The sequence below is a fragment of the Salmo salar genome, chromosome ssa11, assembly GCF_905237065.1.
Source record: "Salmo salar chromosome ssa11, Ssal_v3.1, whole genome shotgun sequence".
Lineage (NCBI taxonomy): Eukaryota > Metazoa > Chordata > Actinopteri > Salmoniformes > Salmonidae > Salmo > Salmo salar.
In genome coordinates, this window is record NC_059452.1 from 63,209,343 (window position 1) to 63,281,431 (window position 72,089).

Consider the following 72,089-nt stretch of genomic DNA (forward strand, 5'->3'; position numbering starts at 1 on the left):
AAGAGGAAGAGAAAATGTATTTGCCAAATACCACATTTCAATATTGGCATTCATGTATTGAAAATAATGGAGAGTTTGTAAGGCATCATGTTTATAAAGTGTATAATGGCTAATGCATTAGACCCCAAAAGTGTTCCCTCAAATAAATGTAAATTGTTGATTGTAACACAGCACAGCAGAGTTGAGTTATGAACATAAATGTAATTGTTTGTGTCAGAGGCAAAAGTATTGTGATGATCTGGCCCTATTCTATTTCTTCAGATAGCTGAGCATGGCACTTAGTGGTTAGGGACCACTTAAAAGTTATCTTCCCCAATATAAAGCCAACATCCACTAAAACACACTGGTCTACAAACATCTAACATCTCAACCATGAACCAAAACAGCAAATACAACCAAGTAATAAAGTGAAAAGTAAACTTTCATTAAAAATATATTTTGGTTAACAGCTGATTTCAGTAGTTTATGCTGAAATGAAGTAGAAAAGAGGTAGATTTGAGAGTTAGAGAAATATATGACTATTCTCTGTGATGTGTATATGCCACTTAGTGCTCAATCAGTACAAAAAACAGAGACCAGAAATATAGCATATCACATGGTATGCCAGTGGGCGGAGCTACTCTGTCAATTTTAATCCCTAAACTGCAGGATGCCCCTTGAAAACTGGACACCACTGACTGACAGATAGCACCTCCCTACAGACCAACACATGCATCCCAAACAGTGCCTCTCCAAGATGGCTACCTTGTTTCAGGTAAATTACTTTGACAGAATACTCAGTGAATCCCAAACCATCCCCTCACTCCTTCCAACTTGCTCGGAGTGCCCTTTATATAGCCATAAAATAAATGAGTAAAAAGAAAAATAAGGAAAAATAAAGTTTGCAACACGCATCTTATTATTCAATATGAACTTTGCGTGCTGCAGGTCCAGGCATGGATCAAAGCTGGCGAGACATTCAATGACATCATCAAGAGATATGCTGGACTCTATGTCGGAGAGGTGATTTTGAGACCACATCGTGTCTATTGTCCTGATAATAGGCCTTGTGAAAAACAAATGTTTGGAAACATACTTTTTCCCCCTTCCACTTGCCTCTTCCATTTTTATGGTAATGCTGCAATTAGTTGGTTTTAATTTTGGGTAGAGCAGACATTTCCATATATTTGTGTTAGCTGCATGTGACATAACTCCACCAGTCCTATTTATGATAAAATTTACAAAGATTATACTTTTTTTTATCAATTAGTATATTTGAGTTTAACCACAATATTTGTTGTATTATTTGTTCTGTCTTTTCTGGTGAATTAAACTGAAATTTCAACCAACATTCTATGGCTTATATACATATTTTCGAGATGATTTCGTTTTCAAATAACCGAAAGTGAGCGGTTGTAATCTGAATAAAGGGGAAAAGGCCATTCTTGAACATGTGGTAAGACATTCTTACTAATTTGCTAGAGAACCAGATTGGATTGAAGTATAACTTTTCTATGACTGACGCCTTTAGTGAGAGGTCTAATGCTTTAATATTTCATCATTTCTGCCCTCCGAATTCATATTCATTATATAAATAGGCCCATGTGCACCTTGATATTGGGGGTGTGCCATGCAGCCATGCCTAACGGGGAAAGGGGGTGCGCCATGCGGCCGTGCCTAACGGGGAAAGAGGTTGGATGGAGCCGGTCGGGCGCAACCCAGGCGACATGGAGATGCGGGGAACCGAGCTCGGGCGAGAGCTGAAGCCACCCACCCAGCCCAGAACCCCGCGCCAAGGGAAGGGAGAAGCGGAGGGCGTGGGCCCCCTACCCTACCCAGTCCTCATAGTCATAGATACTCCCGCTGTTTACCCGTGCTTCATTGGTCTGTTTCGCTTGATGGCCCTCCAATCTGCACTTGTTGGATGGCTCTCCGACCTGCAACCTTTTTCTACGGTTATATATGTGTTCCCTTTCTTGTAGTGTATATTATTGCCCGTTTTACTATCGTCCTGGGCTTATAGATCGAGTAAATCCTTCATCAGATGAACCGCAACATGTCAGCTAAAGCGATTTAATTCATGAATGCATTTTAAAGTTTTTAATATTGCGCTAGTGAAGTGCAAAATTCCTCTCAAGAGAATTAATATTACAGTTACACCAACTGGTAGGCTAATCACACAATTGAGAACTGGTGAAGAATGTTCCACCTCTACACACACATTTCTTGTACTTGCATTTAACAATAGCAACAGGAGTATTATAAAAGTGAAATAAGTATTTGTTCTGACTTACATTTGGTCAAAAACGCACAAATATCAAATGAAAACAGTCTGATTGTAACGGCTGTCGGGAGAGAGAGTAGACCAAGGCGCAGCGGAGTTAGTGCTCATCATGATTTTAATGGACGAAAGAACACTATACACAAAAACGAGAAAACTGACAGCCAAACAGTACTGTCAGGTGCAATACGTAACAGAAACAATTACCCACAAAACCCCAACGGAAAAACAGGCACTTATGTGTGACTCCCAATCAGCAACAACCAACAACAGCTGTGCCTGATTGGAAGCCACATGGCCAAAATTAATGAAACAGACAACATAGAAAATGAACATAGAACGCCCACCCAATGTAACACCCTGGCCTAACCAAAATAAAGAACAAAAACCCCTCTCTATGGCCAGGGCGTTACACTGATCTCCACAAAAGCTGTCACAAGTGTAGAGAGGAGTAGGCAGGAGGCAGTCGCAGGTTTAGAACTACTGAGTTTATTAAAGCACTAATTATATAAAAGCGGCACGAAACCCAAAGTGCAAAATAATGACGTACGCAGTAAATAGTAGGAGCGATTCCTCTCAGGCAAAACAAGCAACATTTACAATGACCGACAAAGACAGAGGGAGTATATATACAGTGATAGAGTGGGGATTGGAACCAGGTGTATGTAATGATGACGAGACAAGTCCGGGGTTGATGAGTGAAGGGCGTTTGCCAGCAGCAGGTTGGCAGCAGCTAGAAGGCCGAGCGACGCTGAACGCCTGAGCTGGACAGGAGGGGGAACAAAAGCGAAGGCTGGTGTGACAAAAGCCAACCTAACTAAAAAATAAATTTAGTTGGTTGCCATGGTGAATAATCAAATAATAATTAGTAGGACACATAAAAGGAAACATCAAAGAGTTTACCGGAATCTCTAAATGAAAATACTGGCAGATCCATAAAATGTCCTTGTACAGTAGTAGATCTAATAAAATTTTGAGGATTCTAAATTGATATCTAAGGGGCTTTTATACAATTATAATGCATGGTTAATACAAAAAAATCTGCTTTTTAATGTATATGTTTATTAAGTAGTCTTGGTTGTCTCAGAGCAGTGCGAAACGGTGCTGAAATAGTTGACCACACGTGGGTAGGCTATTACTTCAAATCCTATTATAACAATTGGATGACTTTGGGTTTTCCAGTAAGCAACAATTTGTTGCTGTCATTAGCCCACTTTATTCCAATATTTCTGTCATTCAGTGATATTTATTCCCATAGTAATTTGTTATGAATCCATCCAGATGTGGTTAGAAAACAGTGCATTTGGTGGACTCGGTAAGACGGACTCACTGATGGTTGAAGATGATGAGCGATCGGCAAAGGCAATCAACATCGCTCTAATCACAGTCAGAAGACAGTTGAAGAAACTTGAGTGGACTTATGGAAAGGCTCTGTAAGACATTATACAATGGAAGTCGAAAGTTTACATACACTTAGGTTGGAGTCATTAAAACTTCTTAGGGCTAGGCCCCTTTTTCCCAATTTCCACCTGAATGACATGCCCAAAGTAAACTGTCTGTTGCTCAGGCCCTGAAGACAGGATATGCATATAATTGGTACCATTGGAAAGAAAACACTTTGACGTTTGTAGAAATGTTAAAATAATGTAGGAGAATATAACACAATAGATATGGTAGGAGAAAATCCAAAGAAAAGCTAACTGGATTTTGTTTTTTGAGAGAAACCATGCTCTTACAATGGCAAGTATAAGGGCATACTTGTCAGCATTTTTCTAACACTAAACCTAACCCTAACCCTGACTTGTAACACCTATAGCTGTAATGGTCACCATTTTTCTAACCCTAAACATAACCCTAAACCTAACCCTGACTTGTAACACCTATAGCTGTAATGGTTACGGTCATTCTAACACTAACTGTAATCCTGACTGGTAACACAATGCAGCTGTAATGGTAGCCCTAAACCTAACCCTAACCCTAACCCTGACCCTGACTTGTAACACCTATAGCTGTAATGTTCACCGTTTTTGTAACCCTAACCCTAAACCTAACCCTGACTTGGAACACAATGCACCTACAGTATAGTTGTAACGGTCACCATTTTCCTAACCCTAAACCTAACCCTAACCCTGACTTGTAACACAATGCACCTATAGCTGTAATGGTCGTGGTAATTCTAACCCTAAACCTAACCCTGACTTGGAACACCTATAGCTGTAATGGTCACTGTCATTCTAACCCTAAACCTAACCCTAACCCTGACTTGTAACACCTATAGCTGTAATGGTCATGGTAATTCTAACCCTAACCCTAACCCTGATTTGTAACACAATGCACCTATAGCTGTAATGGTCGTGGTAATTCTAACCCTAACCCTAACCCTGACTTGTAACACCTATAGCTGTAATGGTCACGGCAATTCTAACCCTAAACCTAACCCTGACTTGTAACACCTATAGCTGTAATGGTCACCGTCATTCTAACACTAAACCTAACCCTAACCCTGACTTGTAACACCTATAGCTGTAATGGTCACGGTCATTCTAACCCTAAACCTAACCCTAACCTTGACTTCTAACACCTATAGCTGTAATGGTCACAGTCATTCTAACCCTAAACCTAACCCTAACTCTGACTTGTAACACCTATAGCTGTAATGGTCACCATTTATCTAACCCTAAACCTAACCCAAACTCTGACTTGTAACACCTATAGCTGTAATGGTCACCATTTTTCTAAACCTATCCTTAAACCTAACCCTAACCCTGACTTGTACCACCTATAGCTGTAATGGTTATGGTAGTTCTAACCCTAACCCTGACTTGTAACACCTATAGCTGTAATGGTCACATTTTTCTAACCCTATCCTTAAACCTAACCATAACCCTGACTTGTAACACCTATAGCTGTAATGGTCATGGTAATTCTAACCCTAAACCTAACCCTAATCCTGACTTGTAACACCTATAGCTGTGATGGTCACCATTTTTCTAACCCTAAACCTAACCCTAACCCTGACTTGTAACACCTATAGCTGTAATGGTCACCGTTTTTCTAACCCTCTCCTTAAACCTAACCCTAACCCTGACTTGTACCACCTATAGCTGTAATGGTCATGGTCATTCTAATCCTAATGCTAACTGTAACCCTGACAGGTAACACAATGCACTTACAGCTGTAATGCTAACCCTAACCCTAACTGTAACCCTAACCCTGACTGGTAATAATACAATGCACCTATAGTTGTAATGGTCACCATTTTTCTAACCCTAAACCTAACCCTAACCCTGACTGTAACACCTATAGCTGTAATGGTCACCATTTTTCTAACCCTATCCTTAACCTGTTTAGGGTAGGGGGCAGTATTTTCACGGCCGGATAAAAAACGTACCCGATTTAATCTGGTTATTACTCCTGCCCAGAAACTAGAATATGCATATAATTGTTTGATTTGGATAGAAAACACCCTAACGTTTCTAAAACTGTTTGAATGGTGTCTGTGAGTATAACAGCACTCATATGGTAGGCCAAAACCTGAGAAGATTCTATACAGGAAGTGCCCTCTCTGACCATTTCTTGGCCTTCTATAGCCTCTTTATCGAAAACAGAGGATCTCTGCTGTAACGTGACATTTTCTAAGGCTCCCATAGGCTCTCAGAAGGCGCCAGAACGGGGAATGATGACTCTGCAGTCCCTGGCTGAAAAACAGTAGCGCATTTGGATAGTGGTCGATCTGAGAACAATGAAACGGGAGCGCGCGTCTCCCAGTCGGAATATTATCGCTATTTTACGAGAAAAATCGCATAAAAATTGATTTTAAACAGCGTTTGACATGCTTCGAAGTACGGTAATGGAATATTTTGATTTTTTTTGTCACGATACACGCCGGCGCGTCACCCTTCGGATAGTGTCTTGAACGCAAGAACAAAACGCCGCTATTTGGATATAACTATGGATTATTTTGAACCAAAACAACATTGGGTGTAAAGTTGAAGTCCTGGGAGTGCATTCTGATGAAGAACAGCAAAGGTAATCCAATTTTTCTTATAGTAAATCTGAGTTTGGTGAGTGCCAAACTTGGTGGGTCTCAAAATAGCTTGCCATGATGGCCGGGCTATCTACTCAGAATATTGCAAATTGTGCTTTCACCGAAAAGCTATTTTAAAATCTGACATAGCGATGCATAAAGGAGTTCTGTATCTATAATTCTTAAAATAATTGTTATGTTTTTTGTGAATGTTTATCGTGAGTAATTTAGTAAATTCACCGGAAGTTTCGGTGGGTATGCTAGTTCTGAACGTCACATGCTAATGTAAAAGCTGGCTTTTGATATAAATATGAACTTGATTGAACAAAACATGCATGTATTGTATAACATAATGTCCTAGGAGTGTCATCTGATGAAGATCATCAAAGGTTAGTGCTGCATTTAGCTGTGGTTTTGGTTTTTGTGACATTGAAAAATGGGTGTGTGATTATTTCTGGCTGGGTACTCTCCTGACAATCTAATGTTTTGTTTTCGTTGTAAAGCCTTCTTGAAATCGGACAATGAGGTTAGATAAAGGAGAGTCTTGTCTTTAAAATGGTGTAAAATTGTCATATGTTTGAAAAATTGAAGTTTGGGGATTTTTGAGGAGTTTGTAATTCGCGCCATGCCCTATCATTGGATATTGGAGCGGTGTTCCGCTAGCGGAACATCTAGATGTAAGAGGTTAAACCTAATCCTAACCCTGACTTGTACCACCTATAGCTGTAATGGTCACGGTCATTCTAACCCTAATGCTAACTGTAACCCTGACAGGTAACACAATGCACTTACAGCTGTAATGCTTACCCTAACCCTAACTGTAACCCTAACCCTGACTGGTAATAATACAATACACCTATAGCTGTAATGGTCACGGTCATTTTAGCCCTAATGCTAACTGTAACCCTGACAGGTAAAACAATGCACTTACAGCTGTAATGCTAACCCTAACCCTAACTCTGACTGGTAATAATACAATGCACCAATAGCTGTAATAGTCACCCAAACCCTAATTCTAACCCTAACCCTCCACGGTTGTTTTACTGACAGACTTTAGGAAAATGTTCTGTTTTAGACTCTACAGAACACAAAGTTATGCGTTCTTTATTTGAATTTATATCACACTCAATACCGAAGCTCTACCAACTGGAGAGATCAAACACACATTCACCATCCACTCGTGATAAGGGAAGTATTGATACCATTATACTCGAGGGGCTGACCTACTGACAAGCTTCTCTAGAGATAAACTTCTGATAGCAAGGTGATATGATGTCATACATTTCTTTGATATATTTTTCTTTCATTATTTCTTTCTAACTGCCTTTGTTGATTCTGCTTCTTTGGTTTTTGACATAGGGACCCGACAATCCCAATAGATTTTGACCTCCTTCTGATATGAGTGACTGATAAAGACATGGATTCAATTCATGCTTTCATCTACCGTGTAGACAGACCCATGATGCCCCACTAAAACATATTTACATAACCACACCCACTAGAAAATTGTTTCAGCGGCAGGTAGCGTAGTGGTTAGAGCGTTGGACTAGTAACCGAAAGGTTGCTAGAGCGAATCCCTGAGCTGACAAGGTAAAAACCTGTCATTCTGCCCCTGGACAAGGCAGTTAACCCACTGTTCCTAGGCCGTCATTGTAAATAACAATTTGTTCTTAACTGACTTGTCTAGTTAAATAAAGGTAAAACATTTTTTTTAAAGAATGATCTGGTGTAATAATCTTCTATAAAACCTTCTCAGGTAGAATACGTATGCATCTATGTGGAAATACAGATATCTAATGATTTCTCCCTATATAGATTTTATTTTTATACAGGTACATTCCACCCTGTTGTAGTATAATTTTTGTAAAGAACAGTGGTGTGGTTTCTTTCAGCACTCAGATTGAAAAAGACAATAATTGTTCTTACAATATAAATTGTAAATTTTACTGTCTCCTGATGTGTTGAATTACCTTTAAGCCTATGCCATTGAAACACACAGGGGTTGATTAATGTTTTGGCACTTCCAATTGCTTCCACTAGATGTCACCAGCCTTTACAAAGTGTTTTGAGTCTTTTACTGTGAGATCTGACCGAACAAGAGCCATGGAACGATGATGGCCGATTAGACTCTGGCGCGCGAGTTCATGTTGGGTACCCTCGTTCCAATACGTTATAAAAGAGAATGCATTCGTCCACCTTGAATATTATTCATGTTCTGGTTAAAAAAGGCACTAATGATTTATGCTATACAACGTTTGACATGTTTGAACGAACGTAAATATATTTTTTCCCTTCGTTCATGACGAGAAGTCCGGCTGGCTTAGATCATGTGCTAACAACACGGATCTTTTTGGATATAAATGATGAGCTTTTTTGAACAAAACTACATTCTTTATGGACCTGTGATACCTGGAAGTGACATCTGATGAAGAGAATCAAAGGTAATGGATTATTTACATAGTATTTTCGATTTTAGATCTCTCCAACATGGCCGTTTGTCTGTATAGCAAAGCATATTTTTCTGGGCGCAGTGCTCAGATTATTGCAAAGTGTGATTTCCCAGTAAGGTTATTTTTAAATCTGGCAAGTTGATTGCGTTCAAGAGATGTAAATCTATAATTCTTTAAATGACAATATAATATTTTACCAATGTTTTCTAATTTTAATTATTTAATTTGTGGTGCTGACTTGACTGCCGGTTATTGGAGGGAAACGATTTCCTCAACATCAATGCCATAGTAAAACGCTGTTTTTGGATATAAATATGAACTTGATAGAACTAAAAATGCATGCATTGTCTAACATAATGTCCTAGGAGTGTCATCTGATGGAGATTGTAAAAGGTTAGTGCATCATTTTAGCTGGTTTTATGGTTTTGGTGACCCTGTCTTTGAATTGACAAAACATTACACACAGCTATTGTCAATGTACTCTCCTAACATAATCTAACTTTATGCTTTCGCCGTAAAACCTTTTTGAAATCGGACAACGTGGTTAGATTAAGGAGATGTTTATCTTTCAAAGGGTGTAAGAGAGTTGTATTTTTGAAAAATTTGAATTTTGACATTTATTTGGATTCAAATTTGCCGCTCTTGAAATGCACCTGCTGTTGATGGAGTGCACCACGGGTGGCACGCTAGCGTCCCACCTAGCCCCAAGAGGTTAAACATTCAAATTCTTGTATCACCAGGTTTTATCACCCACAGAAGGCAGTAAACATAATCTAACAACTATAATTTGTATGTGACTGAACATTAGCCAGGTTTTAACCTCTCTAGGGTCGGCGGGACGAAATCGTCCCACCTACGTAACAGCCAGTGGAATCCTGTGGCGCGTTATTCAAATACCTTAGAAATTCTATTACTTCAATTTCTCAAACATATGACTATTTTACACCATTTTAAAGACAAGACTCTCGTTAATCTAACCACACTGTCCGATTTCAAAAAGGCTTTACAACGAAAGCAAAACATTAGATTATGTCAGCAGAGTACCCAGCCAGAAATAATCACACACCCATTTTTCAAGCTAGCATATAATGTCACATAAACCCAAACCACAGCTAAATGCAGCACTAACCTTTGATGATCTTCATCAGATGACAACCCTAGGACATTATGTTATACAATACATGCATGTTTTGTTCAATCAAGTTCATATTTATATCAAAAAACAGCTTTTTACATTAGCATGTGACGTTCAGAACTAGCATACCCCCGCAAACTTCCGGTGAATTTACTAAATTACTCACGATAAACGTTCACAAAAAACATAACAATTATTTTAAGAATTATAGATACAGAACTCCTCTATGCACTCGCTATGTCCGATTTTAAAATAGCTTTTCGGTGAAAGCACATTTTGCAATATTCTAAGTAGATAGCCCGGCAGCACAGGGCTAGCTATTTAGACACCCACCAAGTTTAGCCCTGACCAAAGTCAGATTTACTATAAGAAAAATGTTATTACCTTTGCTGTTCTTCGTCAGAATGCACTCCCAGGACTTCTACTTCAATAACAAATGTTGGTTTGGTTCAAAATAATCCATAGTTATGTTCAAATATCCTCTGTTTTGTTCGTGCGTTCAAGACACTATCCGAATGGTAAAGAAGGGTGACACGCACGACGCATTTCGTGACAAAAAATGTCAAAATATTCCATTACCGTACTTCGAAGCATGTCAACCGCTGTTTAAAATCAATTTTTATGCAATTTTTCTCGTAAAAAAAGCGATAATATTCCGACCGGGAAAGCGTGTTTAGGTTCAAAGAGAGAGAAAACATTGTCCTCTGATAGAGCACTTACCAAAAGCGCTAATGTTTTTCAAGCCAGTGGCTGGAATTACATCATTCAGCTTTTTCCCGCCTTCTGAGAGCCTATGGGAGCCGTAGGAAGTGTCACGTTACAGCAAAGATCCTCAGTTTTCAATAAACAGAGCCAAGAAGAACAAGAACTTGTCAAACAGGTCACTTCCTGTAAGGAATCTTCTCAGGTTTTTGCCTGCCATATGAGTTCTGTTATACTCACAGACACCATTCAAACAGTTTTAGAAACTGTAGGGTGGTTTCTATCCAAAGCCAATAATTATATGCATATTCTCGTTTCTGGGCAGTAGTAATAACCAGATTAAATCGGGTACATTTTTTATCCGGCCGTGCAAATACTGCCCCCTACCCCCAACAGGTTAAACACCCTTCCTCAGGAGGGGAGACAAACACCCACACTACAGTACAAAATACAACAGCCAACACAAGTACTTCCACTCGACATACAACCAAGACCTACTTCAAATTGATACAAGCCATACACCACAAACAAATCATTGAACATGAACTCAACACTCAGACATTTCCAGTTGGGATGATGAAACAGGTCACTAAACTTACAGACTTCATTAAACCATCATCCCCCAACATAGAGACAAAGCAGAAAGTAGCTGACAATACAAAAAAATGGATGTCAGCAAATATGTATATCTTGTGTGAACTCTACCAGGCAATACTAAACACTCTATCCCCTGCAGGTTTCCCGTTCAACAATAGCGCCTTCCAGACAGCAGTATGTTGGGCCCAACACAGGTACAAACTCAAATTATGTGACAGTACAGTCCCCATAGTGCAATCACTGTTAGAGGACTCACCATCCACTAGTGCTTTAGCACTAGCAACCAAACACCATTCCCTTCCTCCTATCACAACCCCCGAGACTGAAAATAACCAAGCTTTACCACAGGCCAGACCACCTACTCAACCCTCATGGTCCCCTCCACAAGCCAGAGCCAAGACCAGCTTACCAACTTTAACCTCAGGGTCCTCCCCGCAGGCCTTAGCCAAGACACTACCATCTACTCTGGGCTCACTCAACCCGCCTTAGCACGGGCCCCTCGACCATCTCCCAGACTTGGAGAAATTAAAAAAGTACCAACTTCGGCTTCTAGGTCCATCCGTAGCAAACAAGCCTCACCTCCAACCTTGGCTTGGTACTCTAGTTCCTCACCTGGCACAGCTACCATACCCGTAGCTCCAACACTGGCTAAGGTCTTAGATAACATACCACCCTTACCTTCCCCAACTCCTAATAGGGGTCCCCTTGCCTAACCCCAGTTTACTACCTCCCCACTACCTGACCCTGATGAATTTGTGGTAGATTTTGAGTTAAGAGAGGAGGAATTTCCAACTCTCCAGTCCATGGTGCAGCCAAAACACACCACGGCCCAGACTAAGACCATTACGGTCCAGGCGCAGGTGATTCACAGACCCTGCAGTCAACTTGACTCCTGGAATGCCCCCACATTGCCTGTGGCCCTGGAGACCGCACAACCACCCCAAACACCAATTATTAGTAATGTAGCCCTTCATTCTGATCTAAACATTTCTGACCTTTCTAGCTTGGACACTAACATCTCCACTTTTGTTCCCACAGAGGCCCAACCAAATACACCACAAAACCCCTTTGAGGTGGTGATTATGGAAAGAGGAGTAAAGGTGGAAAAGTTGTGATGATGGGAGAAAACAAAGGGAACATTTCCTGTCTGAACCTTCCCCAATACTAACTTCTCCACACACCAGATACCTCTTACCCACCCCACTTAGTCGGTCTCCAAAAAAATAGGGTTCTTTCAGAGCCTACTGTGAGACTCTCCCCTTTGTCTTCACCCAGACACTCTACCCCAACATCCCCAGCCATCCCCCCACTCTTGTACCGGCCCACTAGACATGATATGTGTGAGAGAACATTTTTGTATTTACCAGATTTGTTTTAATATTAATAATTAACAATTAATACATAACAAATAGTAAGACATTTCTGTTCTACTAATGCTGTGTTTTTGTAAAGGGATAGTCTCCACTCTCGCTCCCTGCAGCTAATTTGGGCGTATGGTCAAGGACATGGGGGGGTGGAACCAGCAATGACTAAGTATTTTTAGTGTCAGATATATAAGAACCAGGATTCCTCTGTAAAGTTAAGCTCTCGGCAACATACACTTCCGAGTGTGTGGTCGACCAGCTTCATTATTGCAATAATTAATCGATATTAAATAAGGATGATTGTTTGAAGAAATGACAAAGTCTCTCTCACTTGATTAGAATATTCCATGACAAACAGAAAAATGTATGATTGGCAAATAAAATCTCACAAACCGACTGCCATCATTGGAGATTCAAACTTGAGCAGAATACCCTAACATCCATACAAACACATCCAAATTGATAGCTATCCCGGAGCACAGCTCCACCACATTACTGGGGTCTTGGCAAAATCTACCGCAAATCACAACACCAAGGTGGTTGTGCTGTCTCTGGGCTTGAACAACAAAGTGCAAACACAGAAACAAACACCCATAGGACAACTGCAATCACTTCACAGTAAAGCAACAGCAATGTATCCCAATGCAACTATGTAATTCCTCATCATCAATTACTCACCCCACCTGTCAGAGAAACAACAAACCATGCTGAAATATATTAATTCACACATCGCCACACACTACAACCCCCTACTAGAAATCCACCATTCAGATTTTCACACAGAGAAAGACAACACACATTGGACATCAGATACGGCGGCAAAAATACTTAAACATTGGATGGAACAGCTAAAATAGTGGGTGAGGGAATGCATACATGACAGCCCCTCCACCAAGACGCACACATCCTTAACCTTTCATCCACATTTCACTTATCACCCTCTGAGACTCGACTGCTGGAGAGGGGACTCACTTTTATCCCCACACCACTGCATTCTGACTATGGGGACCTCCAGAGGTACATCTACAGGTATCATAGAGCTCTGAAACTTTTGGACCACTTTGATTATACATCTGACTACCAAACCCTACCATTCACAGCTCCATCCAGATGGGAACCAAAATCACAGACAATATCAGCACCCATTAGGAAACTCATTAAAACCAACACACACATCATCAGAGAATTCCATACCACCACCATAACTTCACAACAGAATATCACAGTAGAAGAAAGACAAGCCATAGCCAAATTAAGGAAACACAAACATATAACCATAAAACCAGCAGACAAAGGCTCAAAGATAATTATTATGGACAACCATAACCGCCATAACCGCCAACTCTCTAACACACAACATTATATTCCTATCTCTGCCTTGACACAGATCCAGACACAAATAAAAATCAGACAGATGATATCAGACCTCTATGGAAAGAAATACATTACACATAGACAAAGGGAATATCTAGATGGACCAAACTTACCCAGACAGACTCGTCTATCTCCTCCCTAAAAGCTTCTTAGGGATCAGCATCCCGTCGGAAACCAAAGTGATGGCCGGAACTGGGACCTTTCTCTTGCATTTCAAAGATGGTGGTAGAAAAAAAACGGTAGGTGTTTTCTTCGTATTTTCTTCTACCAGATCTATTGTGTTATATTCTCCTACATTCAATTCACATTTCCACAAACTTCAAAGTGTTTCCTTTCAAATGGTACCAAGAAGATGCATATCCTTGCTTCAGGGCCTGAGCTAGAGGCAGTTAAATTTGGTATGCCATTTTAGGCGAAAATGTAAAAAAAGGGGGCTATCCCTATCCATCATGCACCAGATACCGGGACTGTCCCTTTTGAGGTCTCGAAGGGAAGACCTATTGTGTCAGACTGTGGGAGTGAGTCCTCGCCAGCAGCCGAATTCATTGACTACTTCCTCTATCCCATCTCACAAAGGCACCCTAGCTACCTTAAGGATACATACCATTTCATAGACACGCTTCATAACATTCATAACATTCCAGTCCCAGCACATGCATACCTATTCACTATAGATATAGGTTCTCTCTACACCAACATAGATATCTTGTCAGGTTTAGCAGCAGTGAAATCTGCACTCCGGAGATATCCAGATCCAGATAGACCAGACTCACACCTCCTACAGCTTCTAGAACTTGGATTAAGAAACAATGATTTCACATTCAATAATGAACACTACTTACAGATTCATGGGATGGCGATGAGTAAAAAGTTTGCCCCAGCCTATGCTAATATTTATATGGTGGACTGGGAGTTGGCAGCCTTGGATAAATGCCCATTGCGTCCCATGTTTTATAGACGATACCTGGATGATATCTTCGTAGTGTGGGAACATGATCTCGTACATTTCACAACATTCCTTGAAAAACTCAATAACCATCATCCTACCATAACAGTTAAATATGTCATTCACACACATACAATCAACTTCTTGGACACAACCTTTTTTTCCCAGATACTGACACGTCTCTTTACAAACAAAAGTATATTTCAAGGACACAGCCACACGCGCCCTACTCCACAAGTCCAGTTATCACACATTCACTGGCATTGTCAAATCACAACTCATTCGATTTCATAGACTATGTACACAACAAAAAGACTTTCATTCAGCCACACAGACCCTCTTTGGTGTATTGGGGAAGAGGGGATGCTCAAAGCGGTCGTTGAGGTATATAAAGGCAAACACACTAACAGGCTTTACCCAGAACAGAATGCTTGATCCGCCCAACCCTAACACACTGGCAGGCCTCACCCAGAACACATTGCCTGATCCCCCTAACCTTAACCTTAACCCTAACCCTAACCTTAACCCGAAGCCCAAACCTAGCCCTAACCTTAACCCTAACCTTAACCTTAACCTTAACCCTAACCTCCATAACTTTCCCTGCAGAACTCTGGACCAGGCACTGATTTCTGACCTGGGCGAAACGCCCACATCTATTGTTAAACCTTTCCCGATTCTGGGTCCGTATCCCTATCCCCCCATCCTATCTCTGTCCTCCACCCTCAGACCTTTCCCAGACCCGCTGTTCCTATCCCCCCAAAAGATACAGAACCCCGGATTATACCCCTCATCAAAACCTTCTCAAACATAAACAGACTCCTTCATTCCAGACTCAAAGCCACATTCACCCAAACACAACATACCCACTCCAGGAATTCAGACCTACTGTATATCAGCATGCTGCAGAAACCCCAATCTAAGGGATCTCTTAGTCTATGGATAATTTTTCAATAAACCCACTCCTAAACCACCTATTGAACAACAGTACTATAGACAATTCCCACACATTCAAAATCCACATGCACAAACCTCCAGTCCTATTCCTCAACTCATGACCATTCAGAGCACCCACATTGCCTATGCCATAACATGCACATTATGTCACAACATTTATATAGGAGAAACCAGTCACACAGTCTTGACACGCCTCAAATAGCACATCTACCAATTGAATAATAATAATAATAATAATAATGTCTTATTTAAGGATTTATTCATTTAATTGATCCAGTTTGCATGTTTCATTACAATTTTATTATATAAAATGTGTTTTAAAGTGAAACATTTTTACCCTCAGCACTTTATTAATAATTGTGTTCATCCTGTTATTGAACTGTTGTGGGTGACCCCTCAGAGCTCTCGGGCTCATGTTCTCCCACCCTCTCCAGTCCGGTCAGATGTACAATATAGAAACAGGACAGAAAGTTGTCATAGGCCCGTGCAACCCAAGGTTTGATACCAGCTTAAACAAAAACCCTCTTAAACCTAACCCTAACCCTAACTCTTTCACATTTGTAACACACAAACTGTCTCCTGTCATATGCAGAAGTAGTGGCGTGGTGGATATTGCCTAAATCATGATTTTAGACTATGACAGCTTAAAAAGTTATTTCAAGCTTGAAAACCTTAAATATAGTATCCTACATTAGTCCTTCCAGTGCTGAACCTAAAACATGATTTTAGATCCTGTTCATGAAAATGGTTTAAAATATGTTTCTCATTTGTAACAAACAAACTGTGTCTCTCCTGTCATATACTGATGTAGTTGCAGTGCTGATATTGCCCAAAACATGATTGTGGACCATTTTCTGGGAAATCAGCCAAAAAAGTTATTTCACGTTTGAAATACAATTAAAACACACAAATTGTTTCTCCCTTCATGTGCTGAACTAGTGGCATGGTGGATATTGCCTAAAACATGATTTTAGACCCTGTTCATGGAAAAGGGTTTAAACATACACTACCGTTCAAAAGTTTGGGGTCACTTAGAAATTACCTTGTTTTTGAAAGAAAAGCAAATTGATCAGAAATACAGTGTAGACATTGTTAATGTTGTAATGACTATTGTAGCAGATTTTTTATTGAATATCTACATAGGCATACAGAGGCCCATTATCAGCAACCATCACTCCTGTGTTCCAATGGCATGTTGTATTGGCTAATCCAAGTTTATCATTTTAAAAGGCTAACTGATCATTAGAAAACCCTTTTGCAATTATGTCAGCACAGCTGAAACTGTTGTCCTGATTGAAGAAGCAATAAAACTGGCCTTCTTTAGACTAGTTGAGTATCTGGATCATCAGCATTTGTGGGTTCGATTACAGGCTCAAAATGGCTAGAAACAAAGAACTTTCTCATGAAACTCGTCAGTCTATTCTTGTTCTGAGAAATGAAGGCTATTCCATGCGAGAAATTGCCAAGAAACTGAAGATCTCGTACAACGCTGTGTACTACTCCCTTCACAGAACAGCACACACTGGCTCTAACCAGAATAGAAAGAGGAGTGGGAGGCCCCGGTGTACAACTGAGCAAGAGGACAAGTACATTAGAGTGTCTAGTTTGAGAAACAGACACCTCACAAGTCCTCAACTGGCAACTATTTAGCTAAGTGATAAATCTCATTGATTTATCAAGACCAGTCCCCATGCTGGTGAAAGAGCAGCGTGAAACAGTGCTGAAATAGTTGACCACAAGCAGGTAGGCTATTGCTTCAAATCCTGTAATAACAATTGGATGACTGTGGGTGTTCCAGTAAGCAACAATTTGTTGCCTTCATTAGCCTACTTTATTCCAATGTTTCTGTCATTCAGTGATATTTATTCCCATTGTAATTCATTATGGATCCTTAACCTCTTGGGGCTAGGTGGGACGCTAGCGTGCTACCCGTGGTGCACTCCATCAACAGCAGGTGCATTTCAAGAGCGGCAAATTTGAATCCAAATAAATGTCAAAATTCAAATTTTTCAAAAATACAACTATGTTACACCATTTGAAAGATAAACATCTCCTTAATCTAACCACGTTTTACGATTTCAAAAAGGTTTTACGGCGAAAGCATAAATTTAGAGTATGTTAGGACAGTACATTTACAAGAGTTGTGTGTAATGTTTTGTCAAGTCAAAGACAGGGTCACCAAAACCATAAAACCAGCTAAAATGATACACTAACCTTTTACAATCTCCATCAGATGACACTCCTAGGACATTATGTTAGACAATGCATGCATTTTTAGTTCTATCAAGTTGATATTTATATCCAAAAACAGCGTTTTACTATGGCATTGATGTTGAGGAAATCGTTTCCCTCCAATAACCGGCAGTCAAGTCAGCGTCACAAATTAAATAATTAAAATTAGAAAACATTGGTAAAATATTATATTGTCATTTAAAGAATTATAGATTTACATCTTTTGAACGCAATCAACTTGCCAGATTTAAAAATAACCTTACTGGGAAATCACACTTTGCAATAATCTGAGCACTGCGCCCAGAAAAATACGCGTTGCGATACAGACTAGACGTCATGTTGGGGAGATCTAAAATCGAAAATACTATGTAAATAATCCATTACCTTTGATTCTCTTCATCAGATGTCACTTCCAGGTATCACAGGTCCATAACGAATGTAGTTTTGTTCAAAAAAGCTCATCATTTATGTCCAAAAATCTCCGTCTCGTTAGCACATGATGTAAGCCAGCCGGACTTCTCGTCATGAACGAGGGGAAAAAATATATTTCCGTTCGTTCAAACATGTCAAACGTTGTATAGCATAAATCATTAGGGCCTTTTTTAACCAGAACATGAATAATATTCAAGGTGGACGAATGCATACTCTTTTATAACGTATTGGAACGAGGGTACCCAACATGAAGTAGCGCGCCAGGTGTCTAATGGGACATCACCGTTCCATGGCTCTTGTTCGGTCAGATCTCCCTCCAGAAGACTCAAAACACTTTGTAAAGGCTGGTGACATCTAGTGGAAGCAATAGGAAGTGCCAAAATATTCCTAAACCCCTGTGTTTTTCAATGGGATAGGTTTAAAGTCAATACAACACATCAGGTATCCACTTCCTGTCAGAAAATGTCTCAGGGTTTTGCCTGCCAAATGAGTTCTGTTATACTCACAGACACCATTCAAACAGTTTTGGAAACTTTAGAGTGTTTTCTATCCATATATAATAAGTATATGCATATTCTAGTTACTGGGTAGGATTAGTAACCAGATTAAATCGGGTACATTTTTTTTATCCAGACGTGCAAATGCTGCCCCCTAGACCCAACAGGTTAATGAAATAAACATCTGCATTTTGAAAGAGTACTTTTATCATTATTTTATTAACGAATGCATAAAGATACTGTAATGCTGTACAGTATATTCTTTATCCGACATTTTGCGGTTCCATGAGGTTGTCTACACGCACTTTAAACATTGGGATAATAAAGTATTTAAAGCACATTGAAGATAGAAGCTGCCTGCATATGTTTATTAGGCTACTATGCAGTCTGACAAGTAAACATAGCCTACAGTACATAGTAAACATGGTAAACTGCTTAATTCCTTACATAAGGGAGAACAAGCCATGTCCAGACTTTCTCAGTGACCTCAAGTACTCATTAACTCTATCTTTAATGCTTTTTCTGGGTTGCATCAGTCATGGACGGAAACTTCTGAGACACAGTATTAATGATGAACACCCGGAGGTTCACTGGTAAGCCACATTTGCCTCGGGATCCATCCCAGTTGGTATTCTGTGTCCACTCGTGGTATCTCTCTTTGGTTGCACATCCTTGGAATAGCAGAACAGCATAACGGTCCGGACGGCCCTTGCTGTGCCTGGTGAGCAGTTTGTCAAGTTCTGTTGTCAGAAGAGGAATGGAAATGTCAGGTTTTCAAAGGATGAATCTGATCCATGTGCACCTTCAGAATGGTACCGCCCTGAGCCCCCTTCGATTACAGTGGCCTATGATAGAAACGGTAGATCAATTAAGAATTAAAAGTGACTCCAACACACAATTGCTGGGTACAGAAACACATTTTAAGAATCTAGCAAAACTAACCGCTTTCTTGTGATGGATTCTGGGTTCAAACTCCTAAACTTGGGATAGGGTTAATTATCAGGTATCCTATTGAAATATTGAGTGCTAAGGTTTAGAAGGTCTCCACCGGAAGTCAATGGTTATCTGTAGGAGGAAGGTATATGGTGGGTGCAATTAAGCTTGGAATGTGCTGAGTGCAGGGAAGCAATCACATGTGGCAGGCATTGATAAGGGGAGAGAGCCATGGATTAGTGATGAAGAGGGTCAAGGTCAGGTCACATTAAGGGAGAAGGAAAAGTTTATTGTCCGTATCACTTTGTTTCCTGCCCAGCAATAAAGATGCAATGTTTAGTGAGGAGGAGACTCCACCCAAAGTGGGGTACATATACCACCACTATTGTAACCATGTCTTTGTCAATTCAGCTGTTTCGATCATTTGGGAAGAATAAACTTGGTCTAAGCTTTCATAGTGTCCATCGAGCTCTCTAACTCTGATAATTAGAACCTAACACTTGGGAACCATACATTTTTTCGGTGCGGCCCGTTGTCCAGCCCTTTGTCTTCTGATCTCCACAGATGGTTGTCAGCATGGTTGTATGCTCTGCAAAAACACATTCACATTTTTAGTACACAATTATTAATTTTATGACACAGTATGCTTACACATTGATAGGCTATATACTGAACATTTTCTTTTGAACAAAATGCACTGAAACCGAAATACCTTCAGTTTTGGTGATCCTCTCAGCTCCGGCTCATTTTCAAGTCCTCTGGTGGTTGAAAAGGCAGCAGCTACTCTTCCTGGGGTCCAGAAAAATGAAGGCAGATTACACAATTTTAAAAACATTACAATACATTCACAGACCGTGTGCCCTCAGCCCCCTACTACACAAATACCACTTAAACTCAGCAAAAAAGAAACGCCCCTTTTTCAGGATCCTGTCTTTTAAAGATAATTCGTAAAAATCCAAATAACTTCACAGATCTTCATTGTAAAGGGTTTAAACACTGTTCCCCATGCTTGTTCAATGAACCATAAACAATTAATGAACATGCACCTGTGGAACGGTCATTAAGACACTAACAGCTTACAGACGGTAGGCAATTAAGGTCACAGTTATGAAAACTTAGGACACTAAAGAAGCCTTTCTACTGACTCTGAAAAACACCAAAAGAAAGATACCCAGGGTCCCTGCTCATCTGCGTGAACGAGCCTTAGGCATGCTGCAAGGAGACATGAGGACTGCAGATGAGGCCAGGGCAATAAATTGCAATGTCAGTACTGTGAGACGCCTAAGACTGCACTACAGGGAGACAGGACAGACAGCTGATCATCCTCGCAGTGGCAGACCACGTGTAACAACACCTGTACAGGATCGGTACACCCGAACATCACACCTGCGGGACAGGTACAGGATGGCAACAACAAATGCCCAAGTTACACCAGGAATGCACAATCCCTCCATCAGTGCTCAGACTCTCCACAATAGGCTGAGAGAGGCTGGACTGAAGGCTTGTAGGCCTGTTGTAAAGCAGGTCCTTACCAGACATCACCGGCAACAACATTGCCTATGGGCACAAACCCACCGTCACTGGACCAGACAGGACTGGCAAAAAGTGCTCTTCACTGATGAGTCGCGGGTTTGTCTCACCAGGGGTGATGGTCGGATTCACGTTTATCGTCGAAGCAAGGAGCGTTACACCGAGGCCTGTACTCTGGAACGGGATGGATTTGGAGGTGGAGGGTCCGTCATGGTCTGGGGTGGTGTGTTACAGCATCATCGGACTGAGCTTGTTGTCATTGCAGGCAATCTCAACACTGTGCGTTACAGGGAAGACATCCTCCTCCCTCATGTGTTACCCTTCCTGCAGGCTCATCCTGACATGACCCTCCAGCATGACAATGCCACCAGCCATACTGCTCGTTCTGTGCGTGATTTCCTGCAAGACAGGAATGTCAGTGTTCTGCCATGGCCAGCGAAGAGCCTGGATCTCAATCCCATTGAGCACGTCTGGGACCTGTTGGATCGGAGGGTGAGGGCTAGAGCCATTCCCCCCAGAAATGTCCGGGAACTTGCAGGTGTCTTGGTGGAAGAGTGGGGTAACATCTCACAGCAAGAACTGGTAAATCTGGTGCAGTCCATGAGGAGGAGATGCACTGCAGTATTTAACCTCCCTGGGCAAGGTGGGACGCAATGTCAAAATTGGGTTTTTGGATATAAATATAAACTTGATCGAACCAAAAATGCATGTATTGTCTAACATGATGTCCTAGGAGTGTCATCTGATGAAGATTGTCAAAGGTTAGTGCTTAAATTTAGCTGTATATCTGGTTTTGTGATGCTATCGTGCTTGGAAAATTGCTTTTTTTTTTTTTTTTGCTGAGGTGCTATGCTAAAATAATCGAATGTTTTGCTTTCACCGTAAAGCCTTTTTGAAATCGGACAATGTGATTGGATTAACGCAGCTGGTGGCCACACCAGATACTGACTGTTACTTTTGATTTGACTTGTTCAGTTTATGTCTCAGTTGTTGAAACTTGTTATGTTTATACAAATATTTACACATGTTAAGTTTGCTGAAAATAAACGCAGTTGACAGTGAGAGGACATTTTTTTTCTGAGTTTATATACAGCACAAAATCCACGTGTATGTGTGTGTATAGTGCTTATGCTATTGTGTGTGTGTGTGTGTATGCATGTGTCTGTGCCTATGTTTGTGTTGCTTCACAGTCCCCGCTGTTCCATAAGGTGTTTTTTCTATCTGTTTTTCAAATCAAATTTTACTGCTTGCATGAGTTACTTGATGTGGAATAGAGTTCCATGTAGTCATGGCTCTATTTAGTACTGTGCGCCTTCCATAGTCTGTTCTGGACTTGGGGACTGTACCCCTGCACACTGACTTGGTACCAGTACCCCCTGTATATAGCCTCGTTATTGTTATTCTTATCTTGTTACTTTTTATTGTTACGTTTTATTTTAGCCTACTTGGTAAATATTTTCTTCTTCTTGAACTGCACTGTTGGTTAAGGGCTTGTAAGTAAGTACTTCACGGTAAAGTCTACACTTGTTGTATTCGGCGCATGTGGCAAATAAAGTTTGATTTGATTTAGCCGGGCTAATAGGAAACATTGTTTTCATGATGGGCTATACCTGCTACAGTACTACAGTACTACAGTACAATTGTGAAAAACAAGTTTTTAAAAACAAGTTTTCAAAATTCCTCCAGCTGTCCATCACTACTGTAAATAAAAACACAGCATCTTGTTTACATCTTGTTTACATTCTTTATGGTAACCACAATGAAACAAATAATTTGTATCTACCTTTCCAATTGCTTTTAGAGTTTGGGATTTTCAAATGTGCGCTGTGAGAATATTTTATAATAATAATAATTATAATCTCTATGTAAATAAGGATGCATTATGAAAGGAAAATGACATGCGCAAAAGATGCTCATAATATTTTTCCTTTTAGAGACTATAATACTGTACATGGCATCCAGGTCATTTTAGAGACTATAATAATGTACATGGCATCCAGGTCATTTTAGAGACTGTAATACTGTACATGGCATCCAGGTCATTTTAGAGACTATAATACTGTACATGGCATCCAGGTCATTTTAGAGACTGTAATACTGTACATGGCATCCAGGTCATTTTAGAGACTATAAAAATGTACATGGCATCCAGGTCTTTTTAGAGACTGTAATACTGTACATGGCATCCAGGTCATTTTAGAGACTATAATAATGTACATGGCATCCAGGTCATTTTAGAGACTGTAATACCGTACATGGCATCCAGGTCATTTTAGAGACTATAATACTGTACATGGCATCCAGGTCATTTTTGTTTCTCATAGAATAAAAGCCTTAGTGTAACAACAGTTGTAGTAGATACTGTTGATGAGTAGAAACAAAACTAAATAAGTGTATTTTTATATCGGCCATTCATTGTACGGTAGAGACACATTAGAACCTTGGGACCCAAAAGAGTAATCAGTGCTCTAACTCCCCCTTGTGCTGGTCTGGAGCAATGAAACAGTGACGCAGGGTACCGTACTTAACCACAAATTACCTCTAAATCCCACGGAATAATCTCAAAACGTTTAGTTGAGGAACCACTGTATACAGTAGATGCAGACCCTTGGGCTTGCTGTCCTACCTCTCCTGCCACACATCTATCATAATGGCTCTAATCTTACATTTGGCTTCATCTACCTCTCCCGGTCATACTGTATGAACTAACTTAACTTTGTATTAGAGTTACCCAACTGGCGGCCTGCGGGTGGTTTCTATTTTGTTGTATTGTTTGTTTATCATTGTTTTTTACATTTGTGTGACTGTCCTTGTCTATCAGTGTATCAGTGTTCTGTTACTTGTCATGTTTTGTATTTTTTTTGTGGACCCCAGGAAGAGTAGCTGCTGCTTCTGCAAAAGCTAATGGGGATCCTAATAAATAGGTAAATGGCATTGTTTGGCCCAACACTATATCCAGAAAATCGATCATGGGGGAAGTTAGGTACAGTGGTAAATGTATTCCTTTTTAGCAAATGAATGCACATTTAAATCATTATAGTATAGCTTATTAACTAGTTATGTAATTCTAAGACCTGTTTACAGTTGGTCTAGTGTCTGTAGCTTAAACTGTTAAAGAGCTCTACCATTTTAAAAACCAATTATTTTAGGCCATTGACAGCATTGTCGTTTTATGCAATTTCAAATAGTTATAATGCACAGTAATAATGTTCGGTGGCAGGACTTGAGCTATTATCAGACTTTCCGGGTAAAAAAAACAAACCTGGAAATTATAAAAACTATATTCGCTTTTGGCTGAAGCCGTAAACGACAGGAAATTCAAAAGCTAATTTGACCTATGCACTAACAAGGCTTTTCAGCATAAGCAGTTTGACTACTGCTAGACTACTGTAGCTTTATTGATCTACTGTACTTCAACAACAGATGTACTCACATTGGATGGGTTGGTTAGGATTCAAACCTTCTCTCAAACAGCCTAATACATACTCTTAGAGTAGGTTTACCACATTAATGTACTTTGTAATGGACCCCAGAAAGAGTAACTGCTCCTTTAGCAACAGCTAATGGGGATCCTAATAAAATACCAAATGTAAACATGTTTTTCAGGTAAGACACACATGCAATCTGCCATCTGGAAATCTGTTGAATGTTCCTAATCTTGATATATGGTTCTTAAAGGGGCAATCTGCAGTTCAAACAACAACAAAGCCGGCACCCAACCACTGTTATGGCAAAAAGCTGAATAATTGGTGGTGGAGAAATAATAATAATGTAACCACTCTCCCATATAGCTATGAATACAAAATGACAATTTTAACCATATTCAGAGGCAAAACCGTGTTTGTTTCAAATTACATTGTTTACAAACAATTGAGTAGAACAAGCATATATTTTGGGTTCTGATGGGATATGACAATTGGACTAAGCAATGAGGCATTTAATATATAAGTTATATTCTTCAAGAATCAATGGGTATGTGTAAATAAGTTATAAATAAACAAATTGATTAAGCAATTACAAATTGACCCTTTAAATATTATAACTTATACATGCCTCAAGTGCATAGCGCAACTGTCTTACCCTAACATAACCCAAAATATAAGGTTGCATTACTCCATTGTTTATAACAGGAACATAAACCATGTATATCTTTAAAATATGTTCAAAAGCTGTCAACTAACTTGTCTCAGTAGGCTTATGTATTAGGCTTGGTCAAATGTAGGGTTAAGGAGCTGTTTTGCAGACACAGATTACACCTTGTCCTGGACCATAAATGTTCCATTGATCTTGCTTTTTAATCCAGGACTAGGCTCAATCTGTGTCTGAGAAAACCTCCCCATAATGTTTAAATGAGTAGAATTGGATTATGTTTTACATGAAAAAACACATTTATATTACCAAGTACATTAATGTGGTAAACCTACTCTAGGAGTACATATTTGGCTGTTTGAGAGAAGGTTTGAATCCTAATACACCAATCCAATGTGAGTACATCTGTTGTTGGAGTACAATAGATAATAACGCTACAGTACTCTAGTAGTAGTCAAGCTGCTTATGCTGTAAAGCCTTTTGCATAGGTCAAATAAGCTTTAGAATTTCCTGTCTTTTTCAGCTTCAGACAAAAGCTAATATTTCACTTAAAACATAGTTTTTTGTATTGATAGTATTCTATAGTATACTACACAATTCTATAGTAAGCACTACATGACTCAGGGGGATACTAGTGTGTAGTATAGTATTATACAGTATAATACAAAATGTTGTAGTAAGCACTACACAATTGAGGAATACTACAGTGTGTAGTATAGAATTCTACAGAATACTACAAAAGTCTATAGTAAGCACTACAAGATTGAGGGATACTAGCGTGGAGAATAGGATTCTACAGTATACTACAGTTTGCTTCAGAATTCTATAGTAAGTACTACAGTATTCTATAGTAAACTGTAGTATTCATTTGTGGGGTTGCATGGAGGGACATGTCAATGCTGAATTATGGCACTTAAGCAAGTCTTTATTCATATTAAATATCTGATTTATTGAATTTTCCACATTGTCTATATTAAAAGGACACTTCCTTTAATATAACAGACTCTTAAAATGCAATACTGGTGTACAATTTTTACATAAAATATAAAAGGTATGCAGAAGACACTCTTTTAATGGAACGACCTGTAACGGTCTGTGGCTTCCTAGTCTAGTGGTCAATACGGAACCTGAGACTCAGCACGCATTGAAATGAGAAGTGAAAGTGAGTGATTAGTTACAGTGCCTTTAGTTACAATCTATTTAATCCATTTTGAATTCAGGCTGTAACACAACAAAATGTGGAATAAGTCAAGGGGTATGAATACTTCCTGAAGGCAGTAAAGCATCATACTTTCACATAGATGACATGATCAGTATGACAATTATGTCATGTGGGTCAACCACACGCGGTAATAGGAAAGGTAATAGGAAATACTTACTACATTCTGTGGTTGTCACAATAACAGTATCGCAATACTCTGAAGTATCTTGGAATGGAAACAAAACATGAAGCTGACCTAATTTCTTTAGAATTTTTTTCAAATGTTGCAAACACGCAGTTCAACATTGCAGCTGACTTTAAAGGTGAGTCGAGACTGACTGATTTACAAATCCCCTTGGTTATTAAATAACTACTCTGTCAGTCACAAGTTACCCATGATATATGACGGTTTTTATGTTCTTGAACACGGCCAAAGCCTTCTGTTGTCACCTAGAGTCACATTTGTTTATTCCCAAGCCATATCACACAATATTTTACATACAGCAGGTTTTTTAAAGGACCATAGAGTTCAGTCTGCTTTATGTTTTCTTTTTGCCATGGAAAACTCAGTACCGTGGTATCGCAATACTGGTATCAAGACAACCCTACATTATTTGACCGTCTCAGAATACACCACCCTGTGGAAGGGTGTCATAGGTTGTTCCATTTACACAGCATAAGAGAAATAGCCCACAGGTAATATCATTTAAATCATTAATTTAACCTAGTGAAGTAGAGTTTTCCAAACAACATCACCTATGAAATGTTACACAGGGAGCAAACATTTATTGCTGAAAACATTTTGTTTGTACAAAACATTCACAAAGTTCTTCTATAAGAAGAAAATATCCAAAATGGTGACAAAGAAAGTTTTAGGAAAGAGTTCTGGAAAAATGTGAGCAACTTTTGTTAGATAGTAAAATCTAAAGACACATGCTAATTTATGTGAGGTAGTTTAATTTCACCACTAATATAATGGACACGAGAGCAGAAATATCTTCCTAACCAAGCTCAATTGGTCCTATTGCTTAATCATTGTTTTTTATCCTCAAAGTGAAGTTAGTTTGCTCTTTATTTTCCCAGGACACCTGTAATACAGTCACAAAAGTAGCAACTAACTAGTGCTAAATCTCAGACTGTCCACTTTAATTTTATTTAACAGTACCTAGGCCTATCATTCCGAGGAATTTATTTTCAATTGATAATTAGATTACATTTCTCCAGATAACCCGAAAACCTACAGAACTTCTGATAAAAGCAATGTGGAAGCAAATACCGTAGCATCATTTCAAATACCATATTTTGTACCGCATACAGTAGACATAGAGTTCCTACTTTGAATTAAATGCACCAATGTTAGCTTTCACATGAAAAAGACTGTCACTCTAAAATGATTGTCTTTTGTTTCGTTAGCAGCCGATACAAAAATACAATTTGCATACTAGTAATCAAGAATGCTGAAAAATAATGAAAAATGACCTGTTCCAGACACTTGCAATACCTTTGTTGGTCCAGGTTCTTTTCACCTTACAGCAGGACACTAACCTAAAGCACAAGGCTAAACACACTGGAGTTGCTTACCAAGATGACATTAAATATTCCTGAGTGGCCTAGTTACAGTTTTGACTTAAATCGGCTTGAAAATCTATAGCAAGACTCGAAAATGGATGTCTAGCAATGATCAACAACCAACTTGACAGAGCTTGAAGATTGTTTTAAGAATAATGTGCAAATATTGTACAATCTAGGTGTGCAGAGCTCTTAGAGATTTACCCAGAAAGACTCACAGCTGTAATCACTGTCAAAGGTGATTCTAACATGTATTGACTCAGGGGTGTGAATACTTATGTAAATTAGATATTTCTGTATTTCATTTTCAATACATTTGCAAAAATTTCTAAAAACATGTTTGATCATGGAACCTGATCAAGGGATACTAACATGTGTAGTATCGTATTATACAGTATACTACAAAATGTCATCACTAATATAAGGAAGCAAAAGCAGAAACATCTTCCCAAACAAATTCAGTTAGTCCTATTGTTTAATCATTATGTTTTTTATCCTCAAAATGAAGATAGTTTGCTCTTTATTTCCCAGGGCACCCGTAATACATAGTCACAAAAGTAGCAACTAGTGCAAAATCTTAGTCCACTTTAATTTTCTTTAACAATACCTAGAAAGCTATTGGTGAACAGATTGTGGCATATTCCTCGTTGTGGTGGCGTAAGTACCAATTGTCACCTTTTTTACAAAACATTTTAGGATTTAACGTTCATTCTTCAAGGATCATATCTTAAATTCAAAATCCATTAACGCGTGCTGATTAAAAAAATAACAATATATCAACAATGTCAGTCATAAATTATCTAAAAACAATATTTATTAGGCTATAAGAGTAGTAAGAAACCACAAACTATATTCAATATGTTGATTATCAGATGTTGTGTAACTACAAACTACAGTACAGTAATCTTTTTGTGCATTTGTACATTTATTTATACCTACTTCCCAAAAATATAGTTAAATATTGTATGATAAATATATTGAGGTTTTAGTATATGTAATTGAGCTTTCCAGTTAAACATATCAATTGTTGTTTGGAAATATAACATCAGTCAAATCCTGTTTGAATTGAAATAGTATAAACTGTAAAACCGACCTAGCATCACAAACCTAGAAAGCAAAACAGCCTACTTTAACCGCAAGTCTTATGACTTATCCCAGGCATAATTTAAAAATGAGATATACTACCTTTCTTGTATTATTTTTCACATACCTCTTTATGTGGCTGACTGTACAAAAGTGTGAAGAGACTATCTAGCAGGTAGCCTACTGGCAAAAAGTCACTAGAAAGGCATGCTCTGGTTCAAACTAGGTATAAGTGCCTTTAAGAATACTATTTCCAAAACTGAAATGCATGACTCATTAAACTTAAAGTAACTGTCCAGGGAAAACCTAACTTTTAAAAGTATATATTCTGTTAACTCATACCCAAATAATGTTGTTGATTTGTCTTATACTCAGATTTGTGGCCAAAGGATAAATTGGAGAGAAAAAAAAACACAAAAAACTCCACCTCAAACTTGTATCTCAAACAGACCATTTCAAAAATACTTGCTATTTACTCATTGACAAATGATGTCATCCTGCCTCATTGGCTGAGCAGGGCAATCTTCAGTCAACTTGCATGAACATTTTTAATGACCGGTATACCCCCACACCATTCTGTTGTTGGGGTACGCACACACAATTCCAACCCAGAAAAGCTGTGTTTCAACATGCTTAATAACCCATTTTTGGAAGGAAAAGTATTTCACTCAAATTGTAATTAATTTTAGGGTCATTTTTCATAGAAATCTGGAAACACTGGATGGTTACTTTAAGTATGTTCAATATGTCAAAAAACGTGTGCTAATATCATAAGTACTATTCCATTTACATAGCTCAACAGCCTCACAAGTTATATTGACCTAACTTGGGCTACACAGTACATTGGCACACCTTAACAAACAATACTCACCATCAATGAACCTACCATAATTTTCTACAACTGTACAAGTATGTCAAAGATACACTGTCTCATTTACATGATTCCACTCCCAAAACCATGAATAAATAAACTATTAATACAAGATGAACAGGAGAATCCCTGATTTTCAAGGTGACAGATATGAGAAGTTATCAGAGGATAAACAAGTAAGGTTTCAAAATGGCAACTCCTCTGGGGAATGGCTGGCTAACTGACAAGATAAATGGCACTACTCTCCAACATCCAGTCCTGAGGGCGAAAAAACGCCCTACCACATAGTTAACAAAAGAAAGGCCCATATAAGGTCTAAACCCAGTAAATATAATGTCTTTAGCCAGTGTGCTATTGATGTGTCTATGTGAGAACATTGAGGTAACATGATCCCCACATTAGATGTGTGACCCATTCGTGCTTCAAAGTCTATTTACAGTGCCTTCAGAATGTATTCACACCCCTCAACTTTTTCCACATTTGGTTGTGTTACAGAATTAATTTAAAAATGGATTAAATGTAGATTTTTTTGGTCACTGCCCTACACACAGTACCTGATAATGTCAAAGTTGAATCATGTTTATACATGTTTTACAAATTAATTAAAAATGAAAAGCAGAAATGTCTTGTGTCAATAAGTATTCAAACCTTTTGTAATGGCACGCCTAAATAAGTTCAGAAGTAAACATTTGCTTAAAAACCACATAATAAGTTGCATGGACTATGTGCAATAATAGTGTTGAACATGATTTTTGAATGACTACCTCATATCTGTACCCCACACATACAAATAATTGTATGGTCCCTCAGTCAAGCAGTGAATTTCAAACACAGATTCAACCACAAAGAACAGGGAGGTTTTCCAGTGCCTCGCAAAGAACGGCACCTATTGGTAGATGGGTTCAAATAAAAAAAGCAGACATTAAATATCCCTTTGAGCATGGTGAAATGATTAATTACACTTTGGATGGTGTATCAATAAACCCTGTCACTACAAAGATTCAGGCGTCCTTCCGAATTAAGTTGCCGGAGAGGAAGGGATTTTACCATGAGGCCAATGGTGACTTTAAACAGTTAGAGTTTAATGGCTGTGATAGGAGAAAACTGAGGATGGATCAACAACATTGTAGTTACTCCACAATACTAACCTAATTGACAGAGTGAAAAGAAGGAAGCCTGTACAGAATAAAAATATTCCAAAGCATGCATACTGTTTGCAAAAAGGCACTAAAGTAATACTGCAAAAAATGTGGTAAAGCAATTAACTTTTTTTGTCCTGAATACATGTGTTATGTTTGGGGCAAATCCAATACAACACATTACAAAGTATCATTCTCCATATTTTCAAGCATAGTGGTGGCTGCATCATGTTATGGGTATGCTTGTAATCGTTAAGGACTGGGGAATTTTTCAGGATAAAAATAAACTAAATGGTGCTAGGCACAGGCAAAATCCTAAAAGAAAACCCAGTTCAGTCTGCTTTCCACCAGACACTGGGAGATGAATTCATCTTTCAGCAGGACAAAAACCTAAAACACAAGCCCAAATCTACACTGGAGTTGCTTACCAAGAAGACAGTGAATCTTCCCGAGTGGCTGAGTTACAGTTTTGACTTTAATCTTCTTGAAAATCTATGGCAAGACCTGATAACGGTTGTCTAGCAATGATTAACAACCAATTTGACAGAGCTTGAATTTTGAAAAGAATAACAGGCAAAAGTTGCACAATCCAGGTGTGGAAAGCTTTAAGAAACTTACCCAGAAAGACTCACAGCTGCTACAAAGTATTGACTCAGAGGTGTGAATACTTATGTAAATGAGATATTTCTGTATTGTATTTTCAATAACTTTGCTAACATTTCTAAAAACATGTTTAACTTTTTCATTATGGGGTATTGTGTAGATGGGTGAGAAGTAGAAAAAAATAATTTTTTTGAATTCAGGCTGTAACACAACAAAATGTGGAATAAGTAAAAGGGTATGAACACTTTCTGAAGGCACTGTACATGCACTCCATGTTTCTCCTGTTAAGTAGCTATAGCAGTCCACACACCACAATTTCTGAGGTTCTGATTCCGACTCGGCAGATCTGAGTAGCTGACTAGACTGCAAAGCTGGCGTCCCAGGATTCTGATCTTGGATCAGTTTGTATGTGACGGTTGGCTCAGGCCGCTGCCCCGTTGTAAGTCTATAGGGTAAATCCATTTGAAGTCAATCACTTTTTGACAGCATCCCTTTTGATTTAAACAACACTTTCATACATGTTTGCCCATGGAAGAAGTGATCAGAAAGTGACTTTTTGGACCTGAATGCCAAAACATTCAGAAGATAAAGGTGCTCAAAGTTGACCCATGTCACCAGACATCCCTGTCTTCATTACTGATAAAAAAAAAAGATAAACGGTTGAGTTTGATGTCATTTAAAAGATGACAAAGTGTTGTCAAACTATTTCATGATTTACCTAAAACTATATTTAACCTTTTCACTTGTGAGTTCCAAATATCTCTAACGATCACACCAGTGTGAGTTGTTTATACACGTGATGTCAGAATTTTTTTATTTTACCTTTATTTAACTAGGCAAGTCAGTTAAGAACAAATTCTTATTTTCAATGACGGCCTAGGAACAGTGGGTTAACTGCCTTGTTCAGGGGCAGAACGACAGATTTGTACCTTGTCAGCTCGGGGATTAGATCTTGCAACCTTTCAGTTACTAGTCCAACGCTCTAACCACATGACTACCTGCCACCCCAATGAATGCACTCAATGTTCCTAAATGTGATCGTTCAGTAAGAGGACAGTTAACCCTCGCAGCCTGCTAATTATCTATAGGCTATGTTTCAACTTGTCAATGTAAAATTATTTTCTAACAAGTTTTATTTTCTAACAACAGTTTGAATTCAGATGTGTTCCATCTCCTCATTAATTCACATAGACGTAGCCCATTTCACTGTTGTGGACAATTTATGTTTGAGACTTTACTGAACCGGACAAACTTCTCTCTTCGAGGAGAGCCCAAGCCAAGCACTTCCCCAGTGTTTCTGCAGATCAAGTATGCAGACATTTGTGCAGTCTTGCACAAACTTTTTCCCCATGGCACATTTTCTGTCTGGCGCTCACATTGCCTTCATTGTTGTTTTCTTTACAAATAATAACTTTGGACTTGTGTGTTCCTATCAAAGTGCATGCCTTATTTTCTGTATATCATGTTGTAGTTTCTACTGTAGCATAAAGTATGTATGGAGCATAACGTAATTACTGTTTTATTCAGGTTTCTAGTTCCGGTGACAAATAATGCATTCCGATTATTGCATAGATTGTAATTTTAATGGACACCTATGATGTAAAATACTATTTTGAAGATTGTACTGATTATGATGAGCTAATGCTGAGATATTTTCCAGCTATGTATGGCTCCATGTTTGTTGAAATTTCACAATGCATTCTGGGTGTCACAGAAATGGCTGTTAGACCAAAGATGTTATAATGAGGTGAAGGAATGGTTCACTCATCTTTCGAGTAATCTTCCGAAAGTGAATGATCGCAGACGACACACCCCCTTCATCATGCATATTGCAAACAGACCAAACTCATCTTGTCTCCTCTTCTTATCTTTGGTTGACGCAGAAAACTAACATAGTGGCGCGTACAAACTACACATCGTCAAAATACTTTAGATTTTTTGAAAGTATTTTACTCAATTATTTCAATCAATGGTAAGCTCACCGTGATGTGATGAATTGTAAATAGTAATATGACCGCTTGTGTTACGTCAATCTTTCCTCAGTTAGTGCTAATACTAATGTAGCCTACATTTTCCATTTGGATGATTGTGTTATGCTGTCGCTACTTCTGTGAATGTCTGAACATTGCATCCAAAAATAAACTGGTCACATTCAGGACATAACTCTGTAAGGACTGTGTTTGTGCTAAAATTTTCTGTGAAAAAAGTGTGTGGCCAGCTCAAACACTGACTGTTGCATCAATCGAAACTGGACATTCTAAATAAGCGTTCTTATCACACTGGTTTGAGCGTACACTGCAGGGATCACACCCGTTTGTTGGTACGTGTCAAAGAATAAAAATGTACATTTTTCTTTAAACCTTTAACTTCAATTATCTAAAAATGTGTAAACTCTGATTTTTTTTCTTCATATTTGCATATTTAGCTTAGGCCCTATTTAATCTGAGGCTTTTGTGTTTTGCCCACCAACAGTTGAGACACAACTTGCTCTAGAATACAAGGTGGGTATCATTTCAATCATAGAAATTTAATGGACCTATCCCTTCAGACCACTGCAATTTAGCTGGGTTTAAAAAAGAAATAAAACATATTTAACCTTTATTTAACTAGGCAACTCACTACTGAATATCCTCCAGGTACACCACTGAAATGATAATTTAATAAAAATGTTAACTTCTAACTACTACCAGTCTACCACAAAGGTGACCACCGGTCAACCCACCATTAAATGTAAACTTAAATGGTCATGTCTATTCTATTATCTATATTATCTATGCTTCATCAAGATTGTGGTTTTGAGTCCCACGAGCGACAAGTATTTTTATTTTTAAATGAAACAAATAAATAAAATGTGTGCACTCACTACTGTAAGTCGCTCTGGATAAGAGCATCTGCTAAATGACAAATGGAAAAATTTTAATTCCTATAATTTCAATAGGTTTCCTATGGAGGATTGACAGTATAATTTAAAACAACAGATATTCCCATTCAAGTCAACATTCTCTGATGTCTGGACCTCCAACCATCTTTGTGGTTCCACTTGAAATGTAAATGTTATTCTCATTTTACTACATTTATTAGCCAAACCATTATACCCACCCTGTATTCAAGAGCATGTTGTGTCTCAACCGATGGCAGGCACAACACAAACACGTTAAAGGATGTAAAAAAAGGAGCTTCCACGTTTTTAGATAATTTACGTTAAAGGACAAAATATATAAAATAGTTTGACAACCCTGTTTGTAAGCTTTTCAAATTATATACATCTAATCCGTTTATCTTTTCCAGTGATGAAGACATGGATGTCTTATAGTATGGTGGGGTATGAAAAATGGGTAAACGTTGAGCACCTTTATCTCTTGAACATGTTGGCATTCAGGTAAAAGAAAAATCTGTTTCTGAGCACTTCTACAATGGGCAAATATGTATGGAAGGTTATGTTCAAATCAAAGGGGTGGATTAACCCTATATCCACCTAAACTGATTGGAGGGTGGGCATCCAAGCAACTGTGTGTTAATTTGATCCAGGATCAGCAAATCTGGGCAGCCTGCTCAGTGAAACTGATACGGGACTGTGGGAGATGACGAGGTGAACTGTAGTTGGAAATCTGATCTGGGGTCAGCAGATCTGGGCAGCCTGCTCAGTGAAACTGATACGGGACTGTGGGAGATGATGAGGTGAACTGTAGTTGGAAATCTGATCTGGGGTCAGCAGATCTGGGCAGCCTGCTCAGTGAAACTGATACGGGACTGTGGGAGATGACGAGGTGAACTGTAGTTGGAAATCTGATCTGGGGTCAGCAGATCTGGGCAGCCTGCTCGTTGACGGCAGGCCGGGCCTGGTGGGCCCTGGTGCAGGAGGACGTGTGTCTGTTGAAGCTGTCCCGCCACATGAAGCGCTTGGCACACAGGCTACACTCATAGGGCTTTACACCCGTGTGAATCTTCATGTGGCCCACCAGGTGGTGCTTCATCTTGAAGCTCTTGCCGCACACGGCGCAGCCGTATGGCCGCAAGCCAAGGTGCATGCTCATGTGCCGGTCCCGTTGGCTCTTGTGGGTGAAGCTCTTGCCACACTGGCAGGGGTACAATTTGTAGACCACTGAGGCAAAGCCCGAGTGGGAGGTCTCTTCCTGGAGGCCACTGGGGTTTCCTTCCAAACCACCGCCACTCTCCTCACGACCGGTTGCCCCTCCTAGCAGGTCGTTCTTCAGCCCAAGCGGGGTCCCTTCGGCCTTGTCGGCTGAGAAGCCCTCCATGGAGGTGCCATAAAAGTCCAGCGGGTCCTCCTCCAGGCGATCCTCCAGCTGAGCTGCCAGCTTCTCGTCGATGCTGTGGCCCAGGGAGCTCTTGCTGGGCGAGGCCTGGGAGTGGCTAAAGTTCATCTGCTCGGGGTCAGTAACCGCAGGGTCCCCGCTAAACAGAGCCCCGCCGCCCCCGCAATCCTCACGCCTCTCTGACTTCACATGGACCCATTTTCTGTGGCCCATGATGCTGGGTGGGACGTAGGCTGGTCTGGAGTACTGGTAGTCCCCCTCACCAACCTCCTCGTCATCCCCGTCCTGGCTGGTGGCCTCGCTACCTGAGCCGTCGTGGTCGACCGGCGGAGAGCAGCTGCCGCCGGGCTGGGTGCTGTTGTTCTCCAGAGAGGATGGGGAGAAGCTGTTCTCCAGGAGCTGATCCATTTCCATCTTGGCAAAGCCCTCCACTGCTACTCCGCCGGCCTCCAGGCCCATGGAGCCATCCCCAGGGCTGTGGTAGCTGCTGTCCCCAGGGGAAGGCCTGTCCCCAAGCCCACCAGAAGACTTGTGCGCTAATGTTCTTGCGCCGCTTCCTACCACCTCTAACAGCTCAGTGCACTTGTCCACCACGTGCCACATCTGGAGGAAGCTTGCTGCAGTGAGGAAGGCTACCACTTCGCCGGCCGGTAGGTGCAGGGTGCCTGTGTAGCAAGAGAGGAGGAGGCGTTCGAACACACATGGGTGCATGACGTCGGGTAAAACACAGCGGGCACTGTTTTTGAGGAGGACCTGGTCGCAGAAGTAGGGCGAACTGGCGGCCAGGACAGCCCGGTGAGCGCGGTACTGGTGGCCCTGGATGACCACGATGATGTCACAAAGCTGGCCCCTCTGCCGTTGCTGGTTGAGCTTCTGAAGCAGGGATCCGGAGAAGTTTGGGAAGTCCACGCGCAGCACGTTACCCTCGGACTCCATGGCAGCCAGGGTTCTAGATCTAGAACATGTAGAACATCAACAAGTCATTCATTACGTTGAAGTTAAATATGTGGGTTCTAGATCTAGAGCATAGAGGCATTACCATACATAGGCCTAATACTTTGCAATCCACTCATGTTTTAACTTTGCGAGCAGTTTCTGTGATTTTCCTTATATCACTGACAAAACATAAAAATGCACTTTCTAGATGTGATAAAAACACAATACTTGTGATTAACTATCCATGCCAGTTTAAAAGAAGTTAGACAAATATTTCATAATTCTATTAATCATGAGATCACATGGAGTAGCTAGAACTTGCTAAAGATGGCCATAAAATGTACATAAGTGGGGTGTACTCAATAACCACCTTCGATCCAGTTTCCATGTGAGCAAAGTAATACTGTACAAAAACTATTGTTTTTATTATTACGAAAATGAATGACAGCTGTGATGGCAACAGGAAGGTTCGGTACAATTGTATAAATGCCTACAGACAACGTGTTCATTCCACATGGTGGGACCTTTTTGTGTCGGTAAAATGTATTATGCGAGAAATGGCGGTGGAAACGTCTTCATGCGCAAATACTGTTTTAAAAACCATCATATTGAAGCAAATTTGGGAGTCACGCGATGATATGGTGTGTGGTCCTCTCGCTAAAACTCGGGAAACCATGCAGTTTATTAGTTTACAGATTAAGTTAATTATGAGGAACTTCACAGGGTGCTGAAAGTGAACGCTATGAGCTTCATGGTCCTTTCCAATAAATATCGAGGGACTCATTCTGGTGACATGATGATCGATGCTTGACAAAAACAAATATCCATAATAATCTCATAATGTAGACTAGCCTACGCGCACTGTATCTGGGAGCTGTTGGTTAGAACGCATGTGCCAAGACAAGAGTAGGCAGGCTATTTCGGCAACAGTTTTTGTGACAAAACTATTAGTTGAGTTGAAAATGCGATGGAAACACATTTAGATTTGTATTCTGTACATGAAAACGTATTAAAAATGTAATGCTGTGTGTCTACGTCATCACGCACTGTTTTTTCTCCGCAACAAGTCAGTTTTGGTGGAAACACTCCACTTGACGGAAAATGCTAATATTTTCTTTATGCAGATTTTCGAACATTCGCATGAAATCTGTCGCCAATAAGATGGAAACTTAGCTAATGATACTCAATGATAGAAGCGGTTACCAAGCAAATACAATTGAATACTCACAATGAAGAAAAAACGTAGGTAAGCAATATAGGTTTGGATTTCTACATCTGCAAACTGTTATGTGCAGATTTGCATTCAGAACACTGCGTGCAAGTGTAAACATTTCCATTTCCCGTGTGATTCACAAGATGCTGAAAAACAATGTTGCAGAAGCAGGCTAGCTGAGCTATGGCGCTATCCCAAGTAGAATGCACTGAATACATCAAATTCTTACGATCATGATGAATTCCTAGGTTTTCAAGAATTACTGACCATACGTAAATATGTAGGTGTCGTACATGCATGAAAAATAGAGTTGTCTCACCTTTGATTTCATTTTGATCTTTTGATTTAGAATACAACAGTCAGCTCTCTTCCGAGTTCCACCGGATTTCTTTCAGTTTACGTCATCACGTAGCCAAGAATCGCATGGCGCGTTATGAGCAATGTAAACAAACCCGACGGCAGCCCGCCCCCACTGTCTGGTTTCCACAAGATAACACAGCAACAAAGTCAGATTCACAGTCACAAATCAAATCAAATCGAATGTTATTTGTCACATGTGCCCAATACAACTTACCGTGAAATGCTTATTTACAAGCCCTTAACCAACAACGCAGTTCAAGAAATAGAGTTAAGAAAAAAATGACTGAATAAAATAAAGTAAAACATTAAATAAAAACGAACACAATAAAATAACAATACCGAGGCTATATAAAAGGGGTACCGGTACTGAGTAAATGTGTTAGTCGAGGAGTCAACTTTTGCTACAAAAATGTGCTTTTAGGTCTTAATTTAAGGTTAGGCATAAGGTTAGCAGTGTGGTTAAGGTTAAGTTTAGATTTAAAATCAGGTCTTAACTAGTGACGACCCAACTGTCTGGGTTGCCATATCAGCTAGGTATGGCTGGTGAGGGTTCCGGAAGGTTGTAGGAGGTTTATCTGACATATTCTTACTCCTGTAGATTCCTAATGTTGACCTACAACAATGTCTTTATTGTAAATTGTAAAAGTTGAAATAATGAAAAATATGACTTTCAAATTACATGTTTCTGTTAATCTCATCCTATATAAACAAAATAAAAACAAAATAGTCCATTGTTTGTGCAATGTAGTGAGACGATGAGCTGATATTTGACAGAAAAATAAGAGGGAAACAGTTATTTGGTAGGCCTATTCTTCCAACCACATTCATACATCTTTGCAAGATAATAAAATTGGGTTATTTATGAAATGAGGTGTGAACAACAGAATGTGACACTATTGACTGAACCAAGAGACCTTTCAGATGACTGCATGTCCGTTTGGGATCTTTCACAGGGCAGGCCTAACCAGTGAACTGGACTAATGTTTTGACCCGTTAAAAGTAAAGAATGATGAAATATCATATTTCTCTGATGACAGTCATTATGCGTTATAATATGGTTTGAACACTCGACACCTTACACCTTTGCTCCACCATTACAGTCAACTAATTTTATAAATAAGAGAAAAACATTTTTTTCCTTGCGCAATTAGCTCCAGACAATTATCGTAAATCCAAGATTCCTTGACACGGCACACACGCACACACAAAACACACACACACACACACACACACACACACACACACACACACACACACACACACACACACACACACACACACACACACACACACACACACACGTGTCATGCCTATAATGGTCACAGGGGCACGTGTTCCCTCAGATTTGTCCAGTATATACAGTTGAAGTCAGAAGTTTACATACACATAGGTTGGAGTCATTAAAACTCGCTTTTCAACCACTCCACAAATGTATTCTTAACAAACTATAGTTTTGGCAAGTCGGTTAGGACATCTACTTTGTGCATGACACAAGTCATTTTTCCAACCATTGTTTACAGACAGATTATTTCATTTATAATTCACTATATCACAATTCCAGTGGGTCAGAAGTTTACATACACTAAGTTGTCTGTGTCTTTAAACAGCTTGGAAAATTCCAGAAAATTATGTAATGGCTTTAGAAGCTTCTGATAGGCTAATTGACATCATTTGAGTCAATTGAGGTGTACCTGTGGATGTATTTCAAGGTCTACCTTCAAACTCAGTTACTCTTTGCTTGACCACATGGGAAAATTAAAAGAAATGAGCCAAGACCTCAGAAAAAAAATTGTAGACCTCCACAAGTCTGGTTCATCCTTGAGAGCAATTTCCAAACGCCTGAAGGTACCATGTTCATCTGTACAAACAATAGTAAGCAAGTATGAACACCATGGGACCACACAGCTGTCGTACCGCTCAGGAAGGAGACGCGTTCTGTCTCCTAGAGATGAACGTACTTTGGTGCGAAAAGTACAAATCAATCCCAGAACAACAGCAAAGGACCTTGTGAAAATGCTGGAGGAAACGGGTTCAAAAATATCTATATCCACAGTAAAACGAGTCCTATATCGACATAACCTGAAAGGCCGCTCAGCAAGGAAGAAGCCACTGCTCCAAAACCGCCATAAAAAAGCCAGACTACGGTTTGTAACTGAAAATGGGGACAAAGATCGTACTTTTTGGAGAAATGTCCTCTGGTCTGATGAAACCAAAATGGAACTGTTTGGCTATAAGGACCATCGTTGTGTTTGGAGGAAAAAGGAGGAGGCTTGCAAGCCGAAAAACACCATCCCAACCGTGAAGCACGGGGGTAGCAGCATCATGTGGTGGGGGTGCTTTGCTACAGGAGGGACTGGTGCATTTCACAAAATAGATGGCATTATGAGGGAGGAAAATTATGTGGATATATTGAAGCAACATCTCAAGACATCAGTCAAGAAGTTAAAGCTTGGTCACAAATGGGTCTTCCAAATGGACAATGAGCCCAAGCTTACTTCCAAAGTTGTGGCAAAATGGCTTAAGGACAACAAAGTCAAGGTATTGGAGTGGCCATCACAACGCCCTGACCTCAATCCTATAAAAAATGTGTGGGCAGAACTGAAAAGTGTGTGCGAGCAAGGAGGGTTACAAACCTGACACAGTTACACCAGCTCTTTCAGGAGGAATGGGCCAAAATGTACCCAACTCATTGTGGGAAGCTTGTGGAAGGTTACCTGAAACATTTGACCCAGGTTAAACAATTTAAAGGCAATGCTACCGAATACTAACTGAGTGTATGCAAACTTCTGACCCACTGGGGATGTGATGAAAGTAATAAAAGCTGAAATAAATCATTCTCTCTACTATTATTTTGACATTTCACATTCTTAAAATAATGTGGTGATCCTACCTGACCTAAAACAGGGAATTTTTACTAGGATTAAATGTCAGGAATTGTGAAAGACTGAGTATAAATGTATTTGGCTAAGGTGTATGTAAACTTCCGACTTCAACTGCATATACGGGGGAAAAAAACATGTTAAATGGGTTCCATCGCGTCCTCAACTCTTTTGATCTTACCAAAAATGTTGTGTTAGTTACATAGCGAGTGTCTCCACTCTGGGATTGGCACATGCGCTGTAGGCTAGAGTGTCAGTTGCGCGCTGTTGACTAGAGCTCACATATAGCCTACATGATAGGATTATTATTATGGACAAAAGAGTTAAATTATTTTTATTTGGCAGCCTAGCTTCTATGATCATGTCACCAGAATATCACCAATATCATGTCACCAATAAATATCGAGACCCTCGATATTTATTGGAAAGGAGCATCAAGCTCATCACCTTGCACTTTCACCACCCTGTGAAGTTCATAATTTATTTAATCTGTAGTATTAAACGACTTTCCAGATGAGTCGTAGTGGGAAGAGTACACAACATGTCATCGCGTGACTCCAAGTTTACTTGGATATGGTGGTTATTATATCAATATTTGCGCATAAATGTGTTTCCACCGCCATTACTCACATAATTAATTTTACTGACACAAAAAGATCGTACCTAGCGTTGTTTTGTCGACATTTGGAAAGAGTACCAAAAATGTTCTGTTTCCATCAGGCCTGTCATGATATTTTTTATCCAACATGTACTTTACTTGCACTAAAAGGTTGGAAACCGGGTTAGTGTGAGATCAGTTTTATTGGATAATAATCTTTCATCACATGCCAGTCTCCAATATTTAGTTTTCAAACATAATGCATTCTTCTGATTCCTCCGTTCAGGTGCTGATTCCCTAACCCTAACACAATGCAGATATTCTGGGTAGCCAATGTGTGGGGGCACCGGTTGGTCGGGCTAATTGAGGTAGTATGTTCATGAATATATAGTTAAAGTGACTGCATATATGATAAACAGAGAGTAGCAGCAGCGTAAAATAGGGTTTGGGGGGAGGGGCACACAATGCAAATAGTCCGAGTAGCCATTTGATTATCTGTTCAGGAGTTTTATGGCTTGGGGTAAAACTGTTGAGAAGCCTTTTGGTCCTAGACTTGGCGCTCCGGTAACGCTTGCCATGCGGTAGTAGAGAGAACTGTCTATGACTGGGGTGGCTGGGGTATTTGACAATTTTTAGGGCCTTCCTCTGACACTAGATGGTGTAGAGGTCCTGGGTGGCAGGCATCTTAGCCCCAGTGATGTACTAGGTCGTACGCACTACCCTCTGTAGTGCCTTGCGGTTGGAGGCTGAGCAGTTGCCGTACCAGGCAGTGATGCAACCGGTCAGGATGCTCTCGATGTTGCAGCTGTATAACCTTTTGAGGATCTGAGGGCCCATGCTAAATCTTTTTAGTTTCCTGAGGGGGAATAGGCTTTGCCGTGACCTCTTCACGACTGTCTTGGTGTGTTTGGACCATTCGAGTTTGTTGGTGATGTGAACACCAAGGAACTTAAAGCTCTCAACCTGCTCCACTACAGCCTCGTCGATGAGAATGGGGGCGTGCTCAGTCCTCCTTTTCCTGTAGTCCGCAATCATCTCCTTAGTCTTGGCTATGTTGAGGGATAGGTTGTTATTATTATTATTATTATTATTATTTGGCAAAGTGGGTGGGGTTATATCCTGCCTGTTGGCCCGTTCCGGGGGTATCATCGGATGGGGCCACAGTGTCTTCTGATCCCTCGTGTCTCAGCCTCCAGTATTTATGCTGCAGTAGTTTATGTGTCGGGGGGCTAGGGTCAGTCTGTTACATCTGGAGTATTTCTCTTGTCTTATCCGGTGTCCTGTGTGAATTTAAATATGCTCTCTCTAATTCTCTCTTTCTCTCTTTCTTTCTTTCTCTCGGAGGACCTGAGCCCTAGGACCATGCCTCAGGACTACCTGGCATGATGACTCCTTGCTGTCCCCAGTCCACCTGGCCGTGCTGCTGCTCCAGTTTCAACTGTTCTGCCTGCGGCTATGGAACCCTGACCTGTTCACCGGACGTGCTTGTTGCACCCTCGACAACTACTATGATTATTATTATTTGACCATGCTGGTCATTTATGAACATTTTAACATCTCGACCATGTTCTGTTATAATATCCACCCGGCACAACCAGAAGAGGACTGGCCACCCCTCATAGCCTGGTTCCTCTCTAGGTTTCTTCCTAGGTTTTTGGCCTTTCTAGGGAGTTTTTCCTAGGGAGTTTGTCCTAGCCACCGTGCTTCTTTCACATGCATTGCTTGCTGTTTGGGGTTTTAGGCTGGGTTTCTGTACAGCACTTTGAGATATCAGCTGATGTACGAAGGGCTAAATAAATAAATTTGATTTTATTTTATTCTTGCACCACCCGGCCAGGTCTCTGACCTCCTCCCCATAGGCTGTCTCGTCATTGTTGGTGATCAGGCCTACCACTTTTGTGTCGTCTGCAAAGTTAATGATGGTGTTGGAGTCGTGCCTGGCCATGCAGTCTTGAGTGAACAGGGAGTACAGGAGAGGACTGAGCACGCACCCCTGGGGGGCTCCAGTTTTGAGGATCAGCGTGGCAGATGTGTTGCTACCTACCCTCACCACCTGGGGGCGGCTTGTCAGGAAGTCCAGGATCCAGTTGCAGAGGGAGGTGTTTAGTCCCAGGATCCTTAGCTTAGTGATGAGCTTTGAGGGAACTATGGTGTTGAACGCTGAGCTGTAGTCAATGAATAGCATTCTCACGTAGGTGTTCCTTTTGTCCAGGTGGGAAAGGGCAGTGTGGAGTGCAATAGAGATTGCATCATCTGTGGATCTGATTGGGCGGTATGCAAATTGAAGTAGGTCTAGGGTTTCTGGGATAATGGTGTTGATGTGAGCCATTACCAGCCTTTCAAAGCACTTTATGGCTATGGACGTGAGTGCTACGGGTCTGTAGTCATATAGGCAGGTTGCCTTAGTGGTCTTGGGCACAGGGACTATGGTGATCTGCTTAAAACATGTTGGTATTACAGATTCAATCAAGGACATGTGGAAAATGTCAGTGATGACACCTGCCAGTTGGTCAGCACATGCCCAGAGCACACGTTCTGGTAATCCTTCTGGCCCCGCAGCCTTGTGAATGTTGACCTGTTTAAAGGTCTTACTCACATCGACTACGGAGAACGTGATCACACAGTCATCCGGAACAGTTGATGATCTCATGCATGCCTCAGTGTTGCTTGCCTCGAAGCGAGCATAGAAGTGATTTAGCCCGTCTGGTAGGCTTGTGTCACTGGGCAGCTCGCGGCTGTGCTTCCCTTTGTAGTCTGTAATATTTTAGTCTGTGCTAGCAAAACAGTCTAAAAGCATAGCATCTGCGTCATCTGACCACTTCCGTATTGCGCGAGTCACTGGTACTTCCTGCTTTAGTTTTTGCTTGTAAGCAGGAATCAGGAGGATCAAATTATGGTCAGATTTGCCAAATGGAGGGTGAGGGAGAGTTTGGATGCGTCTCTGTGTGTGGAGTAAATGTGGTCTAGAGTTTTTTCCCTCTGGTTGCACGTGACATGCTGGTAGAAATTAGGTAAAACAGATTTAAGTTTCCCTGCATTAAAGTCCCAGGCCACTAGGAGCGCCGCCTCTGGATGAGCATTTTCTTATTTGCTTATGGCCTTATACAGCTCGTTGAGTGCAGTCTTAGTGCCAGAATCGGTTTGTGGTGGTAAATAGACATCTACAAATAATATCCAGTGGCAAGAAAAAGTATGTGAACCTTTGGAATTACCTGGATTTCTGCATAAATTGGTCATTAAATTTGATCTGATCTTCATCTAAATCACAACAATAGACAAACACAGTCTGCTTAAACTAATAACACACAAACAATTATACATTTTTATGTCTTTATTGAACACACCATGTAAACATTTACAGTGCAGGATGGAAAAAGTATGTGAACCCTTGGATTTAATAACTGGTTGACCCTTCTTTGGCAGCAATAACCTCAACCAAACGTTTTCTGTAGTTGCGTATCAGACCTGCACAATGGTCAGGAGGAATTTTGGACCATACCTCTTTACAAAACTGTTTCAGTTCAGCAATATTCTTGGGATGTCTGGTGTGAACCACTCCCGAGGTCATGCCACAGCATCTCAATCGGGTTGAGGTTAGGACTCTGACTGGGCCACTCCATAAGGTGTATTTTTTTCTGTTGAAGCCATTCTGTTGTTAATTTACTTCTGTGTTCTGGGTCGTTGTCCTGTTGCATCACCCAACTTCTGTTGAGTTTCAATTGGCAGACAGATAGCCTTACATTATCCTGAAAAATGTCTTGATAAACATGGGAATTCATTTATCAGTCGATGATAGCAAGCTGTCCAGGCTCTGAGGCTGCAAAGCAGCCCCAAACCATGATGCTCCCTCCACCATATTTTACAGTTGGGATGAGGTTTTGATGTTGGTGTGCTGTGCCTTTTTTTCTCCACACATAGTGTTGGGTTTTATTTCACTTATTAGATGTGATGCATTACCATTTAAAGTAGATGTAGGCCTGTGTATGAACGGACTGTAATGCACTAAGAGGTTTATATTGTATTAACATAGATTGAGCAACATATAATAGACATGACTAACTGGAGGGTTGCTGGCTAGTAGGAGTGTAGGCTGAGTAGACTCTTGACACACACACACAATGCCTGGTTGTGGGGCCGCTCAAGGACAGGTGTACGGGACGTGCTAGTAGAATGGAAGATGGCTGTAGCACAAAAGCAGAAACTGTCCTAACTGTAGTATAAAATCAGGCACTGTCCTTGGGTGTCTGACTCTCGGGTACACACACATGAAGATAAGCTAGAAGACAACTATGCTTGGCAACAAAGATGCGTCTAGAGGCTGGGACCAGCCTGCACGCCAACGATAGGCTGGAGTAAGTCTAAACCACACCCAAGCCTCTACTATGACAGGCCCTCAGGGAGAGGGAACTACGTCTGTCAAGAAGTATTTAAGGAAGAACTTATGATGTCATTTCAGTTCTCTGTTTGCTCTGCGAGGTGTTACAGTGAACCCGTATATACGAAGATTGCATTTACCATTTATTCTGCTTGACTAATTCTATTAATAAACAGCTGAAAATATATTCAGTAGCCTAGTGTTAAATTTTGTTCTGATACCAGAATTGAATTGACGCAGCCTTTACAATAATGCTGCGTGTTCCTTCCAAACAACTCAACTGTAGTTTCATCTGTCCACAGAATATTTTGCCAGTAGTGCTGTGGAACATCCAGCTGCTCTTTTGTGAACTTCAGACGTGCAGCAATGATTTTTTTGGACAGCAGTGGCTTCTTCCGTGGGGTCCTCCAATGAACCCCATTCTTGTTTAGTGTATCGTAGACTCGTCAACAGAGATGTTAGCATGTTCTAGAGATTTCTGTAAATCTTTAGCTGACACTCTAGGATTCTTCTTAACCTTATTGAGCATTCTGCGCTGTGCTCTTGCAGTCATCTTTGCAGGACGGCCACTCCTAGGGAGAGTAGCAACAGTGCTGAACTTTCTCCATTTATAGACAATTTGTCTTACCGTGGACTGATGACTATCAAGGCTTTTAGAGATACTTTTGTAACCCTTTCCAGCTTTATGCAAGTCAACAATTCTTAATCTTAGGTCTTCTGAGATCTCTTTTGTTCGAGGCATGGTTCACATCAGGCAATGCTTCATGTGAATAGCAAACTCACAGTTTGTGAGTGTTTTTTATATTGCAGGGCAGCTCTAACCAACATCTCCAATCTCATCTCATTGACTGGACTCCAGGTTAGCTGACTCCTAATTCCAATTAGCTTTTGGAGAAGTCATTAGCCTAGGGGTTCACCTACTTTTTCCAACCTACACTGTGAATGTTGAAATTACGTATTCAATATAAACAAGAAAAATACAATGACTTGTGTGTTATTAGTTTAAGCACACTGTGTTTGTCTATTGTTGTGACCTCTTGGGGCTAGGTGGGACGCTAGCGTGCCACCTGTGGTGCACTCCATCAACAGCAGGTGCATTTCAAGAGCGGCAAATTTGAATCCAAATAAATGTCAAAATTCAAATTTTTCAAAAATACAACTATGTTACACCATTTGAAAGATAAACATCTCCTTAATCTAACCACGTTTTACGATTTCAAAAAGGTTTTACGGCGAAAGCATAAATTTAGAGTATGTTAGGACAGTACATTTACAAGAGTTGTGTGTAATGTTTTGTCAAGTCAAAGACAGGGTCACCAAAACCATAAAACCAGCTAAAATGATACACTAACCTTTTACAATCTCCATCAGATGACACTCCTAGGACATTATGTTAGACAATGCATGCATTTTTAGTTCTATCAAGTTCATATTTATATACAAAAACAGCGTTTTACTATGGCATTGATGTTGAGGAAATCGTTTCCCTCCAATAACCGGCAGTCAAGTCAGCGTCACAAATTAAATAATTAAAATTAGAAAACATTGGTAAAATATTATATTGTCATTTAAAGAATTATAGATTTACATCTTTTGAACGCAATCAACTTGCCAGATTTAAAAATAACCTTACTGGGAAATCACACTTTGCAATAATCTGAGCACTGTGCCCAGAAAAATACGCGTTGCGATACAGACTAGACGTCATGTTGGGGAGATCTAAAATCGAAAATACTATGTAAATAATCCATTACCTTTGATTCTCTTCATCAGATGTCACTTCCAGGTATCACAGGTCCATAACGAATGTAGTTTTGTTCAAAAAAGCTCATCATTTATGTCCAAAAATCTCCGTCTCGTTAGCACATGATGTAAGCCAGCCGGACTTCTCGTCATGAACGAGGGGAAAAAATATATTTCCGTTCGTTCAAACATGTCAAACGTTGTATAGCATAAATCATTAGGGCCTTTTTTAACCAGAACATGAATAATATTCAAGGTGGACGAATGCATAGCCTTTTATAACGTATTGGAACGAGGGTACCCAACATGAAGTAGCGCGCCAGGTGTCTAATGGGACATCACCGTTCCATGGCTCTTGTTCGGTCAGATCTCCCTCCAGAAGACTCAAAACACTTTGTAAAGGCTGGTGACATCTAGTGGAAGCAATAGGAAGTGCCAAAATATTCCTAAACCCCTGTGTTTTTCAATGGGATAGGTTTAAAATCAATACAACACATCAGGTATCCACTTCCTGTCAGAAAATGTCTCAGGGTTTTGCCTGCCAAATGAGTTCTGTTATACTCACAGACACCATTCAAACAGTTTTGGAAACTTTAGAGTGTTTTCTATCCATATATAATAAGTATATGCATATTCTAGTTACTGGGTAGGATTAGTAACCAGATTAAATCGGGTACATTTTTTTTATCCAGACGTGCAAATGCTGCCCCCTAGACCCAACAGGTTAAAGGGAGAACAGATCAAACTTTTTGACCAATTTATGTAGAAATCCAAGTAATTCCAAAGGGTTCACAAACTTTTTCTTGCAACTGTAGATGAGAACTCTCTTGGTAGACATTGTGGTCTACAGCTTATCATAAGGTATTCTACCTCAGGCAAGCAATACCTAGAGACTTCTTTAATATTAGACATCGAGCACCAGCAGATATTGAAAAATAGACACACACTCCCGTCCCTCGTCTTAACAGACGTAGCTGCTCTGTCCTGTCGATGAACGGAGAAGCCAGCCAGCTCTATATTATCCGTGTCGGAGTTAAGCCACGTCTCAGTGAAACATAAGATATTACAGTTTTTAATGTCCCGTTGGTAGGATAGTCTTATATCATAGATCGTCCAATTTGTTTACCAATGTTTGCACATTGGCCAATAATACTGAGGGTAGTGGTGGTTTACCTACTCGTTGGCAAATTCTTACAAAACACCCTGCCCTCCTCCCCCCTTTTGTCTGTCTTTTTTTCAAGCTGATGACAGGGATTTGGGCCTTGTCTTGACAAAGCAGTATATCCTTTGCATCTCATTAAAGGAAAAATCTTTGTCCAGTCTGAGGTGAGTCATCGCTGTTCCGCTGTCCAGAAGCTATTTTTGGTCATAAGAGACGGTAGCAGCAACATTATATACAAAATTAGTTACAAACAATGCGGAAAAACTAACAAAATAGCACAGTTAGTTAGGAACCCGTAAACAGCAGCCATCCCCTCCGGGGCCATTACTTTGACAGTAATCTCGTAACTTCTCTAGGTACGTTGTTTTCCATTAATGTTAGCAGGCTATCAATAATTATGTTTACAGTGACAAAAGATTATCAGAGGAATTTTCAGGCTAAACGGATGAGGAATCCATTTAGACGACATCTGAGAAGTGATGCGATTCCATCTGACCCCCTGCAACTGGACACAGATGTTTTATGAGACTCATTCTGTCAAGAAGCAGTGCGGCTAGGTTGGGTTGTGTTTCGAGGACGCATGGTTCTTGACCTTCGCCTCTCCCGAGTCCGTACGGAAGTTGCAGCAATGAGACAAGACTGAAACGACTACCAATTGGGTACCACGAAATTGGGGAGAAAAAAAGGGTAAAAGAAAAAAGAAAAAAGAGATGCAATATATCTCCGATTGTAAACCCTCTTATATTTTGAGTCATAGATATACCTGTAGTTGTTTAGCAGTAGCTAGCTAAATCTAATAATTGTTTTGTTTGCCAACTTGGGTAGGTAATGTAGGTAGCTAGCTAGCTAGACTAGCTAGCTACCTACATTACCTACCCAAGTTGGCAAACAAAACAATTATTACATTTCCCCCCATTGTAACACAGTAGTATGTTAGCCAGCAATTCACAATATGGGTTTCAGTAGATAAACTAAAGTTAGCTAGCAATCTGGCTTGCAGGACAAATAACTTACTTAGCTATGCACCGTATTTGTAATTTGCCCTCTTGGTAATGGCTTCGGCTGTAGTTGAGCTTCTTGCTAAATCCAACTGTTTTGAATCCTCTTCGCTATATTCCGGTTGAAACATGTATGGTTGAATGTCACCATGTAGCTAAAAAAAAATGCTCAGAATTATTGTTGGGATGAATCACCTGAAGTCATTTCTGTCTAGTCAATTCTTTCAGTTTTGCCCAAAGGATTGTTTTGTTAGTGTCTGCCTCCCTTTCAAAAAAGCCTGCCATGGGGAACACCGCCCCACACGAGTTGTAGTCTTTCAGAGACTGGAAAAAATGTGTCAGATTCACAGGAGGTTGGTGACACCTTAATTGGGGAGAACGAGCTTGAGGTAATGACTGGAACGGAATCAGTGGAATGGTATCAAACATGGTCTTGTCGTGTCTTTGGCATCATTAAACTGAAGACATGTTTATCAAATAACTCTGTAATTATTATTACGCGATTAAACTGATTAATCGTGTAACTAATTAACTAGGAGGTCGGGGCACCAAGGAAAATATTCAGATTTTAAAGTTATAATTTTCCTAATATAACTTTCAGATATCATAATATCTGATCTGAGTCTTCTGATTTATGATGTATTCTTTACCTCGTCATTCTCATTCCAAACGTCGTAAATTGTTGGTTATCTGCACGAACCCAGTCTTCACTATGGAGTCATCCATACATCAATTGTCTTAAAATCATTTATTTACTAAACTAAATAATTCAACAGAAATGTATACAAAACAGTAGATATCGTTACAAAGAAATGATAGAGGAATGTGCCCTAGTGGGCTAAACCGGCATGGCGGCTTGTTAAACAAAAGGGGGTGGGGGCAGCGAAGACACTACAGAGTTGATAAATATTAACAATTGTGGCAACCATCAAAGCGAAGAAGAACCTCTCCGAGCGCTATCAGGATGAGGACATTCAAGCCTTCCTGCATGAGGCCACAGCAATGGACCCCAGATTTAAAGGGAGGCTGGTGAGAGACGCCACCTGGGACAGGCTGAGGAAAGCAACTGTTGAGGCCAATGTGACAGCAGCAACACCAGGGCTATCAGAGGAGCTGGAGCAGACAGACACAGAGGAGGAGTCTGAAGGAGAAGGAGAGGAAATGGAGGAGACAGTCCCTCCATTTTACAAAACAAGGAGTGCCTTGGAGGAGCTGTTCTCAGAGGAGGACAGGGAGTTGATGTTGACGATCCAACAGGACACCTTGTCCGTCACCCTCAGCGAGCGTGTTGACCTAGAGGTCGAGCTCTACAAAGGCCTGCCTCCCATCCCCATGGCTGAAGATCCTGTGATGTGGTGGTGGGAGAAGAGAGCTACTCTGCCCCTCCTCACAAACATTGCAACAAGCTACCTCTGTGCTCAAGCCTCCTCCACCCCTAGCGAGGGTATTTTTGAATGCAGGGAACACAATAAGCCAGGAGAGGTCCCGACTTCTGCCAGAGAAGGCAAATATGTTGATCTTTCTCCAGAATAACTGTTAGTCCTTTTGCAGGCTACCTGCATGCCCCACCCGTGTTGCTCTATACCACTGCATTTTCTTTTGCAGGAAAATATTGTTTATTTCATTTCCATCATCACAACAGTCTATAATAGTGATTTGTTCAAAACTTTGCTCTTTCTTTTGCTGTAAATAATTGTTTATTTGATGTATTTTACATTTCAGAAAATAAAGCAATGTTAATTCTGTTTTTAATTTGTTTCATTTTTTCCCCCGTAAAAAATAACAAAAAGAACCGATAAGAATACTGTTAAAGTACCGGATCGATAAGCAGTATCGGTAAGAGTAGAAATACCGTTAAAATCTTAACGATACCCTTCCCTACCCTTGGGTACGTATTTATTCTACATATCTCAAATAATACCCTGTTTTTCCTTGCAATACTGCATTTTCCCAGCCACCCCGGTTTCCTGGGAACCCTGCTTACCTCCCCCGGAACGCTTCGATGGAGAGTCAGGCACCTGTCGGGCGTTTCTCACTCAGTGTTCCCTCATCATCGAGCTGCAGCCCTCCTCCTTCGTCTCGGATCGTTCTAAGATAGCGTACCTCATCACACTGATGTCCGGGAGGGCTCTCACCTGGGCTTAGGCAGTATGTGAACAACATTCGGCCGTATGCTTCAGTCTGGAAGAGTTCGTGACAAAAGCTAAAGAAAGTATTCGATGCCCCATTGTTTCGGGAGAGAGCGGCTGCCCGGAAGTTACTCCAGCTTCAGCAAGACTCCCGCAGTGTGGCAGACAATGCAGTGGATTTTCGCACGTTGGCAGCTGAGAGTGCCTGGAACCCAGAAGCGCTGTTCGACATGTTCCGGCAAACAGTATCGGAGGAAGTAAAGGACGAGCTTGCAGCCCGGGACCACCGACGGATCTCGACTCGCTCATCGCCTTGACCATTCGGATCGATTGGTGAATACGGGAACGAAGGAAGGAGAGGATATTCGATTTCACTCACCCACCCAAGGATTCCACCTCGCCGCCGAGGATTCCCAGAAGTCCCCCATGGCTCCATTGCCGAGAGAACCCGAGGCTACCCGAGTTTCCCCGAGAGTCTCCAAAGTCTGCCGAATCACCTCTTCCTCAGCCGATGCAACTAGGCAGAGCTAGGCTGTCTCCAGCAGAATGGCTATACAGGCTTCACACTAAGAGTTGCCTGTATTGCGGGACTACTGGTCATTGTCTCCACCTGTCTACCAGAAGACCAGGCTCAACCGGTAGGAGCGAATACTCTGGTGGGCCATACGGAGAACTTGTCCTCTCCCCTTAATCGCACCCCTTTTCATGCCATTTTGCTGTGGGGGAACCAGTCAATCTCTCCGGGTACTCATTGACTCTGGGGCCAATGAGAACTTTATGGACGCTACCCTGCTGTCTGAGCTGGGCATCCCACTCAGCCCCTCTCCATTCCCATAGACATTAGAGCGCTGGACGGTTACTCTATAGGCCGGGTCACCCACAATAACACCCCATCAACCAACGTGTGTCAGGGAACAACAGCGAGATGATCCAACTACTGCTCATTAACCTGTTGGGTCTAGGGGGCAGCATTTGCACGTCTGGATAAAAAAAATGTACCCGATTTAATCTGGTTACTAATCCTACCCAGTAACTAGAATATGCATATACTTATTATATATGGATAGAAAACACTCTAAAGTTTCCAAAACTGTTTGAATGGTGTCTGTGAGTATAACAGAACTCATTTGGCAGGCAAAACCCTGAGACATTTTCTGACAGGAAGTGGATACCTGATGTGTTGTATTGACTTTAAACCTATCCCATTGAAAAACACAGGGGTTTAGGAATATTTTGGCACTTCCTATTGCTTCCACTAGATGTCACCAGCCTTTACAAAGTGTTTTGAGTCTTCTGGAGGGAGATCTGACCGAACAAGAGCCATGGAACGATGATGTCCCATTAGACACCTGGCGCGCGAGTTCATGTTGGGTACCCTCGTTCCAATACGTTATAAAAGAGTATGCATTCGTCCACCTTGAATATTATTCATGTTCTGGTTAAAAAAGGCCCTAATGATTTATGCTATACAACGTTTGACATGTTTGAACGAACGGAAATATATTTTTTCCCCTCGTTCATGACGAGAAGTCCGGCTGGCTTACATCATGTGCTAACGAGACGGAGATTTTTGGACATAAATGATGAGCTTTTTTGAACAAAACTACATTCGTTATGGACCTGTGATACCTGGAAGTGACATCTGATGAAGAGAATCAAAGGTAATGGATTATTTACATAGTATTTTCGATTTTAGATCTCCCCAACATGACGTCTAGTCTGTATCGCAACGCGTATTTTTCTGGGCGCAGTGCTCAGATTATTGCAAAGTGTGATTTCCCAGTAAGGTTATTTTTAAATCTGGCAAGTTGATTGCGTTCAAGAGATGTAAATCTATAATTCTTTAAATGACAATATAATATTTTACCAATGTTTTCTAATTTTAATTATTTAATTTGTGGTGCTGACTTGACTGCCGGTTATTGGAGGGAAACGATTTCCTCAACATCAATGCCATAGTAAAACGCTGTTTTTGGATATAAATATGAACTTGATAGAACTAAAAATGCATGCATTGTCTAACATAATGTCCTAGGAGTGTCATCTGATGGAGATTGTAAAAGGTTAGTGCATCATTTTAGCTGGTTTTATGGTTTTGGTGACCCTGTCTTTGACTTGACAAAACATTACACACAACTCTTGTAAATGTACTGTCCTAACATACTCTAAATTTATGCTTTCGCCGTAAAACCTTTTTGAAATCGTAAAACGTGGTTAGATTAAGGAGATGTTTATCTTTCAAATGGTGTAACATAGTTGTATTTTTGAAAAATTTGAATTTTGACATTTATTTGGATTCAAATTTGCCGCTCTTGAAATGCACCTGCTGTTGATGGAGTGCACCACGGGTGGCACGCTAGCGTCCCACCTAGCCCCAAGAGGTTTTAAGTCTCCTCAGGTTCCTGTGGTGTTGGGATTCTCTTGGCTCCAGCGACACAATCCCCTTATTAACTGGTCTGCTGGTGCCATCATGGGCTGGAGGCCCTTCTGCCACGCTCATTGCCTGAAGTCAGCGTAGCCTGCCCCGGGTAGTCTTCCTGGGGGCTAAGAAGTTGCCCCGGACCTCCCCACCATTCCCGTGGCATACCAGGACCTCCGGGAGGTGTTTAGTAAGGCCCGGGCCACTTCGCTTCTGCCGCACCAACCCTATGACTGCAGGATTGACCTTCTCCCAGGCACCACTCTGCCCCGGGGAAGACTGTACGCTCTGTCGGGTCCGGAGACCAAGGCTATGGAGACCTACATTGAGGACTCCCTAGCTGCAGGGTTCATCAATCCTTCTGCCTTCCCTGCCGGTGCAGGGTTCTTCTTTGTGGAGGAAAAAGGACAAAACCCAGCACTTGTGCATCAACTATTGGGGCCTCAACAACATCACAGTGAAGAATCGCTACCACTCAAGTCCTCAGCCTTCGAACCGCTCCAAGGGGCCACCGTATTCTCCAAGCTGGACCTACGGAACACCTACCACCTGGTGCGGATACAGGAAGGGGACGAGTGGAAGACTGCCTTCAACACAGCCAGTGTTCACTTCGACTATCTGGTCATGCCATTTGGCCTCACCAATGCCCCTGCTGTGTTCCAGGCTCTAGTTAACCTGTTGGGTCTAGGGGGCAGCATTTGCACGTCTGGATAAAAAAAATGTACCCGATTTAATCTGGTTACTAATCCTACCCAGTAACTAGAATATGCATATACTTATTATATATGGATAGAAAACACTCTAAAGTTTCCAAAACTGTTTGAATGGTGTCTGTGAGTATAACAGAACTCATTTGGCAGGCAAAACCCTGAGACATTTTCTGACAGGAAGTGGATACCTGATGTGTTGTATTGACTTTAAACCTATCCCATTGAAAAACACAGGGGTTTAGGAATATTTTGGCACTTCCTATTGCTTCCACTAGATGTCACCAGCCTTTACAAAGTGTTTTGAGTCTTCTGGAGGGAGATCTGACCGAACAAGAGCCATGGAACGGTGATGTCCCATTAGACACCTGGCGCGCTACTTCATGTTGGGTACCCTCGTTCCAATACGTTATAAAAGGCTATGCATTCGTCCACCTTGAATATTATTCATGTTCTGGTTAAAAAGGCCCTAATGATTTATGCTATACAACGTTTGACATGTTTGAACGAACGGAAATATATTTTTTCCCCTCGTTCATGACGAGAAGTCCGGCTGGCTTACATCATGTGCTAACGAGACGGAGATTTTTGGACATAAATGATGAGCTTTTTTGAACAAAACTACATTCGTTATGGACCTGTGATACCTGGAAGTGACATCTGATGAAGAGAATCAAAGGTAATGGATTATTTACATAGTATTTTCGATTTTAGATCTCCCCAACATGACGTCTAGTCTGTATCGCAACGCGTATTTTTCTGGGCACAGTGCTCAGATTATTGCAAAGTGTGATTTCCCAGTAAGGTTATTTTTAAATCTGGCAAGTTGATTGCGTTCAAAAGATGTAAATCTATAATTCTTTAAATGACAATATAATATTTTACCAATGTTTTCTAATTTTAATTATTTAATTTGTGACGCTGACTTGACTGCCGGTTATTGGAGGGAAACGATTTCCTCAACATCAATGCCATAGTAAAACGCTGTTTTTGTATATAAATATGAACTTGATAGAACTAAAAATGCATGCATTGTCTAACATAATGTCCTAGGAGTGTCATCTGATGGAGATTGTAAAAGGTTAGTGTATCATTTTAGCTGGTTTTATGGTTTTGGTGACCCTGTCTTTGACTTGACAAAACATTACACACAACTCTTGTAAATGTACTGTCCTAACATACTCTAAATTTATGCTTTCGCCGTAAAACCTTTTTGAAATCGTAAAACGTGGTTAGATTAAGGAGATGTTTATCTTTCAAATGGTGTAACATAGTTGTATTTTTGAAAAATTTGAATTTTGACATTTATTTGGATTCAAATTTGCCGCTCTTGAAATGCACCTGCTGTTGATGGAGTGCACCACAGGTGGCACGCTAGCGTCCCACCTAGCCCCAAGAGGTTAATGATGTTCTCCGTGACATGTTGAACCAGTTCGTCTTAGTCTAGCTCGACAAGATCTTTGTCTTCGCCCGCTCCACCCAATAACACGTGCTCCATGTCAGACAGGTTCTCCAACGCCTCCTGGAGAACCAGCTTTTCGTGAAAGCAGAGAAGTGCGAATTCCATCACTCCACCATCCCCTTCCTGGGTTACATCATCACTGCAGGGAGTGTACAGATGGATCCCGGGAAGGTGAGAGCGGTGGTGGATTGGCCCCAGCCTATGTCCAGAGTGCAGCTGCAACATTTCCTGGGATTCACCAACGTTTACCGCCGCTTTATCCGGGGTTAGAGCACCCTGGCTTCCCCCGTCTGCACTCACCTCTCCAAAGGTTCTGTTCACGTGGTCCCCAGCTGCTGACCGGGCGTTCTGGGATCTCAAACACTGTTTCACCACAACTCCCATGTTGGTTCATTCTGAGCTGTCCCGCCAGTTTGTGGTGGAGGCCGATGCTTTGGATGTCGGAGTGGGGGCTGTCTTGTCCCAGCATTCTGCCCTGGACCTTACATCCCTGCGCCTTCTCCCATCGCCTCAATGCCACGGAGAGAAACTATGATGTGGGGAATTGTAAGCTTCTCGCTGTGAAGAAGATGGCGTTGGAGGAGTGGAGGAGATAACCGGATGTTTGATCCTGACGCGGTCCGCTCCTCAGTCCTGGAGGAGTGGGCCCCCTCCTCCAGGCTTGCCTACCACCCGGACTCCTGTCAGACCCTGGCCTTTGTGTGACAACGCTTTTGGTGGCCTACCATGGTTCCTGATGTCTCCGCATGCAAGGTCTGTGCGCAGAACAAGACTACTCTGCATGCTCCAGCTGGTCTCCTTCAACCTCTGCCTGTCCCTCATCATCCCTGGTCTCATATATCCCTGGACTTTGTCACGGGTCTCCCCCATCTGATGGCAACACCGCCATTCTGACAGTAGTGGACCGGTTTTCCAAAGCCGCCCTCTCTATTGCACTCCACACTGCCCTTTCCCACCTGAAAAGCTAGAAACCAGGAACTAGAAAAAAGACAGGAGCAAGAGGGAAAACGCTGGCTTATAGTTCCTGGTTTCTAGTTTCAAGTTTGACCTTTATGCCTGCCCTGAACCTGACTGATGTTCTGTACCTTGTCACCACTCTGGATTATTGACCTCTGCCTGCCCTGACCCTGACTGCCGTTCTGTACCTTGTCACACCACCCTGGATTACTGACCTCCGCCTCAAATCAAATCAAAGTTTATTTGTCACGTGCGCCAAATACAACAGGTGTAGACCTTACAGTGAAATGCTTACTTACAGGCTCTAACCAATAGTGCGAAAAAAAGGTATGTGTGTGTGTGTGTGTGTGTGTGTGTGTGTGTGTAAGTAAAGAAATAAAACAACAGTAAAAAGACATTTGAAAATAACAGTAGCAAGGCTATATACAGACACCGGTTAGTCAGGCTTATTGAGGTAGTATGTACATGTAGGTATGGTTAAAGTGATTATGCATATATGATGAACAGAGAGTAGCAGTAGCGTAAAAAGAGGGGTTGGCGGGTGGTGGGACACAATGCAGATAGCCCGGTTAGCCAATGTGCGGGAGCACTGGTTGGTCGGGCCAATTGAGGTAGTATATACATGAATGTATAGTTAAAGTGACTATGCATATATGATAAACAGAGAGTAGCATCAGCGTAAAAGAGGGTTTGGGGGCACACAATGCAAATAGTCCGGGTAACCATTTGGTTACCTGTTCAGGAGTCTTATGGCTTGGGGGTAAAACTGTTGAGAAGCCTTTTTGTCCTAGACATGGCACTCCGGTACCGCTTGCCATGCGTTAGTAGAGAGAACAGTCTATGACTGGGGTGGCTGGGGTCTTTGACAATTTTTTGGGCCTTCTTCTGACACCGCCTGGTGAAGAGGTCCTGGATGGCAGGCAGCTTTGCCCCAGTAATGTACTGGGCCGTACGCACTACCCTCTGAAGTGCCTTGCGGTCAGAGGCCGAGCAATTGCCGTACCAGGCAGTGATGCAACCGGTCAGGATGCTCTCGATGTTGCAGCTGTAGAACCTTTTGAGGATCTCAGGACCCATGCCAAATCTTTTTAGTTTCCTGAGGGGGAATAGGCTTTGTCGTGCCCTCTTCACGACTGTCTTGGTGTGTTTGGACCATTCTAGTTTGTTGTTGATGTGGACACCAAGGAACTTGAAGCTCTCAACCTGCTCCACTACAGCCCCGTCGATGAGAATGGGGGCATGCTCGGTGCTCCTTTTCCTGTAGTCCACAATCATCTCCTTAGTCTTGGTTACGTTGAGGGATAGGTTCTTATTCTGGCACCACCCGGCCAGATCTCTGACCTCCTCCCTATAGGCTGTCTCGTCGTTGATCAGGCCTACCACTGTTGTGTCATCTGCAAACTTAATGATGGTGTTGCAGTCGTGGGTGAACGGGGAGTACAGGAGGGGACTGAGCACACACCCCTGGGGAGCTCCAGTTTTGAGGATCAGCATGGCAGATGTGTTGCTACCTACCCTCATCACCTGGGGGGCGGCCCGTCAGGAAGTCCAGGATCCAGTTGCAGAAGGAGGTGTTTAGTCTCAGGGTCCTGAGCTTAGTGATGAGCTTTGAGGGTACTATGGTGTTGAACGCTGAGCTATAGTCAATGAATAGCATTCTCACATAGGTGTTCCTTTTGTCCAGGTGGGAAAGGGCAGTGTGGAGTGCAATAGAGATTGCATCATCTGTGGATCTGTTTGGGCGGTATGCAAATTGGAGTGGGTCTAGGGTTTCTGGGATAATGGTGTTGATGTGAGCCATTACCAGCCATTCAAAGCACATTTAGTCATTTAGGCAGGTTGCCTTTGTGTTCTTGGGCACAGGGACTATGGTTGTCCGCTTGAAAAGTGTTGGTATTACAGACTCAAACAGGGACATGTTGAAAATGTCAGTGAAAACACCTGCCAGTTGGTCAGCACATGCCCGGAGCACACGTCCTGGTAATCCGTCTGGCCCCCGCAGCCTTGTGAATGTTGACCTGTTTAAAGGTCTTACTCACGTCGGCTATGGAGAGCGTGATCACACAGTCGTCTGGAACAGCTGATGCTCTCATGCATGCCTCAGTGTTGCTTGCCTCGAAGCGAGCATAGAAGTGATTTAGCTCGTCTGGTAGGCTCGTGTCACTGGGCAGCTCGCGGCTGTGCTTCCCTTTGTAGTCTGTAATAGCTTGCAAGCCCTGCCTCATCCGACGAGCATCGGTGCCGGTGTAGTATGATTCAATCTTAGCCCTGTATTGACGCTTTGCCTGTTTGATGGTTCATCGCAGGGCATAGCAGGATGTCTTGTAAGCTTCTGGGTTAGAGTCCCGCACCTTGAAAGCAGCAGCTCTACCCTTTAGCTCAGTGCGAATGTTACCTGTAATCCATGGCTTCTGGTTGGGGTATGTACATAGAGTCACTGTGGGGACGACGTCCTTGATGCACTTATTGATAAAGCCAGTGACTGATGTGGTGTACTCCTCAATGCCATTGGAAGAATCCTGGAACATGTTCCAGTCTGTGATAGGAAAACAGTCCTGTAGTTTAGCATCTGTTTCATCTGACCAATTTTTTATAGACCAATTCACTGGTGCTTCCTGCTTTATTTTTTGCTTGTAAGCAGGAATCAGGAGGATAGAGTTGTGGTCGGATTTACCAAATGGAGGGCGAGGGAGAGCCTTGTACGCGTCTCTGTGTGTGGAGTACAGGTGATATAGAATTGTTTTCCCTCTGGTTGCACATTGAACATGTTGATTGAGATTTGGCAGAACTGATTTAAGTTTCCCTGCATTAAAGTCTCTGGCCACTAGGAGCGCCGCCTCTGGGTGAGTGGTTTCCTGTTTGCTTATTTCCTTATACAACTGACTGAGTGCAGTCTTAGTGCCAGCATCTGTCTGTGGTGGTAAATAAACAGCCACGAAAAGTATAGCTGAAAACTCTCTAGGCAAGTACTGTGGCCTGCAATTTATCACAATATACTCTACTTCAGGTGAGCAAAATCTAGAGACTTCCTTAGATTTCGTGCATCAGCTGTTGTTTACAAATATGCACAGACCCCCCCCGTCTTACCAGAGTGTGCTGTTCTACCCTGCCGGTGCAGCATATATCCCGCTAGCTGAATATCCATGTCGTCATTCAGCCATGATTCCGTGAAACATAGGATATTACCGTTTTTGATGTCCCGTTGGGAGGATATTCGTGATCGTACTTCGTCTAATTTATTGTCCAGTGATTGCACGTTGGCGAGTAATATTGACGGTAACGGCAGCTTTCCTACTCGCCTTCTGCGGGTCCTGATGAGGCATCTGGCTCTTCGCCCTCTGTACCTGCGTTGCTTCCTCTTGCGAATAACTGGGATGTCGGCCCTGCCGGGTGTTTGGAGAATATCATGTGGGTCTTGCTTGTTGTTGAAAAAATCTAATCCGAGGTGAGTGATCGCTGTCCTGATATCCAGAAGCTCTTTTTTTGCCGTAAGATACGGTTGCAGAAACAGTATGTACAAAATAAGTTACAAATAACGTGAAAAAAAACACATAATAGCACAATTGGTTGGGCGCCCGTAAAACTGCTGACATTTCTGCCGGTGCCATGCCTGCCCTTGATCTGTCGTTTTGCCTGCCCCCTGTTCTAGAAATAAACTTTTGTTACTTCGATACTGTCTGCATCTGGGTCTTCCCTGAAATGTGATACACAGTAATAATAATAATAGGTATCTTATTTTAGATCGAGGATTTAAAACTAAGAAAAAGAGGACATAACAACTACCACTGGTCAAGAAACTATATTATGGCATTCTATATGTTTATGGTCATTTAACTCCCCAAATTTGTTAAAGGTACTGTGTTCTGAAACCTATAAAGGCAGTTTTGGACATTGAACAACATCTCTGCATAATTCCCTTTGAAAAGAGAACTACTTCATTCATTAAAGCAATAGCTTCAATTGATGTACACTACCGTTCAAAGGTTTGGGGTCACTTAGAAATGTCCTTGTTTTTGAAAGAAAAGCTAAATTTGAAAGAAAAGCACATTTTTTTGTCCATTAAATAACATAAAATTGATCAGAAATACAGTGTAGACATTGTTAATGTTGTAAATGACTATTGTAGCTGGAAACGGCAGATTTTTTATGGAATATCTACATAGGCGTACAGAGGCCCATTATCAGCAACCATCACTCCTGTGTTCCAATGGCACGTTGTGTTAGCTAATCCAAGTTTATAATTTTAAAAGGCTAATTGATCATTAGAAAACCCTTTTGCAATTATGTCAGCACAGCTGAAACTGTTGTCCTGATTAAAGAAGAAATAAAACTGGCCTTCTTTAGACTAGTTGAGTATCTGGATCATCAGCATTTGTGGGTTCGATTACAGGCTCAAAATGGCTAGAAACAAAGAACTTTCTCATGAAACTCATCAGTCTATTCTTGTTCTGAGAAATGAAGGCTATTCCATGCTGGAAATTGCCAAGAAACTGAAGATCTCGTACAACGCTGTGTACTACTCCATACACAGAACAGTGCAAACTGGCTCTAACCAGAATAGAAAGAGGAGTGGGAGGCCCCGGTGCACAACTGAGCAAGAGGACAAGTACGTTAGAGTGTCTAGTTTGAGAGACAGATGCCTCACAAGTCCTCAACTGGCAGCTTCATTAAATAGTACCCGCAAAACACCAGTCTCAACGTTAACAGTGAACAGGCAACTCCGGGAAGATGGCCTTTTAGGTAGAGTTGCAAAGAAAAAGCCATATCTCAGACTGGCCAATAAAAAGAAAATATTAAGATTGGCAAAAGTACACAGACACTGGACAGAGGAAGAAATGCAAGAACATTCATGTGTCCAGTTATCTGTGGGTTAGGAGAATATTCCATCAACATCCCACCAAAAACACACAGAACACGGTTGCCATGTCCTCAGAATACAAGATCATGTTCTAGACACCAAAGAACCCCCCCCCTCATTCCGTGCACCAGTTCCGGAGGTCTACGTCACCGGCCTCTAGGCATCACTGAACTGTCTCATTACGCACACCTGATTCCAAATCCCCTGATTAGTAATTGTATATATATGTGCCCTCTATTCACCATTGTCTTGGCGGTTATTGTTCCCATGTCCGTTGCTCTGCGAGTACCTGTGCTTTGTTATTTCGGCTTTTGTGCTGCGTGTATCGTGCACGTGTTATTACGGGTCTCGTCCCTTGTATTGTTGTGCATTTGTTATTACGGGTCTCGCCCCGTGTAGTGTATTGCGGGTCTCGTCCTGTGTATTTATTATAGGTTTAACCTCTCTCTTTGTTTGGGTTACATCCCTGTGTTTTTGTATACGTGTTTGTTTTGGACTTCGTCCCTGTGCCTTCCATGGCATGTTGTATATTTTGGGTGGAGTATTAAACCCCCCTATTACGAATTCCTGCGCCTGTCTCCAATCGTTTATACAACGTGACATTTTCTTCTGGACAGGACAGGCCCTAACTATACTGGCCCAATAAGTACATGTCCTAGACATATCCCTTATTCAGACAGTAATAAAAAAACTGTAATATCTTATGTAATACCTTATGTTTCACCGAGATGTGGATAAACAATGATGAATAATATAGAGCTGGCTGGCTTCTCCATGTTTCGGCAGGACAGAGCAGCTACGTTGGTAAGACGAGAGGCGGGGTGTGTTTCTATTTGTCAACAACTGCTGGTGCGTGACATCTAATATTAAAGAAGTGTCGAGTTATTGCTTGCCTGAAATAGAATACCACATGATAAGCCGTAGACCACACTATCTACCAAGAAAGTTCTCATCAATCTTATTCGTAGCCATCTATTTACCACCACAAACAGATGCTGGCACTAAGACTGCACTCAACGAGCTGTATATGGCAATAAGCAAACAAGAAAATGCTCATCCAGAACCGGTGCTCCTAGTGGCCAGGGACTTTAATGCAGGCAAACTTATATCCATTTTACCTAATTTCTACCAGCATGTCACATGTGCAACCAGAGGAAAAAAAACTCTAGACCACCTTTAATCCACACAGCCATGAATGGCTTTGAAAGGCTGGTCATGGCTCACATCAACACCATCATGCTAGAAACCCTAGATCCACTCCAATTCGCATACCGCCCCAACAGATCCACAGATGACGCAATCTCAATCGCACTCCACACTGCCCTTTCCCACCTGGACAAACAAACACCTATGTGAGAATGCTGTTCATTGACTACAGCTCAGCGTTCAACACCATAGTGCCCACAAAGCTCATCACTAAGCTAAGGACTAAACACCTCCCTCTGAAACTGGATCCTGGACTTCAAGATGGGCCGCCCCCAGGTGGTAAGGGTAGGCAACAACACATTTGCCATGCTGATCCTCAACACTGGGGCCCCTCAGGGGTGTGTGCTTAGTCCCCTCCTGTTCTCCATGTTCATACACAACTGCATGGCCAAGCACGACTTGAATATCATCATTAAGTTAGCTGACAACACAACAATGGAAGGCCTTATCCCTGACAACAATGAGACAGCCTATAGGGAGGACGTCAGAGACCTGGCTGGGTGGTGCCAGGACAACAACCTCTCCCTCAATGTGACCAAGACAAAGGAGCTGATCATGGAATATAGGAAAAGAAGGGCCAAACAGGCCGCCATTAACATCGACGGGGCTGAAGTGGAGCGGGTCGAGAGTTAAGTTCCTTGGTGTCCACATCACCAACGAACTATCATGGTCTAAACACACCAATACAGTTGTGAAGAGGGCACGACAACACCTTTTCCCCCAGGAGACTGAAAAGATTTGGCATGGGTCCCCAGATCGTCAAAAAGTTCTACAGCTGCTCCATCAAGAGCATCCTGACCGGTTGCATCACTGCCTGGTATCGCAACTGCTCAGCATCTGACTTTTTGGGTTTTAAGCAGGAGGTGTCAGAAAAGTTACCACAGGGATAACTGGCTTGTGGCGGCCAAGCGTTCATAGAGACGTCGCTTTTTGATCCTTCGATGTCCGGCTCTTCCTATCATTGTGAAGCAGAATTCACCAAGCGTTGGATTGTTCACCCACTAATAGGGAACGTGAGCTGGGATTAGACCGTCGTGAGACAGGTTAGTTTTACCCTACTGATAAGGTAAACAAACACTTTTGACACGAGGCAACTTATTCAATCCCAACAGCATTCATCAATATACAACAGCACATCCTCGACAACAATAGTTGCAGTTGTTACACATTTACACAGGCGCTACAGAGGGTAATGCGAACGGCCCAGTACATCACTGGGTACAAGCTTCCTGACATCCAGGACCTATTTACTAGACGGTGTCATATGACGGCCCAAAAAATTGTCAAAGACTCCAATCACCCAAGTCATAAACTGTTGTCTCTGCTACCGCACGGCAAGTGGTACCGGAGTGTCAAGTCAAAGACCAAAAGGCTCCTTAACAGCTTCTACCCTCAAGCCATAAGACTGCTGAACAATTAATCAAATGGCCACCCGGACTATTGACATTGTTTTTACACTGCTGCTACTCGCTGTTTATTATCTATGCATACTCACTTTACAAATGACCTTGACTAACCTGTACCCCTTCACATTGACTCAGTACCAGTAACCCCTGTAGATTGCCTCGTTATTGTTATGTAATTTTATTGTGTTACTTTTTGATTATAATTTTTTTTATTAACTAGTTTATTTAATAAATACTTTAACTCTATTCATTGAACTGCATTGTTGGTTAAGGGCTTGTAATTAAGCATTTTACGTTAAGGTTGTTATGTAATTTTGTTGTATTTGGCGCATGTGACAAATACCATTTGATTTGATTAGGGCATTCGTAATTGGCCTTGGTTCGAGACCCGCTAGTGGAATCACACTACGCTCACCTTCTTTGCAAAATATGTTAATGTCATTATTTGGTGACAGTTACAACACAACTATCTGATCTAATTAAAATTAGTTTCTCATTTAAAGATTGCAATCTGTTGGATTTCCCCTTGAGCACGAAGCATGAATTATGACAACATTTCCATTACCTCATAAATTATCAGTAATTATTATTTCTATATAGCTGAGCATTTCAAAGAGACCTCTATAGCCTTTTTAAAATCTCCACAGCATTTACAATGTAGAACAAATGTGTCATTAACAAACTCCTTTGAATTAGATCAGATAGGTGTGTTGTAACTGTTGCCAGGTGATAACAGGTGATAACGACCGACTTACTGACTGCATGCGCTTGCCTTAATGGTGCCAAATTAGGACCATCAAGAGATGAAACTGGCTAATTAGACGGCCGAGACAAAGATGCTATAGAAATCTGGTTTTGGCGTTTGATGAAGCGTTAAGGTACTGACATGCCTGTCTTATTAGCCAGTTTATCCTGTTGATGCTTTTAAAAGGTTGGGCCTTTACAATTGTATGGCTCCTTATTCAAGCTATTGTGTTTATGTTATTTGAATGATACCCCATTTCATGGGTGCATACTCGATAGGTAAGGCTGTACAGTCCAATATGAATGCTCAATACACACAATAGGTTGACTGGTGAGCTAATGTGGCTCATTTCACAGTCCTGTAATAAGAGCTATGAGGCAACTATTGGTGTAAACTCTACATAGTTATGTTTTGTGGGTGTTACTGAGTAGGCTAATACCCCATTTAATGGGTGCAAACTCCATAGGTAAAGCTGTACAGTCCAATATAAATGTCAATACACAATAGACTGACTGTGGAGGTTATTTCCCACATTCAATGTCCTCCAATAAGAGCTATGATGCTAATATTTCCGTAAACTCTTTGGAATTGTAATCTGTAGGTGTCACTGAGTAGGCTGGTACCTATGGAATGTGCACCCATGGAATGGGGTGAGGCTGTACACCAAATAGAACAATGAGCCAGATATTTCACCGGATGTATAAATGCGAAGTATCCGGTTGGCGTTTCCACTCACTACCAAATATGGTGATGAGAGAAAGACCAGTAGCTGGCAGCAGAGCGAGATGGATTTTAGCCAACATTCTGCAAAGTTTTTCATCAATGAAACATTTGATTTCCATACAGTTTTCTGTTTCCAAAACTAGGATCTGTAACAAACCGTGTGAACTGCATTTTGCAGACTTTACCCTTTGTCAAAGTTTTTAAAAATGGTGTTGTTTAGATGGAGTGTAAGGGTGAATTGAGTGATCGCACATGCACACTTCACAGAGTAGGCGTTACCTAACAGAAATATGCAAATAAATGCTTGAACGCACCAATAGTCTTATTTCGATTTTGTGTGTGTCTGCTGAGCAGAAGAAGCGTGTTTTAAGACTAGAAAGATATTGGAGTGGAATGTTTCCTGTATGGATTTCTGTAGCAGGGCGCCTATCAAGGGGGTTATTTCTCGGGTGGCGCAAGAAATAAAGGTTGAGGATATAACTGAAGACATTGATGGAGTGGTTGGTGCACGTTGACTGACCTGTATGGTAGATGGAGAAAATAAATGGACTTCATCCATGCTACTGTTCTTTGATGAAGAGTCTCCCTTCTTATATAATGTTAGTATTCATGAGATACCCTATACAGGCTTTAGTGTACAAGCACCTTCAGTGTCATGAATGTAAAAGATTTGGTCATGTGTTAAGTCTGTGCAGAAGGGAAGAGTATTGTATGCCAGATGAAGTGAAATGCTGCAACTGTGGAGGTGAACTTGCACCTGAATTCCTGGAGTGCCTTGTTAGGGTGAAGGAGACTGAGGTGGCAAAAGTAAGGGGTGCTTAGTAGAGGTCGACCGATTATGATTTTTCAACACCGATACCGATAATTGGAGGACCAAAAAAGCCGCTACTGATTAATCGGCAGATTTTGTAACAGTATAGCTTCCATCCCTCTCCTCGCTCCTACCTGGGCTCGAACCAGGAACACACAGACAACAGCCACCCTCGAAGCAGCGTTACCCACGTAGAGCCAGGGGAAAAACTACTCCAAGTCTCAGAGCGAGTGACGTTTGAAACGCTATTAGCGCGCACCCGGCTAACTAGCTAGCCATTTCACATCGGTTACACCAGCCTAATCTTGGGAGTTGACAGGCTTGAAGTCATAAACAGCGCAATGCATTGCGAAGGGCTGCTGGCAAACGCACGAAAGTGCTATTTGAATGAACGCTTGCGAGCCTGCTGCTGCCTACCATTGCTCAGTCCGACTGCTCTATCAAATCATAGACTTAATTATAACATAATAACACACAGAAATACGAGCCTTAGGTCATTAATATGGTCGAATCTGGAAACTATCATCTCAAACAAAACGTTTTTCCTGTCAGTGAAATACGGAACCGTTCCGTATTTTATCTAACGGGTGGCATCCCTAAGTCTAAATATTCCTGTTACATTGCACAACCTTCAATGTTATGTCATAATTACGTAAAATTCTGGCAAATTAGTTCGCAACGAGCCAGGCGGCCCAAACTGTTGCATATACCCTGACTCTGCGTGCAATGAACGCAAAATGACACAATTTCACCTGGTTAATATTGCCTGCTAACCTGGATTTCTTTTAGCTAAATATGCAGGTTTAAAAATATATACTTCTGTGTATTGATTTTAAGGCATTGATGTTTATGGTTAGGTACAGTCGTGCAACAATTGTGCTTTTTTCGCAAATGCGCTTTTGTTAAATCATCCCCCGTTTGGCGAAGTCGGCTGTCTTTGTTAGGAAGAAATAGTCTTCACAGTTCGCAACGAGTCAGGCGGCCCAAACTGCTGCATATACCTTGACTCTGTTTGCAAGAGAAGTGACACATTTTCCCTAGTTAAAATAAATTCATGTTAGCAGGCAATATTAACTAAATATGCAGGTTTAAAAATATATACTTGTGTATTGATTTTAAGAAAGGCATTGATGTTTATGGTTGGAGCAACGTGTACCTAAGCGATTATATGCAATGCAGGACAGGCTAGATAAAGTAGTAATATCACCAACCATGTGTAGTTAACTAGTGATTATGATTGATTGATTGTTTTTTATAAGATAAGTTTAATGCTAGCTAGCAACTTACCTTGGCTTCTTACTGCATTCGCGTAACAGGCAGGCTCCTCGTGGAGTGCAATGTAAAGCAGGTGGTTAGAGCGTTGGACTAGTAAGGTTGCAAGATTGAATCCCCGAGCTGACAAGGTAAAAATCTGTCGTTCTGCCCCTGAACAAGGCAGTTAACCCACTGTTCCTAGGCCATAATTGAAAATAAGAATGTGTTCTTAACTGACTTGCCTAGTTAAATAAAGGTCTAAAAAAGAAATATATATATATATATATATCGGCGTCCAAAAATACCGATTTCCAATTGTTATGAAAACTTGAAATCGGCCCTAATTAATCGGCCATTCCGATTAATCGGTTGACCTCTAGTGCTTAGCATGTCTCCTATCCGGAGGCAGTGAGAAGATTGGAAGGAACGAGTGGCGGGGAAGAAACAATGGTAGAAGAGCCACCACGACCAGGGAAGGTTTTTCATCGAGGGATAGTGAAATGCTACATGTTACAAAGGTGGACTTTGAATAGTTTTTTTCAATGGTCATAAGAAGTCTAAGACAATTGGAATCATTGCAGCTAACATTTTTTGGGGTCTTCAGGATTTCATAGCTGAGGCCGTGAAGAAATTCTGTCGGTGAATGATCCCACAATCACCTGAGCCTATAGGGATGTATTTTGGATTGGACTGTGATTGAAGAAGTGGGATAAGTTTTGTTAGTTGACGTGTTTAATTTTGTATGATGTTGTTTTCCCGCAATGTTTTTTTTGTCATTTCTTATTCAAAACCCTGTCCAGCTGGTGGCGGTAATGCACCATTAACATTGGATGCCAACCACCGTTACAACCCATCGAAGAAGTAGGATCTCACTAGCTCATTCATTTGTTTTTATTTTATTTAACCAGGCAAGTCAGTTAAGAACAAATTCTTATTTACAATGATGGCCTACCAAAAGGCAAAAGACCTCCTGCGGGGACAGGGGATTAAAAATATAAATAAAAATATAGGACAAAACACACATTACGACAAGAGAGACAACACTACATAAAGGGAGACCTAAGACAACAACATAGCATGGCAGCAACACATGACAACACAGCATGGTAGCAACACAACATGACAACAACATGGTAGCAACACAACATGGCAGCAGCACAACATGGTAGCAGAACGAAACAGGGTACAAACATTATTGGGCACAGACAACAGCACAAAGGGCAAGAAGGTAGAGACAACAATACATCACACAAAGCAGCCACAACTGTTAGTAAGAGTGCCCATGATTGAGTCTTTGAATGAAGAGATCGAGATAAAACTGTCCAGTTTGAGTGTCTGTTGCAGCTTGTTCCAGTCGCTAGCTGCAGCGAACTGAAAAGACAAGTGACCCAGGGATGTGTGTGCTTTGGGGACCTTTAACAGAATGTGACTGGCAGAACGGGTGTTGTATGTGGAGGATGAGAGCTGCAGTAGATATCTCAGATAGGGGGGGAGTGAGGCCTAAGAGGGTTTTATAAATAAGCATCAACCAGTGGGTCTTGCGAAGGGTATACAGACATGACCAGTTTACAGAAGAGTATAGAGTGCAGTGATTCATGTGTTTGACTGTTATTTTATAAAATAATTACATATCATGTTATATTATTACGCAATTAAATTACTCATGTAACAATTAATGAAGTAGTAATCTGGGGCACCACGGAAAAAGTTATTTAACTCGTTACTATCTCCCGACCAAACTCTAAAGATATAAATATATCTCTTACATCAGTCACAGTCAAATCATTCATTCTTATTTATCTTCTATCAGTCTCATTCTGAATGTCGCAAAATCCTTGGATATCTGCACGAACCCTAGCATAAATGATGAATCAGCGATATACAAATTGGTTTAATTATTTATTTACTATCTAACTAATCACACATAATTGCATAAACACACAAACAGAATAGTTTACACATTGACTACTACATAATGCAATGAAAAGTTCCTAGTGGACTAAACCCGATATGATGGCTTGGTAGACAATGGAAAGGGGTGGGGACAGATGAAGAGCCAGAAAGACAGAATGGACCCACTACAAACATACAGCTGAGAACTATGCTCATGGAATTGCGAAAACTTTGCACATGAACGGCCGCTCATTTGAAATAATTGCAATGTATGTATTTACGCGTATGTCTTTGCGTTCTCTCCATTGAAAACACTCGATCCGTCTGGGGAGTAACTCGACAGAAAGTCTCTGGTTTGTCCACCAGATATCAAAGTCTTTCATAGTTGTAGGTCTGTTATAATGGGTACGTCAGACGTACCAATGGCCATTTGATAGGGAAATGTTCTGTAGAATGGATCTTTCAGAGTACCACCCGGTGGTTCTCGGGCGAGGTTACCAGACTAAAATACTTAAACAGCTGCAGACTGAATGTTCCTGTGTAGTCTTCATCTTCTTCACTGAAGAAAGTTTCAGAGTTTCTAGCCATTACGTACCTTTCAGCTCATGCTGTCGGTCTCACTGGCCTATAGAGTGGTAACCATTTCAGCGTGGGGACGCATGTCCTAACGTTTTCTGGTCTTTAGCTTTGTAGATTTCTTAACCATTCGTGACGTCTGGTTCACACTGTCCGCCTGCTTGGTCTGTTAATTTTGTCATGAGTCCTATTTAATCACTCAGGGGGAAAAAGGCCGTTCCCTCCTTTTGTCATAATGTCTGTGCTCACGTGGGCATGGCCACTGACTTGAAGACTTCATATGAAAAACAATTCTCTCATTTAGAAGGCTAATATCACATTACATCTTCTCACAAATAGTTTCATATTTAATCATATAAGTTCCCCAACATTTGGATGTGAATCTGATCACTGGGAAATATACACATTCAGAGA

General features: G+C 41.2%; 1 protein-coding gene and 1 long non-coding RNA gene across 2 annotated transcripts; both read right to left on the reverse strand.

Moving 5' to 3' along the window:
• Nucleotides 1–19,189: 19,189 nt before the first annotated feature.
• LOC106562886 (uncharacterized) lies at nt 19,190–31,468 on the reverse strand. Its single transcript, XR_001319125.2, has 4 exons — nt 26,902–31,468; nt 20,616–20,692; nt 20,417–20,492; nt 19,190–19,710 (listed from the first exon to the last, which is right to left on the reverse strand). It is a non-coding gene; the product is annotated as an uncharacterized lncRNA (long non-coding RNA).
• A 1,690-nt stretch (nt 31,469–33,158) lies between these two features.
• On the reverse strand, nt 33,159–39,006 carry LOC106562887 (zinc finger and BTB domain-containing protein 43). Its single transcript, XM_014127957.2, has 2 exons — nt 38,734–39,006; nt 33,159–37,220 (listed from the first exon to the last, which is right to left on the reverse strand). Exon 2 carries the CDS (start codon nt 37,199–37,201, stop codon nt 35,786–35,788), a length of 1,416 nt encoding a protein of 471 aa, XP_013983432.1. The 5' UTR covers nt 37,202–37,220; nt 38,734–39,006; the 3' UTR covers nt 33,159–35,785.
• Nucleotides 39,007–72,089: the final 33,083 nt, after the last annotated feature.

Coding starts and splice junctions, on each gene's coding strand:
- LOC106562887 (XM_014127957.2), bottom strand. CDS start 37,201: ATGGAGTCCGAGGGTAACGTGCTGCGCGTGGACTTCCCAAACTTCTCC.